This window comes from Scomber japonicus, chromosome 16, assembly GCF_027409825.1.
Source record: "Scomber japonicus isolate fScoJap1 chromosome 16, fScoJap1.pri, whole genome shotgun sequence".
Taxonomy (NCBI): domain Eukaryota; kingdom Metazoa; phylum Chordata; class Actinopteri; order Scombriformes; family Scombridae; genus Scomber; species Scomber japonicus.
Window position 1 is genome coordinate 17,654,497 of NC_070593.1, and position 56,647 is coordinate 17,711,143.

Genomic DNA, 56,647 nt, shown 5'->3' on the forward strand with positions numbered 1-56,647 from the left:
AAACTTCAATCTCTCTCAACTTTACTGACGACTCTTTATACAGGGACTAAGATTTCACTAGATGACGAAATCTAATTTTCATGATGCTGTTAAATGTCTATTTAAAGTACTAATTTGTGTTATCATAGCAGGAAGACAGGCTTATATTTCAGTTATGATTAACAGAGAAACACACAAAACTCAAAACTTTCATCCATAAGTCAATGCAGTAGCCCAAATAGCTGTCAGAGCTGGATCATCATACTGGTCACACAAAGAGGGTCCTGAGGTGAAAAACCTTCCCTTCCCTGGGAAGTCTGTATGAAGTTTGAATGTTCTTTCCTGGGTGGGAGAGAGCATCTTCTTCCCAGTGCATACATCCCAGTGTGATGGGATCCAGACCCCTGTAACATGCAAAGGATACACTGGTATATATAATGGATGGTTGGATGTACAGTTCTGTCAGTGATTTTCATCAATGAAAGCAAACAGATGAGTGACGTTTCATTGTAGAAGTACATTTCATTCATTCAACTGGGTCTTCATGTTGAGTGAATTATATGTCACAAAACATCTCTACTCAGTTTCCTCTGCTGAGTCAGGGACTTTAGGAAAAAGTCTACAAAATTTAATGAGATTTTAATTAACATTCTAAACACTGAGGCCTGTCAAAGCTGTGAACACTGCCACTGTGAAGCTCTTTGTTTTCCTCTCCTTGTCATCATGTCTGGATTTTATAATAATACAGATAGATGAACACAAAGACTCAAAATTAAACACATTTTGTAAATGTCATATCAAGTTGCATTAAAGCTACTTTCCCACACTATAGTAGTGTATTTGTTCAAACATACATGCATATTTGCAAGCTATGCATACTTTCATACTGTATATGACCTGCATCAGCAGGTTTGCTGGCACCAGCCTCAGCACAATGGGTGCCAGGGCCTCCCCCTGTGTTGCACCCTAACCTTGGAACTCCTTCCCCCTCACATCCGCATACTGGACTCCATTACAGGATTCAATACTGCTCTTAAAACCAACTTTTAAACTGTTTAACTGTATCAGATGCTTCTTTTATTTTAAATTTAATGTCGATTTAACCTGTTACTGAGTTATTGCATGTATTACTTATGACTTATTACTGCTTGTTGATTATTGTTGATGTTAAATGTCATGAAAGTCAATTTTAAATTAAATATATTAGTATAAGTATTGGTATTAGCATTAGCATTAGCATTAGCATTAGTATTACTATTATTAGTAGTACTTGTTCAGCTTCTATAATAATAGGTTTCCACTCAGTTATCAACTATCTTGGTTCCATTGTCAGGTCTTGTCAGCTTGATCTCCTTACTGATATGTTGCTCAATCTGCCACGTTTGTCTTTTAATTGGCTCATTTTATCGCTGCCTGGTTGTCAGGACAACATGCAGGGTTAGGCACTGTCTCTTAATGACAAGCATGAATCAAAGCACGCTTCCCCCCAGGTATCAGGAGCACGCCTCTGCATCAATTCCATCATCATACAGAATAAATCATCTGTGAGACATGAGGAGAGCATGCCCACGCATTGTGGTGAAATCAAATAAAGCAACAGGGAAGTGATGGACACAAGGAAAAAGTTTAGACCCTGACTGCTGATGTGAACATGCATACTCATTATTCATCTACAAGGCCTCAGTCAAGGCCTTGATTGCCTATTCATGGATTTGGATCACTAAAGAATGAATCATTCAGTATTAATGAAAGCTTCCCTCCTATTAACATGGATGTCTAAACTCAAATGAGTTAATGATTTAATGGAGTATAATTAAAATCAAACATTCTTCAGCACGTTTACTCCATTTTCATTTGTCAACATTCATCATGGCCCAGTTATGCTCATAGATATTTAACCAGGGCAGTTTAGCATTAATATGCTATTGTGTACCATAATGTGTGAGTGAATTTTCTCTCTATTTGTGGCAGAATGGAGGCTATTCAGATATATTCTTGCTATTGTCCACACTCATTCGTCATTAGTGCACAGCGTGTGTTCTTGCGTGCATGTTGACCTGTCTCTGGTAGTTTCCAAGACAACCACATACTACTCTAAAGAAAGAAGACGGCATATTATTGCTGCAGCATTTTGAATCTGCCTATTATTTGTAAGCTCCTTATGGAAATCCAGAGACAAGCCTCATTTCGTCAGGATCAAGCAGTATGGGGAGGTTTGGTATAATTTTAGACCCAGAGCAGATGAGGACATAGACGTGTGTGTCTGTGTGTGTGTGTGTGTGTGTGTGTGTGTGTGTGCGTGCGTGCGTGCGTGCGTGCGTGTGTGTGTGTGATTGTATGTATGTGTTTTGTAAGGAGATCTGCATTCATGTGTGATCTGTGTTACAGTTCCTGTTGCTCATCTTCTCCTGTCTGAGAAAGGCTGCTTGGGACTATGGCCGCCTGGCTCTGCTGATGGAGAATGACAGGTAAATCCCTCACTCCCTTGGCTTCTTACACTTAAAAATATCGTATACACCCGCCACTTGGTGAGCCATGTGAACATTTAAGATGGAGAAATAATCCCCAGTGGAACCAGAGTCCTGATGCCGAAGCCTCCAGCTCCCTCTGCTGTGTAAAAGAAGTACTGCACAGGAAGAAAAGTACTGGAGAGCTTCTGCTCTGCTCTGTCCTGCTGAGCTGCCGGGTTTTGTTGTTATTGGAGTGATGACTGCAACTTTATTTATTTCTTATATTTCTTATTCCTATACATAAACAGGGAAACTGAAACCTCAAGGTGTTCATACAGGCCAGATACAATCATTTACATTTCATGTGAAAATACAATGCTTTAGATGGAGAAATGTAATCACTCCATTCACATAAGAGTTGATTTGATCGAAGGTACAAAATGCCAGAATATTGTGAAAAAATCTTAATCAATTTCCCAAATTGACATCTTTAAATTGACTGTTTCAGTCCCAGACCGTAAGATATTCAATTTACAATCATGTAAATAAGGAAAAGCAGCAAATCTTCACATTTGAGAAACCAGGTCTAGCCACTCTATTTACCTCAAAGCATTAATGCTGGGATTCTGATGTTATTCTGTAGTTTTCTCATTGTCAACAAATACCATGAAAAGACCAAAACCAACAACATTTAAATCTTTCTCTCATTATTTTCCCACATCTCTTCCCTATCTGCAGCACCCAGCTTCCAAGTCCATTTGTTTCTTAGAGATACATAAATCTTTAAAAACAAGTGACAAATATTCGTTATTTTTGTTTATAATGTTTATAATAAGATAGTAAGAGTATTTTTGTTCTATTAAATCAAACAGGAGTTAATTGAGCATTTGTTGATGACGATTTTTCAACTGCAGACTAATGAAAAATAAGGGAATTATTTTTTTACCATGCAAGATAGTGTATCTGGGATTGACTGAAAATAGACTAAAGTGCCTACTTTCATATGGTGGAACATAGGCACTGAATGAACATATGAATGTATCACCCAGAGCAAACATTTGGCTGATTCATATGTTTACAACTATGGAGCTCTACAGCACAGAAGAAAATGTTATATCAGGCCTTAGCTAGTACTTGTTAGAGGGATCATTACATGGTTAGTTTTGTATTGGAAGAATATATCAGCTGACTTATCCTTTCAATAATTAATTAGTTATTAAATATATTCTCAATTTGTTGTCAAACTACAAATCGAGAAATTGTTTAAACACTAATTCAGATATCTTGACAGTTACAAAATGAGTCCAGCTGTCTCTATGAGTCTACAGCTGTTTTCTTCTGCTTGACCTGAATCACCTCTCCAGAGGAGTGCAGGCTTGATTGATTCTGCCTGACCGATGGTGGCTTCACAGCACCCGCAGGCAAGCAGCATCTGTGTGTTTTTCCAAGCGTTCCTCTCTCGTACTAATTCAATTATGCTGCTTAATTTGACACGCTGTTGAACTGTCAGCGGTGCAGCCACAGAGAAATATCCTTGAACCCAATCATCAGTGGCTTTATTAGATTGAGCTATATTGTATGTGTTTCATGTCCTTGGTATACAGAGGGATTGATTTCATGCAGGTGCTGTACTGGCTTGATGTCTGCAGCGGTTTCCTTTACAGCACTGAGTTAAATGTTGAATGTATTGATAGGATTGTTTCAGGTCACAGTTAATGTAATTATCCTGCTTTTTTTTGTGTATGTTGTCTTCCCACTTTAGTCTCACGTCTCTATTTTATGGAGAACCAAGTGAGAAAGAGAAATCTCCATCAGAGTCCAGCCCCTCTGATTCTGAGACAAAGGACATGGTGAGTTTTGTTCAGCGCTCAGTTTTTCAGTACCTTCTAAAAGAACCAAGCAAGCCTTAATACTATTTTCAGATCAATTAAAGATACTCTGTGGAGTTCAGTTTAAACTTTTTTCTGCATTACATTCTGAAAAAAGATATTGAATGCATCCCTTACACATACAATATTTTCAAAACCTTTTTCACCTTTTCACCTCTTTAACCTGAATTGTTTACATTCTGAGTTCACATCAGTTTGTGGTCTGAACAAAAGATCAATTGGGCAATATAAAAGGGTACGGTTCCACGTAGTGACAAACCCACAGATAACTATCACCCAACTCTGCAGTTTGCAAACTCACTTTGATAAAAACACTGGTCACTACCTGCCTGTCACCAAACTGGAGACAATCAAAGTAAGACTACTAACACGTTTGCCGTATCAACTTCATGTTGTCAAAGAACACAGCTTGACTGAATATTTAGTAAGTTTTTATTTGACACAACTAATTAGTTCTAGTTCTCAGAAAAGAATACATCTAAGTAAGTTATTGCTAACCATGCTTCAAGAAAATGAATTAAAATCCTCTCCATCTTTTAGCCTTGTCCACCAAGGAAGAGCCTCACTAATATTTAGACATTTTCACTCTTTGCTGTTTTCATTAAATTCTTCTGGCCTCCTCCGCGATCCGCTCTGTTGCCCAGCTGCCTTCATCTCCTCTGCAGAATGAGAAAACCCAAACAAATCCACACCAAACAATGGAAAATATTCTACTGTTGCTTCTTTTACTGCCGGCCTGTGCACCACAGCAAACACCCTGGTTATGAGCAGAGCAACTGAGCCCTGGAAAGGCAATCAGTTGCGCGTTGGCATTTTATCACTGAATGAGGACAAGAGAAGCTATAAATGTTAAAAGGTGACGACACGTGCTGTATGTCCCCCTAAGGAAGTGAAGGGTTAGGGTTAGGGTTGTGCACATGTATCCTCATGCAGACACTGGTGAGACATACAAAACATTACAGGTTCATCACAATTCTGCTCTACAGCACCACCAGTGGTTATAACTGCACAGGGTACCTTTAATCACCATAATTACTGAAATACAAAACTGCAAACTGTGAACAAACAGACTCCAGCTGTCTGAACTCAAAATCGCAAACTATGATGGAGAAGGCATTATGGAGAAATAAAACACTATCACGTGCAATACCACTGATGTTTGACAGTCTGCTTACATTTATTTACAGTAATTATACCAAAGTGTCACAGTTAATTTGTCAGTGATATATTGATGTTTAAAAATGTTCCCTGCTGCACATATATAATAAAGTACACTTGTCTAAGATGGCACCATGTCAAGCTTTGTCAGAGAAAAGTTTGGGTTATGACTCAGCTGGACTGTCTGTGACTCCATGACACCTGTGTGATAGACTTGAGGTCATTGCCTTCGTGTTTATGACGGTGTAAGACAAAGAGTCAGACTGAAGTCATCGCCCAGTGCCTACACAAAGCTGAGGCTGCAGTAAAGTGGTTACTGCTTCAGACTAGACCTATTAAATCTCCATCTCTGTGTCACTGTGCAGACCGTATTACTATGCAAGATAGTGGATTTATGCAAAAATCCAGATGTGGTGTGCTTACATAATTTATCTTTAATAACCAATCCATTGGATGTTTTTTATGATTCTCCTCTCCTTCCAGGGTTTCTGCTCGTGGCTCACATCACTTTACCATATGAAGTAAGTACACAAAGCAGTGGCCCTTGTAATTATTTTACCCTTCTCTCGTCTTAGATCCCATCGTTTTATTGTTCCCTCTGTCTTCAAAGCTGATGTCACCCTGAAACGTAAAGTCTCGTGTTATATCTCACTGAGCAGTGAAAACAAACAAGTCTGGGCTCACGCGACCACTGGTGCCGTGGTTTTCCCATTGAATATTTGCACTTTGCTTCAGTCTGACTGCACACAACAAATTTAGGCCTGTAAAAAAGCGATTTCCCTGGTGTCCATGGTTTCCATAGTATTATGGTGGAGTTTGGGTGCTTCTGTTTTTAGTTCTCGTGCCAGTGGGAAAGTGCAAACCCACCCTGCAAGTTCTCGATGTGTGGGCTGTCATGAGACCAGCTTGTACCTCTTCTTCTTCTTTTTTTTTTTTGTTCTATTTTATGACCCTGGTTTTCCTGAACCTCCCGTCTGGTAACCACAGCTTCTGACACCAAAGTGGTGGTGCCACACTTTTTCTCATGATGAGGTATAAGCTGTAGGCCCATTTGCCCTTGCAATAGACAGGCCTGCATACATATGCTACATTAAGCTCTGATTGTCATTACATCTGTATTTGTGGAATTTCCATCACAATAATTATTTCCTGTGTCTGACTTTCTGTCTGTTACTATCCATTTAGCGAGTATGACAGGCCTGGTGTTGTCCCCTGAGAGCGTCCCCTCTTTCACGTCTGTCTCTCTGTTTGTGCAGGGATGAAGAGATCCGTAGCAAATGTGGCATTGATGCTGTCACATACCTGTCCTTCCAGCGCCACATCATCCTGCTCATGACAGTGGTTTGCCTGCTGTCTTTGGCCGTGATCCTGCCGGTCAACTTTTCCGGGAACCTCCTGGGTATTTTGGTTCTTATATGATGGTCTGGCTGACTGTGTGAAAGCCCAGGGATATCCTTAACCTCAGGAGAGGCAGACGGGGCACCTCGAAGGGAGAGAGGCCAGGCCACACAGAGACAATCACACACGTCTACATGCCAAAGGACTAGTTGGTTAAATGCACAAAAACTTATCATTAAACAAGCGGTGGTGTAAGCTGAGCAAAAAAATGCCAAAGTTAAAAAAAAACAAAAATAGATCAAAACTGAAATGGTCATTTGAACTCAAATCAAACTGTAAAACAATATAACGATACCAAACTACATAACAACACATGCACATAAACACATACATACACAAAAGCTGGACTTCATCTAAAGGAAGTGGCAATTCATTCAATAGCTGCTCCAAGTTGAATTGTAAGAATAGCAAGTGCTTCATTTCCTCTCAACATACACATGTAGGTGTCAGGGGTAGTAGGGCACATAAAACCAGCTGCTACATAGCAACAGAAATGGCTTTTGGCAGTTGTGTGCTTATTTTGTGGGAAGTGTTGAGTAAGCTATTCCATAACAGGGGGCAAGAGCCATTATAGGGTCTACGAGGAGCTGGGTTATCCACAGAAACATTTTATTACTGCTGGCTGTCATCTTATAGACCAGTGTGTCACCCTAGTCATTAAATAAACCAACACACTTTGACAGACTGCCATGGCAACAGAAAACAAATGGGCCCTAATTAAAACAGCAGAGTTAGGCATGACTGCGATGTTTGAATTTAGTGTGAAATTTCATTGAGATGACTGAGGTTTCATTAAATTGGATGGATTTTCTCTGAATAGTGACATTGCTTCATTGTTGCTTCACCCTCCAGACAAAAGAGGAGGGGTTTCCTTTGAGTCATTTAGAAATTACAAACGTCTCACTCTCTGTCGTGTTGCATTATTTCTACAGGAGACAGTCCTGAAAACTTTGGAAAAACAACTCTGGCTAATGTTAGCGCAAAGTAAGTCTAACGTTGCAGGAATGACATCAAATTGTATGAAAAATCACAGAAGTGTGGAAAAACATGGGACGATCTATATTATTAAATTACAACAATGTTTCTGTGCCTTACAGGGACCGCTTTCTGTGGCTCCACAGTGTTTTTGCTTTGGTCTACTTCATCATCACATTGTTGTGTATGGCTCACCACTCGATACGGCTGGAGTACAGAGAAGACGAAAAGGTCTGTCACCAGGGCCTGGCCACTTTTCCACTGAAGAAATGTTCATCTTCTCATAACAATTTTTGTCTGTTATTGAGTACCAAAATACTTATTTTCTTCATTTAAGTGAAAAATAATCTGTCAGTGCAGTAAGATTATTTTATTCTATTATTTTTGTTTCCAATACAAATGAACATTTCCATTCATTTTTATAAACAAGCGTTGGTGTCTAGAAGACAGAATAGTTCAAGAAAAAAAGCATTTGATTTTGTAAAATTCTTGAAAGAAGTTGAAATAAGCTATTGAAATGATGTTTTTTTAAATGTAAGTATGTTTCTGGGTATCACATGCTTTTACTGCTCAACAGACATGCAGAAAAGGTTCCTGGCCAGTCTCACACCAGGGACATTATGATCACATAGGCCCCCCAAGGGTGCCTCAGATTTATTTTCACTTGTTTTAAGAAAATAAAATAATGGATAAAAGTTTATACAAATAATTTATTTGAGTTTATTACAACATAATTAGCATTGTGGTTGCCTTATGTGTTACAGATAGCCCGGACACTGATGATTACATCCATTCCTAGAGAGATTTCTGACCCAGGACTCATCACCAAACACTTCCAGTACATATATTTTCTTCTTTATTTTATTGTCAAGTCAAGTTGAGAGTTGTTTCAGTTGAAAGATGCTTGTTACAAAGAAATCCTGACCACGTTTTTTTCCAAATACATGCAGGCACAATCTCAGTATGTTCATTATGATTCACACCTTTTGCTCTATTTACTAGTGAGGCCTACCCCAGCTGTACTGTCACTGATATCCGTTTCTGCTTTGATGTCCACAAGCTGATGAGGCTGGACTTAGAGAGGTACAGTAGTAGCTATAAATATAGTGCAATGCAGTTTGTGATCAATACCATGCTCTTGTCTGAAGATACTGGCTCTTCCAGGCGCAAGGCGATGAAAGGCAGGCTGTACTTCGCTACAAAATCCCAAAAAGACGGGAAGATCATGATCAAGACTCATCCGTGTGCACAGATATTCTGCTGTGACATCTGTGGCTTTGAAAAGGTATATATTATCAGCATCACTGAGACTTGTTGGTGACTTTCTTTGTAGACTTGCAGCAGAGTTTTGATGCACATAAAGGATATTACCACTTGATGGCACTGCAATCCAAATGTAGGCAGATGTAGTGACAACATGCAGTCTCCTGCCTCTGTAAATATGGGATCTTTGAGTGTGAAAGATGCAGCGAGTAATGTGCCTTCTAACTTTCTCTGCAGGTGGATGCAGAACAGTACTACAGTGAGCTAGAAGAGAAGTGCACAGACGAGTTCAATGCTGAGAAGAACCGCATCTCTATGAAGCGGCTGGGCATTGCCTTTGTGACTTTCCGTGATGAGAGGATGACTGCTGTGTGAGTAAATAACAGCATGGGATTGAGGTCCTCTCATCACATAAACCCTGTCACGGCAGGGAGCAACCATAAAAAGACACAAAAGCAGGCGCTACTGAGTGCTGATGCAGCTTTTTTCTCCACCACTTTTGCACAACTTGTTTTGTTTTCTAGCATTGTAAAGGACTACAGCCGTGTGCGCTGCCATCGCAGTCCCCAGCAGTCAAGCATCACAACTGTGGTGCAGTCGCACAAATGGAGGGTCAACTATGCACCTGCCCCCAGTGACATCATCTGGTCAGTACGAACATTACTGCAACTCAAACCGTAAACCTTTGGTACTTTTTAAACATCAATGTCCCAATATTCTTCTGCAAATTTCTGCAATATAGATAGACCAACATTCACAATCACATTCACACCTAAAGATAATTTATTAAACTAACTTGCACATCTGTGAAGTGTAGGGAGAAACCAGAGCACCCAGAGGGAACCCACGCAGACACATATTTCAAGTGTAATATATAGTTATACATACCTAATGCATCATTTAGACACATTTCCCTGTAATTAAGTCTGGCATATTTGGTATCTTTGGAGACCTCAGGATTATAACTAGACTTTAAACCAAATTTCTGTAGACTTTAATAATGCTTCTGCAGCATGGGTTTGTAACGATGGACCTCAAAGGTTTTGTGGGTTTGTGGGCTTTATATCTGCATTTGTATTACTGTTGCTGGTTGTTGTTTTTTGCACTGAGCTCTCTGTTTATCTTTAAGAAAATGAAAACACCAACATTCAAGATGTATCAGTGTGTTGTTGCTTGTGTGTTGCAAGTCTCAAAGGAGTAACACCATTTAAGGCTTGTTCCCTGCCGATGATTGCATTAGCTATAATGCATGTTTCTTATCTTGGAGAGTAAAATGCAGCAGTGAGATTATTTAACAAATGAGCGATGCATATGTGATTAACTATAGAGATGGTAGCGTTCACTGTGTGTGCTTCATGGCTGACTGGCTGCAGTGTGTTTGTGTACGAATGTTTTGCACTAACTAGATTAGTGGAGCAGAGCAGCGGCGGCGGGGTTGAGCAGGGACTTTGGTTTCTTCATTAAAACTGAGCGTTGAAGTGTGCTGTTCTCAACCTGCTCTTTGGTCCAGTCCAGTGCAATGGAAACACCCCCCCCTCCCCCCTCCCCCATACAAGAAACGTCTAGCTGGCTATTCCAGGCTTATGCCAATACATACAGTACAATCATGTCAGGGTGGGTCACTGCTTTCTGTGTTAACTGTCCTGTCACCAGGGAAAACCTGTCAGTGTGTGGATCTCGCTGGTGGCTCCGCTGTGTCCTCCTCAACATCCTCCTCTTCCTGCTGCTCTTCTTCCTCACCACTCCTGCCATCATTGTCAACACCATGGACAAGTTCAACGTCACGAGGCCTGTGGAGAGTCTGCGGGTCAGAGTTTGAGATTGAGTCGAACAGCGACATCTTAAAGCTGCTTTTTGACCCTCTTTGGTCCCATTAATTAATCATTTTTCTGTTCAATACAGAGCCCTGTCATTACCCAGTTTTTACCAACCCTCCTGCTGTGGGCGTTTTCGGTTCTCCTGCCCTTCATCGTCTACTACTCAGCCTTCTTTGAGTCCCACTGGACCAGGTACTCACCAGCCATCAAGCACAGCTCTCCTCTCTCCTCTGAAATGGAAATGCCTGTCCTTTGCTTCTTCAAATGGACCCTTCATGTGTAGCTGTCTTCCTTTCAACTCTCAGTATTTATTTTTATTTTTTCATTTCAATTATTATTTTTTTTCTCTTTCACCCTCTTGCTCTTGTTTACTCTCTCCCCTCTCTCCCTCCTTCTCTCTGTCACTGTCCCCGCACTGTTATTCTGGGCAGGTTGTCATAGAGATCTCCATGTGAGGATAATGATATGCACAGTAGTCACCATGCGCCGAGGAAGCGGTGCATGGTGACTAGCAGGAGGAGGAGCAGAACAACTGTGCATAAGGAGACAACCTCATGAAGCACCTATGAGCACCCTGTCTTTACATAACCACCCCCACAAACGTGTTGTGCAGGCGTGATGTGCGAAGGACCACATGCAAATCAACTGTTTACTGGAGTGAAAAGTGTAGTTGGTGCTAATGAGCCCAACAGCCCCTGTAAATGTAAAGTCAGCTGACTTTGCATTACATTATTTCACATTATGTATTAATCATGTTGAAGGTGTTTTTATATATCTATGTATGCATTGCACAACAATATTCTCACATTCCCTTGTCATTTGTTTTATGTCAGATCTGATGAGAACCAGGTAACAATGCACAAATGCTTTTTTCTGCTGGTCTTCATGGTCATCATCCTGCCCTCACTTGGTCTGACCAGGTACATACACAGTAGATACACAGACTCACAGTATACACATATACAATATGACCTCTGTTTTTATAAAAACTTGAGTGCAGAGCTTTTGACTTTAGAAGTATATCCTTTTCATATTTTATTCTTTTTGTAGTCTGGATCTGTTCTTCACTTGGCTCTTTGATGTCGACTTCCTGAATGAAAGTGATGTCAAATTCCAGTAAGAGTTCTCTTTTCTGTTGAAATAATATATACCAAAAGCAACAGGGCTCCAAAACTGATATTGACATCACCATGCATCATCTTTTTTCTGTGTGCAGGTGTGTGTTCCTTCCTGACAATGGTGCATTCTTTGTAAACTACGTGATTACGTCCAGTCTGATTGGCACAGCTATGGAGCTACTTCGTATCCCGGCGCTGACTGTATATGCTCTCCGCCTCTGCTTTGCTAAGTCCCAGGCTGAGCGCATTCATGTCAAACGGGTTAGCTGACAGTTTCATGCATATCTCAGTGTTTTCATATGAGGTTTGTTACATTGTGCTTTCAGATTTAAACAGCTCATTATGTTTGTGTTTTTGGCTGCAGAGTCAAGCCTATGAGTTCCAGTTCGGCCTGGAGTATGCCTGGACCATGTGTATCTTTGCTGTCACTGTGACCTACAGCATCACATGTCCCATCATTACACCCTTTGGTGAGGAACACACAGTAACCCTCTTCCTTCTTTCCTTCTTTTTTTCTGTGCCTCAATCACATCTACCTCCCTGTTTGTGTGTGTGTGTGTGTGTGTGCTGTCTCTCCTCAAAATGTAACCTCACTCTCCTCTACTGCCTGCCAACCCGGTGCAGACTGTGTGAATTTGCTGCTGTAGTCCCAGACACCCAGACACAGCGAGTTGCGAGCCAGACGCCCACTCTGCTCCTGTCTCTGCCCAGAGCTCAACAAGCTTCTATTTACTTCTGCAGTCAGATCCTCAGTCCGAAGAGGCCCTTTCATACTCCATAACCTGCTATTCTGTGTGTTTGAGCTGTGCTGTTTTGGCATTTTAGACATACAAACATTTCTCAGAAGAAGAGGGGAGGCAAGTTTAGGTTAAGATTTATTTTCACACGCCCCCCTTTAAAAAAAAAAGCAATCAAACATCAAACTACACAATAATTTCATTGTAAGATGAACATTACATTTAACTTTTCAGTGAGTGTTTCAAATGTGTCAGAAGTCTTTGAACCCTTATGAGTGGGGGTTGCTCGAGGTTGAGGGTTGGGGAGGAAAAAATATAAGATATCAATATAATGTTAAAGTACCATCCAGGGTTTTCAGCCAATTTAAATAATGTACATTGCCTTTAATGCCATCCACTGTCCACAGAATGCTGTCAAGGTTTAGATATTTTACTGTTTTTTCTGCATCTGTTTTCCATGTCCTTTTCTTCTATATGGTGCTGATGAGTCCATGTGTGTGTTATTATGCCTAGGTCTGCTCTATGTGATCCTGAAGCACCTGGTGGACCGATACAATATCTACTATGCATATGTTCCCACCAAGCTCAACCAGCGGATCCACAGAGCAGCCATCAGCCAGGTCATCTTGGCTCCCATCCTCTGCATGTTCTGGCTGCTCTTCTTCTCCGTTCTCAGATTGGGTATTTATTCACCGCTATTTCCATCCAATTATAACAGCTTCTATAACTGTCATTGTATTACAAGTGTACAGTGACACTGTTCTCCCCCTTACTGTCACAGGTCCAGTGCATCCCATCACCATCTTCACCTCAGTGTCCCTGTTCTCCTGTATTGCCTTTTCCCTCTTACGCTTGTGCCTTAGGAAGCAACCAGACAAGTCGATGAGCTACCAGGTCAGCTCTGCTAACACTCATTGAGATCACATTAAGCTTTAGATGTATGCATTATTAGTGTAATTGATCATTTTCCCATTCAACTCTTTGTTTCAGATGTCCGACCAGCCAGCAGAGGGGACGTTCACTGATGCAGACAGGAGTACTGTAATATCCACCACTGCCTCCAATGTACAGTAAAATGCTTCCCATTCGTTATTATCAGCCAGTACAACATTAAATCTCATAATCTGAAAGGATCATATTACTGTAACCTTTTGCAGGTTTCCTGTTTTTGCAGTAGCTTTGTGATAGTTGCTGTTGATACACAGATATTGACAGCCAACATCAGGCTCAGTCGGGCTATTGTAATTGAAAGAGATTTCCAGGCTGGTGCATTTGACTGCTTTTTGGAAACATCTTTTTCTGAACAGTGTTGCATTCATGAACCAGAGGAGTCAGAAAAGCAACAAATAAGCAGACATAAACATTGTGATGAAATTTGATAGCTTCTCTTTAGTACTCCATAGGATTCAGACCCATACTTATAAACAATGGTAACGTGCAAAAATATGTAATTTGTAATGGATATGTAAAACTTGCAAAACCATCAGTGTGTTCTTTCAAAGCATAACGGTCATACTGTATTGTCTGTGTTTGCTTTGTTTTTAGACAATATCCAGAATTACACATAATTTCCAGAAATATACAGGATAAGATCTTAACTTTGTGTATTGTTGCAGGTGCATGTATATTATGTTACACTGATTGTCTACAATGCAATAGTCATGATGTATACACAAATTTGTGGATAATTACTTCCTAAGTGTAGGGTGGGAAAACAAACCCAAAATTAGTGAAACTCCTCAGTGATTTTCTTTGAGCGTGAACTATATGTTCATCTTCCTTCAGCTGTTTGTGGCGTCCGTGTTGCTGGAGCCAGAGCTGGCTTTGACTCCGATGCCTTCCCCGGCTCACCACAGCTACGGCGCCATGGCCAGCTCCCAGAGTTCAACCCATGGCCCAGAGGAGGAAGAGGAGTGCGAGGAAGACCACACCCAGACCCATGAGACTGAGCTCCAAGACCCCCCAGATCCATACTGTTCCAGCCCACTCATGGACAGCCCTGTGAGCTACCAGTAATACCAAATCACCCAAGCTGATTTCCACGTGTCCTTCACCTGGGGAACACAGATTGCTAAATGGCGCAATGCTGCGTTTTTGCGACTGACCTCAGACTCCAACTTAGCTGCCTCACACCCTGAGACTAGACTGGGCTTGTTAGAAATGACAAAAAATGGACGAGGATAGCAGCTTCTCCTCAGAGTGATGATGAGAATACAGTGGTTGGATCCATGTAAACATCAATATAAATGTATAGACAGCCGTTTACCAAAACATCTCCTGAATCTGAATTGTGGACATGAACCACACACAAATCTCTATAGAAGATACATTAGCCTAAATATACAGATTGTTTTAATTAGACTATTGGATGCTCAATGACAGGGATTCCATCTTCTTCTATGGCTTTATTTGCAAGTGAAAAGTGATTAAAAGTAATGAAAGAGGCCAGGATGGAATTGCCTTTGGGTATCCACCAGAAATACTCTGTCCATGTTGTGCCACTTGGACATGAGTGGAGGTGAAAGTTCCTATCAGAGTGGGTGGTGTGAGCAGGCTTGCCCCGGCAGACTGACAGAGTGGTCTGGGCACGGGTGATATCTGGTTCCTTAGCGGCAGAGCGCGGGGAGGGTGAGGGCAGCTAGTTGTGAAGCCATCTGCAGTGAGAGAGCAGACAGACGGAGGGCCGAATGTAACTCAGAGATGTACTGTAATATATGTACACTCTCTGCGGAGGCACAAGCAGCGCGACTGTACCTGAAGCTTTGTTGTAACTATTGTCAATTTAAGGTTGCTATTTTTGCTACAGTATTTTTGGTGTAATTGATATTGTGCTTTGGGCTTGGAGATTGGTCAAGAATTTGCAGGGTTGCCCAATCTTAATCAGAGTATTTCTTCATCTTTTTGTTTTGACTGTGTATGTGATGCAAATGTATTTTTATTTATTCATTTTAAGTTTTATGGGAAAATTACAAGCACATGCTGGAATTACAATGTTTTTAAAATATGCCATGGAGTCTCCTTTCTCTTATTGCAAGACAAAAATGTGGAAATCTATTGAAAAATGTAACAATTTTTGGTAATTATGAATAATGTTGAACCTGAGTGCACCCAACAAAATCCATTATATTTACATATTTTAGTTGTGAAATGCTGAAAAACATCACTTTGTTGCTATATTTTATTTATGTAATGTTGGTCAAATGTTTGTGTGATTAAAAAGAATATTGTTATGTCCCAAATACAAACAGCAAAATTTAAACAGTACCCATCTATACCATCATCTAAGTTGCATCAGCCACTCTACTGCATGCTGATTGCATTGTATAAAAGGGGTTTTGCATTTATATCCTTGTCCTTAAGATCAAGTATCACATCTGCTTATCTAATTGATTTACACTAAGTCTGTATGTTTGCTAGTTTTGTATTCTAGGGCTGTTTTCATTTCCTTGTGCTGTGATTTTTTTCATGAAAGTTAATGTAAACTGATTTTCATTAGTTATTCATGTCTCTTGCTGTGCCTTGAAGAAAACACTCCCTTTCGTGTGACAATCCAGCATGGCCTGAAATATGCTGCATGGACTGAAAACTGAAGAGCAGGAAAACATACCAGAGATGAAGATACAGCAACAAAAACTTCACAACCCAGAGCAGTGAGCTCATTCAAACTGAACTAAGCTATTGACAAACAGCTTTTGAACATACCACATGGTCTTCATCACCATCCTGAGTTTCATTAAACAGTAGATGTTCACTTCCAATATTTTTGGAACCTAAAGGACTTTTCGTCCATTTTGGTTGAAATATTGATAGTTCATTCTTGACCTTCATCTCCACTCAAGGTCCACTTAGAATTTTTTTTCTGGCGCTTTCAAAAACGAACTATGAAGGTCAACCATACAACCAACCTGAAAAGCCCTAAGAGTGCTAAGAATAAAGGAAAGTCTGAATATTTACAGCTGTGTGACAAATTAACCACTATGATTTTCTGATGAAGACCATGCGATACAGTCAAAAGCTCCAGAAAAAAGTAAATAAGTGGAATTTGAGTGGACATGATTTTGTCAAATGCTGTTTTCAAGGTCAAGAACTAACTGTAAAGCTAAACATTAAACCAACTTTCTGTGTGTCTTTATGTCACAGCTGTCGTGTTGCTTTTTAAAGATGTTTTGTATTGTGGCCTTGGTGGTGCCTTGTTGTTGATTTGATTTCAATCAATATCTACTCAGTTCACAGCTGCTGTATTCTTTGATCATACAGATCATATAAGATGTATGGCCAAGCTCCCTGTAGAGGATAAAAATATATTTCAAAGTTATTTATCCAGTGTCATTGCCTTGTTTCTGATTTGTGTTTGGGGTGATTTTAATTTAAGCGCTTTTGACCCAAATCTCTTGTTGATGTTTGGTATCGGGAACAATTTATTCGTAGCAGTGAAAGTTACCCAATGAAAGAAATTCAGGCAGTATTACCAATATTTACAAAAGTCCATTTTGTGTTCTGTCTGAGAAAGAATTATTGGGATTTAATCATATAATATTGTTTGTTGTGTCTTATTTTTCAGTTGTAGTTTTTTTTTAATGATGGCTCATTATTTCATGAAATGAAATGTATTTGTCTCATTTTACAAGAAATCTAATTCTAGTTTCTCATGCAACATAAAACAGATGAAGGCTGGCAGCAGTATGAAGTGGTCAGTGCAGAGGATCATGAAGTAAAATCTACTTGGGAAAAAAAACATCAAAGAGCATTGCATAGTTTCTTCCTCTGAACCGCCAACATGTGTGGGTTACTCTTGCAGAAGCTTGTTTCACAGGTTATTAAACTTGCTTTCCTTTGAAAAATACATAATAAAACCCATTAGGGTATTCTTAGCTCTAATGACCATACAAGAAAGGATTGACCATTTTCTTTCTCAACCAGTTTTACTGTATGCTGTCACATCTGTTCATCTACTGTTGGCTTTGCCATTAGAGGTCTATTTGTAGGTACATTTGTTTTTCAGATCTGTCCATTACTTTTCCTCTTGGTTATGAAATTTGTGTATCAGTACTTGATTTCATGTGACTAGCCTCCCATAATTGTGGGTTGTTATATCTTCAAAATGGTTGGGGTTAAGTGGCAGACTGTATTTGAGATTCAGGCTTTAGTTTTCATCTGTCAAAAGTGAGTAAAATGAATTCAGCTCAATCTACTCTTGTGCCATGAGCTCTATTGCTCTCCTGTGCTGTGGTCTATGGGGAAGGGTTTGTGAGAGGCAGTGGGTCAGACCTCATGAAGTAAGTAATAGCCTACTGCAAGGGCTCACATACACAGGCTGCTTTTTGGAAATGTGATTAATGACCAGTGTTAAACGTATCATTTAAAGAAAACAGTTTTTGTTAATAGTTTTTGGGAAATAAGCTTATTTACGTTCATGAGAGTTAGATGAGATTGGACTCATATTTTGAGTAAATATGAAGCTACAACCATCAGCTAGTTAGCTTATCTTAGCACAGTGACTAGAAATAGAAACATAATGCTATCTAGTTGTTTTTTTTAAACAATAATTTGGAAGAATTTGGATTATGGGGTTGGAAGGGGTTGTTGCACCTGAACTGAAATATGCTGCATTTACTGAAAACTAGAGAGTGGGAAAATAAACCAGGGATGAGGATATGATGACAAACACAGAAAAACTTACAGTGCACTCCTTCAGACAACACTAAGCTACAAACGAACAGCTTGACAGTCCATTTTTGACATTGGAAACATCACCACTCAAGGTCAACCTACTTATTATTTCTAGGGTTTCAAGAACAAACTTTAAAGTCACCTTACGAGTGGAAGTTACTGCACCAGACCAAGAAAAAGTCCCATTCTCTTAAATAATAAAGAGTGTCCAAACTTTTGAGAGAGGCAATGTTTGAGTAGGTGATGGTAGGCGGGTGTTTTACATTTGGACATAACCAGGCAAGCTAACATTAAGCAGCCTGGTTTCTGACAGTATCTTCATTTTTACTGTACATACATGAGAGTGTTATGAATCATCTCATCCAACTCTCAGCAAGCAGGCATATTAGCCCAAAATAGTGAATTATCCCTTTAATATCTGACAAATTGTCACTGCTGGTATCAGCTAGGGAGAGGCAGCCATTTAGCATTTAATGAATGCATGTGCATGGCAGCTTAGTGTTTGAGGGAGTGTGTCTGCATACAAACCAGCTTTGGGACAAGCCTCTGTACATACTACAGACCTCAGTGGCCCCTGAAGCCACATCAGAACGTGGATGGGGCAATTAATAACATGAGCATCTGCATTTATCCAAACCACGTTGGAAAGCAGTAGCACCATGTGATGACAGTTACTATTCCAGCAAAATGGTGCATGCACATGGTTTCCCTGTGATTTCACACAATGGATGGAGGTCATTTTCTTGCAGTAAAAGGGTTTGAAAATGAGGGCGTCGGTGGGGTATATACATACAATGCTTTTTCATTGCTGAGAGTTACGAGAGAAGAAAGAAAAGTCCATGACATTTCCCCTGTCACCCCTGGCAACTGCTAAGAGCATGCTTCTCAGTGAAAGGTGAATTCCTCTGGGTGTGCGGCCGCTGATCTCCTTTCTCCTGCCCAGATGCTTAGAATAGAAAATGTCTCTGCCTCCTGCAGAAAACATATTGTCTCTCCCTTATGGGTTAGTTTCATCATGCAAATGTAGCTTAATAAGTTGGTGTTGTTTAGGATTTACATAATATTAAGGCTTAATTAAGTATCAGTAATACAATATTTGAATTTTTCTATCACAGAGTGTATATTCTTTTAACAAAGTTGTGTAATGGTATTCACATTCTGTTGTCATTATGTCAAAGGTCAAATATTTTATGATGAAATCCAGACTGGAGCAAAAGTTTTGGTTGAAAATTGCAATTTATCCTTGACCTTGAAAGCAGTAATCGACTAAATAAACTGACAACCAGCATTATGTAGCTGTTCTCAAGGTTTCTATTGTATTACATGATCTCAACCTGAAATATTATCTGCTGAAGAAGGTCATGTGATAAGATCTGAAGCTCCAGAGCAGCTATAAGTGGACCTTTGTGACATTGTTTTATTGACGTGGTAGAAAATGTGTCACAAGGGAATTACCCTATTAGATCAGAACAAGTGTCACATATGGTTTGCTTTCCTCATTATATCTAAAACGTTTGAAGATAAGGCATCTAGTGCAGCACACCAGGTAATTTCAGGTCATGTAACCATGGCTACTCCACAATTCAATAGCTACATAACGTTAATGTCACTTTTAGACAACCAAAAATCTCACCATTAGAAATCAGCTGTCATTGTCAATGGATTTATTTGGGTATTTTGTTTCTGCTGACATATCTTACACTTACAAGTCTATAGTTTGCTTATTGTCAGCAACTGACATATTCTGCATTGCTATGAGCACATCCACTGTAGTCAATCCAGCAAACACCATCCAGCTGCTGTAAATATCCTGCTTACTAAAGCATCAGATGTGTATTAATCCGCATCAGAAAATAGTCCTCAACAAACACGCTATTTGTGTTTTAAATAATGTTTGCTAAAAACCACAGTCCCCAGTTGTTTTAAACAATTACTGAGCCTTATTTAAAATTAATTTGAAATTGTGACTTGTTATTGAAGATTATGTATTTAGAAGGAACTCATGAGAGACTATCAAATTGTTTGTATTCATCTTTTCATGACAATTATTTACAATTATATAGCACCTCATGTGTGTTATAACTGTTTAACAGATGCTGACAGACAGGGCATTTTCACTGTTGTGGTTTTTGCTTTGCTGTCTGAGTTGGTGGGCTTGAGTTACAGGCTTCAGCTCCTTGAGTACCATCAACGTGAACCTTATTATCCTGAGCCTGCACGCCTGGTCAGTCGACTCCTCTCCACAGTATGATTTAACATGAGTGAGTGATTGAGCAATGCCTTGTTTTCCTCCTTCATCAAAAACAAACGTGTGTGCATGACCACACAAACACATACATACATGCACACGACTCTGGACCATCACTTAACAGTTGCCATGACAACGTTCAATACCCTTTCATTCCAAAACACATTGCAGACTTTCTAAAAATAATGTATGTTGTCCTTTCTCACAGACTCCTCTCCAGACGACAGCCTTCAGAGCAAATCCTTGTGCTCTGCAAGGTATGACTGTAAAGCTGTAGGGACCAATTATAAATTAATACACGGAACCAGTAGGGACCAATTACAAATTTGCAGAAGGAAAAGCTACTATCAAAATTGCAGTTCTAATTGTAGCTTTGGTGATTGGTGACCTTAGAGGGGTTGTATCAGTGTCTCCATGAAGCCCAGTGACTAGACAACTCTGGCTCAGTACTTTTCTGTAGGCTGAAGTGAGATATGGAGCATGGAGACAACATAAATACAGCATATTCTCATTGGGACAGAGGGAGTGAGGATACTGCTGGCAGTGCAGGGAGACAGATTAAGGCCATGTCAGCCACTGCTCCAACAGCAGAACAGACAGCCAGCTCATGGATGTGACTTTTACAATGATACAACCAAATTGTATATATGGGAGAAATGAGCCCTGTGTATTCAGATAACTCATTGTAAGTACCCTCCCTTCTGCATTTCTCATATAACTATGGCTTGACCTATAGGACACACACACAGGATGATAATCAAGCAGAGACACATGCAAATATCTAAAAGGTTTTACCTGTTTTTGAAGGAACATTAACAAACTAGTCCACGTTGTGCTGACAGACTGACTAATTTGTGCAATTCTTGGCAAATTTGTGATACTCTGAAAATATTATTGATGTGACATGGTGCAGTTGCATGAGTAAGTGGGCTGATGTGCCTGAAGTCGCCCTCGTCTCTGTAGCCAAGGGCGATGAGCCATTCGGCGCTTGGAGCTTATGTAACACGAAGGGATGGGCTGTCAGTGGGAAGGAAATCAGGCATTGTGTGATTGATTTCAAACGCTGACAATGGTGTTGTAAGTATTATCAGTCTGTGACAAACAATCTGAGAGCAAGAGGAAAACACACTGACCTCGTTTAGCAGTAAAATATCCACAGAAGATCACTTTATTTAGTCTCAAGTAAGCACATAACAAGTTTTCTTTTCTCAAAGTGTAGCATGGAAATCCAGTTTACAAAGAGTGCGTGCTTGCATTAAATCTAATAATGTGTGGTTAGTTGTTTTTTGTTAGTTTTTTGTTTTGGTTGAAGGATAACTAGGTGAAGTCATGGCTGTTCAATAGCAGCTGATAATGATGAGGTAGACAGTGACACACCCAATATGTACAGGTCTGGATGTTAACAGGAAAACATCCAGCCAGTTGTCAGTCATGCCTGCTAAAAAAGACCTACTGTCAGCTAATTGAAAATAGAGACACGGAGAACAACAACCTGCATAGGGCCATGAACTGATACTAAAAAAAGAAACACTATAAACACACCACCTACACAGTCAGTTTAACAAACACTACATCTGTGGGCTGGAAAGAATAGACTGAACAAACCATTCAGGGATAAAATATATTCATATAAAACGCTTTTATCATTTTCTGTCAAGATTGCACGTTTAGAAATTGCCTCATATCATATTTTTGTGATTGACTGAAACCTATTCTGCCACTTTAAAGGCAACAAGTTGAAGATGAATCCCCAGAGCTGACAGTTGTTTTTTAAAATATTGGGTTTAAGTAAATTTACTGGAAATCCACACAAGATAATACAGCTGGTGGATACGCTGTACATCACATTTGAAGGAAAATCAATGCTTTTAAACTACACACACATTTCAGAATATAAAAATAAATTTTATAAATGTAAACTCAGAATAAAGCGGTAACCACATATCAGCAGCTTGGATTTACAGTTGTATGGTGTTATTATCTAATACTTGGCGCACTGTTGCTAAGTTACTTGGCATTATGACCATGAATGTAAATAACAGCTGAGGATGATAAATACAGTGTTATGGCAGCAATTATAATACACACATACTGGGCAGTGTTAGCAGACAGTATTATAACGCATCAATAAATTAAGAGGAAAATTAAGTGTCCCCTTGTGTCATAGTCAAAAAAATAAATATTCACTTTCAGTTTTCATATAGAAGCTCTGTGGCCACCTCTAAAGTCGAGGTAATACTACATTTGTAGCCACAACAACACAGTTAATAAGCATTACTGAGATAAGAGTACAACAAAACTACTTTACACCAATAATGACTGGAAACTAATAGCCACAGAACAAAGATATTGTAATTTCTTAAAGATCCCATTTACTCCCAAACTCTAAAGGTCACATAACAGTCTATTGGTTAGAGTTTAACAGTCAGATGAAGCCTATTGAAATTCTCACAACCTCTACTGAGGAGAGCATCACACACCATGTAAAGTAAGGTGCACAAGGACGCTGTAACAGTCATAGATCACTGAAGAAAGCTATCAGAAAGTATAACAGTTCTTGTCAGTATCTATTGAAGATTATTACAAATCTATTTTGCTCATTGTCAATAAATGAAAAGAAAAATAACAAAGTCTTGAACAAGAAGAGGTGTACTGATGTGTAATTACCATAAAAAAAACACATGATTATGACTAAGGTGACAAATAAATCATCTTCTGTAAAGTCACATTGCTTTGTCCCAAAACGTTGAACGTGTTTTGTAAAGTGTCACTGTGTTCCAGTTTGATTAAGAGCTGCCAGTGCTGGCCACAGTAACCATCACAGTTTGAGTAGTGTGTGATGCCTAAATACAAGATCTAGTGTTTCACAATTGTGCAACTCTTTTAAGATACATCACAAAGACCACTACAGTCACTGTTATCATTTGAGTAGATATATCAAAGCCATTATATACAAAGACTCAACAGTTATTCCTTGATGCTCTTTCTCAGGTCCAGACCTAGAGGAAGCAAAGCAGGCTGGCTCAGACCCTCACAGCTGTACAGCAGCATTGCCTGTTAGCTAACAGCGAAGAAAATAAACTCTGTGATTGGTCGATCCGACTGTAAAGTCAAACCACACCATACATTTGCTACACTACGTGACCCCACTCACAGAGCAAATGTACAGTAGCCAAAGCCACAACGCTGCAAGTTACACAACCTTATTCCATGGCAACCACGTTGAGTGATTTGACAGCAACTGCTCTGCAGCTCCCGCTGTGCGCCTCAGTCAGCCTTGTCCTCGCCATTCTTGGCCCACCCTCGGCTCATGGCTGCCACGACAATGCTGTACATGTTGAGCCAGGCTTGACGCAGAGGCGCCGTGTAGGCCTGGCCCAGACTGCACTGCAGCATGTAGAGAAGGGACTCACCCACCACCTGAAGGAGCCCAAAACAACACACAAATACAAACACACAGAAAGCAAGCACATATGGTCACAAAACCAACAGATTTTTTCCCCCTAGCTCATTCATTTTAGAAATTGCTTATTGAGAATTTTCTCAAAAGTTGTACTATTGGATGTAATTCCTACAGCAAATGACTGTGTGTTGACTCCCACTGCCTGATGCTTCCTCCCAAGGTTGAGCAGAAAATCCTCCAAGGAGTGAAGGTCGTCCAGGTGGCTGACTGCTGCATCGATCACAAGCATCACCTGCAATCACGTCCACAGACACAATTTTCAAAAAAACAGGTGCAGAGACACACATATACACAAGCAAAGAGTTCAGAACTATGCATGAGAAGGGTTTCAAATGTCTGTATACTTGTAGTGGTCACTGTGGTGAATTAAGCTCACCTTAGTGACATGTTCCAGGAACTCGGGGCTGGAGAGGCAGTCTTGTGTGGAGCCACAGTTTGTACTGTAGTGGAAAAGACTGAGGAGCGCAGGGTCCAGCTCAAACAGTCTACCATAGACACATACCACACTATTCTATAGGTGTATACAGACGGCATGGGTTGCCAAACATCCACACAGACACAAAATCAATCTATAAATCATATATCTACAAATCTCTCCTGCTAGTGTCTGATTTAGCGGCAGCTGTCTCAAAGTAAATTGTGGATTATTGCAGCCGGTCGCCAAGCAACAAGTCAAGCCTCCGGTCCCTGCATGGTGAAAGAGTGTGCAGCAAAGGATCTAGCTTGATTCTCTCTCCACACCTGTGTTACTTATTCTAACATCACAAATATTAAGTTACAACATAATAAAATAGCAAGATCCTATTACTTCTACTCAAAGTGTTGTCAGGATGTATGTAAATGAAGGAATAACTGAACAGAGTGACAATCTTAAATGTTTTCTTCTCATATATTCTTATATGTCTTATTCAATCTGAAGCATGCTATTTGAGTAGGACATTACCTGGAAAACATGATCACACCGTGAGGAACTTTGTTCTTGCCCAGGCTCTCCCAGCTGCCTCGTATCAGCTCCTTGTCTTTCCCTGACAGCTTCTCCATCCTCCTGTGGGCTGCAAACGTGAGACAAGTTCTTCTGGAGGGGGGAAATGCACAACTCCTCTACAGGATAAGAAGTCTCAGTTTCCGGAAAGCCATAATATTCTGGTGAATCCACAGAAGAAACTTCTTCCAACCCACCTGGAAAATAAAGTGGAACATCAAGTAAGTGTAACACAGCTGATTTGCAAGTAATGCTCCAGATGTAAGGGGGGAGGGGGAGGGGGCTGCAGGAGATATGATTTCCTGACTACAGACGCATAAACATACTGTACCTTCTTGAGGTCAGTCTTCTCTCAGAACTTCTTCTGCTGCAGCTCAGGGGTGTGTGTGTGCGTGAGTGAGTGTGTTTGTGAGCGTGCAGGCAACAGCCTTGCCTGAAACTCTGGTGCACTTGCTCTCTCTTTCCACTGCCCACGGTGCAGTCTGAGAGACAAGTTCTGCCACACTCTTATCTGTCACACTGGCTGCTATCTCTCTCCCCTTCCCGTTTGCCTCTTGATATGCTCTCTCTCCAGCACTGGGGATATTATTCATGACACTGAAGGAGAAAAAGAGGGATCTCTCTCCTCTGCTCCAGTCAGGCTGCAGCGAGCCACAGCTCCTCCTGCAGGTGAACCAAGGACTAAAACATACGAAGACAAACACACTACAACATACACTGCACTTAACAAAAATCTTGGCCTTCATACTTTTACCTCATAATCAAGTGAATACAAATAATCAAGATGAACAACAAAATAACCAGAAAACACAACATCCGTCCTTTGCAACTGTTAATGTTTTAAGGCAGGTGACCCATTTGAGGCCTATAACATCTATTCTAGGGTGTGTCCTGGGTTGCCTATATTTGCAACCCATGCATTTAAATGTGTGGGAATTTTAATATTGTACAGTGGCTGGAAAAATAAGAGACCTGAATGCGCCACCTTAGTGAAATTATATTGTTCATCTGCTAGAAGGGGCCACTCCTCAAACAGCGTGATCATAACATTCAGCGGCCAAGCGCACAGCCTCTCATTAATCTAAATGAGATGTGTTTGCGCCCTCTCTCAGCCTCCACATTCAAGCACTACAGTTTGTTTAAATAGATGTTACAGGCGCCGGCTCATTCGCGCACTTCATGGACACAGGTTCCCCTCTTGGATATTATCTAACAGGTTGGGAGAGATTGGTTTTGTTTTTAGCCAAGCACCGGGGAATTCAGAGGTGTACAGCGTTTTCCTGAGGGACTACAAGGCAGAGTGGGGAGGGATACACGGTTCCCATGACAACCTGACAGGATGAAGCCCTTGAAGCTTTGTCATGTGATGTCTGAGATCTAAAGGAAGGGATTATTTATTACATCTATAAGTGCTATGTGACAACATGTTTGGCTTTTTCTGTTTTTAATGAATTTTTAATGATAAAATGAATCATATGCTTATTTTAACACTCACTTTTTTGTTAATTGTGACATAATGGGCTTTTATCTGCAGAGCACACTTATAACACTAAATGAAATAGCACTGCCTTAAGACAAATGTTTTTTTTAATGATGTCTGGATCTGATGCAAAAACTGACTTCAGTTGTTTCAGGGAATGACACACTAGCCTACAAAAAGTAACCATGTGGTATGTACTGATTGGTCTCCATGATGACCCTTTGATTATGATTGTATACATATACAGACATTCCTATGTGGTTTACAGGAAAAAACAATCTCTGAAATTCCTGGCAGCCAGCTCTCTAAGCACAGGCGCACAGTGAAGTCCAGTGTACAAGCTTATTTGATGTGGGTCTATGGGCTTTGAGCTGACCACTGGACTGGTCTGTGTGAATGCAGAATGCACAGTGAGGACTGTTTATTTAGCTGGCAGTGTGGCTGTAGAAATAACTGGAACTTTAACCCAACCAACTCTGAAAGGCTCATGTCAGACGCCCACTGTCCTCACGGGACCTGTCCGATTCCAATTTTTCTGAGAATGGAACTAAATAAAGTATACACATTAGAGCAGTGTGTCTCACTAGACAAGTATAATTATTTTTCTGTCTATAAGAAGCTTCTGGATACATTATGGGTAAAACACAGCACAGTGGGCTCAACTGATGTTCACATTTTGTTTCTGAACTGTTTATTCTGGTCCAAGTCTTCATCATCCTCCAAATTACAGTGTTCATATTCCTTAGCAAAACTGTTATAAAACCGAAAGTTGCATATTTAGTTTCAGTTTAATCAGCTTCAAATATACACTAGTGTTAAACTCAAAATATAAAATTAACATATACAATTCTATAAACCTTTATACATTTTCTTCCATTTGCAATCCTTAACATTTGTTATTGTGAAGTCCAGATGTTTTGTAATTACTTAATTTATAGTTGCACATCTTAAACAAGCTCCGCTTTTTGCAGATAGTTAGCCGTGACATGAATCATTTTTGAGGGTAGTGTTGTTTTCTAGCGGAGAGGCCACAAAAAACTCAGTGCCGCCTGAACCTTTTTGATCATGGCATTTCTTCCCCTTTGGACTTCACGCTCTTCTCTTCCACATCTTCAATTTTCTCCCCGTCGTCTACGTTTTCTTCCCTAAATCAGACATGTTGGGTTAGAAAATGGCTATATTGTAATTACATCGAAACTTTGACTTGGCTGCAGTATTTGTCTTTTCTTCAGTAAAGACTGCAGGGTAAACAGAAAATTATGTAATGTAATACGACCAAACCACATGAAGTCCTTGGCTCTACAGCACCAGGGCTATTCATAATTTTACCGGACACAGTGTATGAAGAAAACTTGCTATAAATTCTCACTCTGCATAGCCACTATGGATGTCATTTTCTCTGCTGTGGTCATTCCCATCTGTATCATCTTCAGATCTGGATGAGGTTGAGGCTCCTTCATCTGCTTCTCCATTTTCTTCAACGAATTGCTCTTGTATCCCAGCTTTCTTTAGCTTGTTCCTGTACGTCTTCTCTGCATTAGCCTTTGCATTTCTCTGGCAATACAAAATCAAAGTTATGCCACTGGAGAGGCATGAAGTGACATAATGTTTAATCTTACTATGTCACTTACCTGTTTCACCTGTTCGAACAAATAGGGGCGTTCACTGACTCGTGCCTTCATGTCCCGTAACTCTTTCATGTACTCTTTCATCCTTTTTTGGTCAGACTCCCTGCATGTAAGAGAAGATTATAGTTTAAGTTACTGCAGCAGGACGTGTGTGGTTGTTGTAATGGGAGCTGCAAAGGTTGCTAAATTGGAGAATGAACGCCCTCATTTGACCAGCACTCACCGGTGGTGTTGCAGTTTTTCATTATGAACTTCTTTCAAGCTGTTGTGTGGGTCCAGCAGTTTTGCATGGAGGGCAACTGTTTTCCTCATGGCTTCAGACCTCTGTTGGTACTTTCTCAACCAGCCTGAACTCTCTTGATTCTTAGTATCCCTCATCTCCATTGACTTTCTATAGGGAGAAAGACATTCTGCATGTCAGCAGATCTAAATATTGTCGAAAGTACATAGGAAAAATCGAATGTAATGCCAGTAAAATCCAACTCACCTGATGGCCATGCCGCGCTTTCTTGTAGCGTCTGTGATGTATGTCGGGATTGTGTCAGTGGAAAGTGATGTTAAAGCCCCGAATGACTTGCTTTTTCTAAGATTACTTTTATTTGCCACCTGTACATGAGAAAAAAAGTCTAAGTGCAACTAGTTACCATTTTTGCGATCTGAAATAAAAACAAAATATGCTGTTTGTCCACATTTTGTATTAACTAAGAAATGAAAACCCAAAACTAAAATATATACGTGACTCAGATTGGTAGATCGTGTTCATCAATTTGTGGGTTAGGGTTAGTCTCAAGTTTTCGTCTCAATCATTTGTTTGAAATGTACTGTAGGAAAAATAGTGAAGAACCACACTGTATGTAAACTGATGTATTGTACAAAGGGCTCATGGTAATCTCTAACCAATATGCTGAGTAATAATGGAGTTCTTTCATTCTTTTTTAAAATAAATATTTTCAGTCTTTGTACGCAGCAACAATTGTGTTGAGAGCAATCAATCCAGGAAACCCAACATTCACAGAAATAAGACAAAAAGACAAAGATGAATTGGTGAGATACTAACTTCTTTAGAACTAGTTAGTCATAACATAACGGTTACTCAGAATAATAGTCGGCAAGTTTTTAAACATTTATTTCTCAGAGAAACCACACAGTATACATCTAACTTTCCCTACTTTTACATTGATTAATTGTAAAACTGTTCGGTACTGTGTAATTATGAAATATGTTCACCTTTATTTAGGGCTGTGATCTCAGGAACATAGTTATATATAAAAGTGGTTAAATCAGGAGAATCTGCCCCGGATTCGTTAAACAGAAATCTGGTAATTGTACAGTTTTTGGGCAGAGCCAGAGGATATATAAAGAAAGGACAGGAAGGAACTTTCACTGATCACAAAGTTCATTTTACCACATCTTAATTTGAATTAGTGTAAATGACTGTTATTCTTACTTAATTATTGTTATAATTATTTTGTACTCTTTGATGCCCTCATGTGAATCATCCATGCAGACACATTTCGACAGACACATATGGCGGCAATCTTACAAAATATGTGAATAATCTCATAAAAACAATATTACAGTTTGAGCTCCAAGGGGGACAAAATTGAAACAAGCGTTACATGGTCGTATATCACAGGCGGTTTAGAAATGTGGTTTAAGTCAAACTGTTAGGAGGAGGAGAAAGTTTGAAAAATCCACCCATTCAAGTGTGGGAAATACTCTGTCTTGGCGAGAGGGCCTACTTTAGATGTTTTAAATAGCATTACGATGAAGGGGAGTGGTCTAAACAAAAAAACTAAACAAAAAAAAACACATAAGGCTTCCAAAAAAACGTATTCTGTGTAATAAATCTGTCAACATCAAACCAATCCCTCCTAAAGAAAGAGAAAAGAAACTCTGACCTGCTTAAATTCCTTTGTCACATCTCTGTCACAAATAAACACTTTTTCAACCAAGCAGTGATGAGATGAAGTGAAGTGATGAAGACTATAACATGAATCCACCCATCCTTTGGATTTATTGATGTTAACTCTCTAAATTCCTTGCCCACCTTATTATACTACTTCTGACAAATCTGTTGACTATGAACATTTTAAATAAACTGTATAAAATAACTGAATCCTTAAATTTAAGAGCATTATAAGAGCAACATAAAATAATTGAATGTCACAATACAGTTAAATAACTGTTATAAAGAAAACAGCAAGAGATCTCAGGAGAAGAAAACATTTTACCTTTGAGTTTTCGAGGCTCAGTCTACTTTGCCTTGCAGGAAGTGCCGATGTTCTCAGGTGGAAGGGCTGACACTTGGTCACGTCTTTAATCTCTGGTTTTCTCAGCACCTCCGTCTGCAAGGCTTTGTGCAGTCGGCTGAAATCAGGGACCTGATGGATGATTTTGGGGTGGAAGCTCGGCTTCTCATCCAGGAATCCCAGCTTTTCCTTTTTGGAGCGCTCAGCGGTGCGAAGTCTCGGCCCCCCGGAGGCAGTGGGATTCTCGAATAGTGTAGTCTGAGCGTGGACTTTGCTGCTTAGTTCCTGGTCTACATAAACATTACAGTCAGGTAGGATAAAAACTGAAATCATGTCAGAGAGTAGCAGTGGTGGAAAGTACCAAATATTTCTATTTAATACAACTTTATACTTCTACTCCAATACATTTCAGAGATTTAATGATTATCTTATAAAATACAATATTTTGTTAAATATTAAACCAGTAGTTCCCAAATGTTTGGCTTGTGGGCTCTTACAAAATGTATCTGGGGCTCTTTGTCAAGTTTCATGTCTATGAGGGACTTTTCTCCTCAAGATTATTCACAGTTTCATTTAAATGGCACTTAAAAATAATTGTATTAATACAAATATATTGTGTCTTTCAATACAAACCTCTCATTTCAATACACATCGGGCATGTAAGTGGTACTATGTAGTTTTGTGAATCATTACGTCCTGTATATTTATTGACAATACCTGAGGTACATACAACCCAGAGAGATTCAATGTACTGTCATAGAGGACTAAAGAAACAAGAAAATATTCACATTTGAGAAGCTGGAATCAGACAAGTTGGACACTTTCTTCTTAAAAAACGATAGCTGGCGACTAATTTAACATTTCACAGCTAATCAATGCATTGACTAATCGTTGCAACTCAAATTTCTAATGTACAAATTATGCTGTTTTTTTTTTATCTTTATCTTGTAAAGTACAGGAAAGATGTACCTATTTAGGCCTCAAAAACTATAAGAATGGTTGATCTAAGAATGAGAGGGTCACAGGCCAAAACTACTCTTTCATGCTGTCAGTATGTTCTGTCTGTATGTAATGACACACACATCTTAATCTTAAAAGAAACCTCTCTAAAGGTTCATACTGATTCCAGCCAATATACCACAAACACCACTAATCATCCATTCAGGGAGCAAAAGAGTCACACATTCAACCCACCTGTGTCTTTCACTCTTTTGTGAGGAGATTTCCCAGCAGAGGCAGTCTTGTGTTTTTGATCTTGTGAGACTTCGTTAACCATCGCCATCATCTTTTCCCTCTTCTCCTTCTCTCTCTCCTGGAAGCTGAAAGGTTTCTGTACAGAGAGCAGGAAGTGTTTCCTCTGCTCATGGCCTTGCTTCCTCTCTTTTTCTCTCAGCTCCACCATCTCCCGATAGAGGGGCAGGCTGACATGGTCGGGGACAGGAAGAGCACAGAACTTTTTCTTGCACTCTGCCTCAGCTTCAGCCTCTTTCCTCTGCCGTGATGTTTTAAATAAAGGTGCACCTTCACACTGTGGCGCCCTGGTTGGCTTGGAGGTCCCACCAGAACATTGCCTCCAGTTTGATGAAGATACCCAGGCAGGAGCAGATGAGTTGGGCCTCTCTAACTGTCTGGGATGATTTGAGACTTTGTCAGATGGGAGGGCAGGTGCAGAGGTGGATCTTCTCAGTCCTACAGACCTGAAATAATAGTAGAAGTCTTTTAAAAAACGGATTTATAATCATTATAACTAAACATGAAACAGAAAATTGAGGAAACCTACTGAGTCTGATGGGTCGGTTCATTTTTATCACTCGACAAATCTTTTGAAAGGAGAGTGTTGTGATGAATCCTCCTGTCCAGTTCCTCTCTCTGTCTCATCTCTGTCTCCTGCAGCTGCTGTTTGAGGGCCTCACGCAAGGAACTGAGCTGCTGCTGGAGCATCAGCTCTGATCTGAGCCCATCCTCCTGCAAGGTCTCTAGCGTCGACATATTCTTCTGATCTGTGCTATTAACTGAAACATTCAGAGAGAATAAAGTAAAAGTTTCTATGTTTGTTCTTGAAAACCAAAATTTCTTCTGTGTTGTATTAATGCTGGACGCTTAATCAATTACTATTAATTACTATTATTAAAATATGAGAATATTTTCTCTATCATTGGTTTAAGACTGCTGGTGGAATACATCACATATCTTTGATTGAAAAAGGGTAAAAATCAAATCAGTTCAGGTGAAAATAAACAAAACGTATTTTTACTACTTGTTCTGCTTCTTTTTTCATTTACATGACGCCATATTCTACCTAGTGTAACATTCTCCTTGTTCAGACACCTTAAATACTGTATAGTTGTTGGTCTGGGGTTTTATATATTTATGTTTTTTGACATAAAGATTTTTCTTACAACAGGAGACTCATTTAAAATCATCCAGCGGTGTAGGTTTGGTGTGAACTTTGAGACATTTTTTGTTGGGCCGCCAAAATAATTATGTATGTATACTGGCTCTCTTTTCTCTTCACACACACACACACACACACACACACACACACACACACACACACACACACACATGCACATAAGAGCCTGACTCTTTTTTCTCAGACTGTTGCATTTTATTTTATTGACATAACTATAAAACTAACTATAAAACTGAGACCTAATATTCAAAAATAAAAAATCTTGGACTGTCACAATAACTATTACAGGAAAATAAATCTATAAAAAACCTGTAAGTAATGTGCTGCTCTGTAGCTCGCTCCTGTAAGGTTTTGTCAGACCTCACCTGAGAGTTTGTCCTCCTTTAAATTTGTGGATTTGGGCAACACAGCTCAGAGTTTCATGATGCTCAAACCTAAAAGGCCCCAGCTCATCTGTGTGTATATCTCTGCGCTGCTACTGACAGGATTTTCATAATGAAATCAAGCTTGACATTAACAAACAAATCATTGGGACATAGCTTTCATAATGCTTGTGTCTCAATGAAATAACTCTGCTCTTATACACTAATGAAAAGGGGGAGAGATGGCATTAAATAATTAATAATAATTTCTCCTTCTGATTTCAAAGGTGAATGTTTTGACTGATTACAGAACATTATTTAACTGTTACTGATATTGAGCCTGCCTAATACAGTTGTTTAATTAAACAGCATGTCTGAGCAACAGTCACTAATTAGCTAACAACACCTAACGCCTGATAGTAAACACTATATCAAATTGCCACAGGGTTGCCAGCTCTTTCATTATTGGTCATAAGAGCGCACTTTCTGCAGAAAACACAAAAACCTGGCAACTCTGCAGAGATCTTACCTGCTAGGGCTATATTGTGTATGTTTGAGTAAAACTATTGGAAGGGACAATCCAGTGACATCATGATATTGGTAGACACATGTAACTACCGTATACACAAATATTGCACTCGGGTGAAACAGTCAGGGAACCATGTGTTTTCTTAGTGATTGTTGTGTGGAAAGTAAACAACACCGTGTGAACCAGGAATCACGGACGAATAATCTGCCATTTTATCCGTGCATTTTATAACTTTAAGAACAAAATTACATTAAAGTAAAGAAAAGCTGTATTTAACAGTCGTTAGCTGCAGCCAGCGTGTATTTTTTTACTGTGAGGCTGCCTGTAAAAGTTACAAATCCTCCTCTGTGTAAACGGATTACCATGACAACCACACCACCGCTCTCTGAAGATAGTGCGTATAATGTCGATTTGTTTTTGTTTTTTTCCTTTCTGGCGTCTATACAAACTTAGTTTCTATTTTCTGCCACTTAAAAAGCCACACAACGAGAAGTGAATTCAATTAAATGAAGCTAAGAGAGCAATATAGCCGCCTACCTGGTAAAAGACGAGTTTTGGAAAAGTATTTCTCTGCGACGACTCGTTATATCTTCGCTGACAGGGAGAGCGCTGCGGCTTATTTTGGAAGTATAATTATGTGTGTCGTTAAAATAAAGTTAACACTAGTCTTTTATTACCCCTGACACAAGGGTAAGTATCTATACCTTGTTGCTCAGCGCTCAGTTTGGGCAGTTTTAGCACCGTTTGTGGACAGAAGAAGACACGGCAGCTATGAAGGTCGTCTTTTGTGATTGGTTGTAAAAGCGGAAGTACTTCCTCTGGAGCGCTTGTCAACACAACATGGCCGGATTAACAAGCACGATACAGCCGCTGTTATTAGGACACATTCAAGGGGAAACGTCTGTCTGATTGTTATATAAAGGGTATCCGAGCTTCACAGACGCACCGGTGTCTCCTGGGTTTTAATAAGCCACTGATCTTAGACTAAGACAGGAGAGTAAGACAGGAGACAGCAAGAAGACAGAATAATGCACAAGATCACAAGGGCGACGCTGGCCCTAAACGGACTTGGCCGGTGTTTGATCGCTGAGCATCACTTGTCTCTTATAAAAATCGCCAGCCGAGGATTAGCGTGTTCAGAGCATGGAAAAAGTGAAATTTATGATGTTATTATATCCGGGGGAGGTATGGTTGGATCTGCAATGGCATGTTCCCTAGGTGAGTGAGATCCTCCCACCACTGTCAGACCACATATAGATATAGCTGTGTTAACTTATGACCCTGCTAAAATCACAATCAGTACTAGGAGATGTCCTCATTCATACTTCCATCTCATTAGGGAGGCTGTTTAGTCTAAAATATATCAAAACATCAACTCTGAGATGTGATGTAATCAGATAAATCATTCATGGTCACAGTATGACATAATAGATACCCAAAATAAACATTTAAAGCTACACCACCAGATTTTACCAACATATGACACCGCCTACACTCAATCATGCTCCTGTGTTCTTGTCTTTTATACAATGTTTGTTAATGGCAGGCCAGGATCCTAACTTGATGGGTAAAAAGATTCTTCTCCTTGAAGCGGGCAACAAGAAAGTGATGGACAAGGTCCCAGAAACCTACAGCACCAGAGTCAGCTCCATTAGTCCAGGCTCTGCCACCCTCCTCAGCGGTGAAGTATACACTTACACAACGTGATACAAATAATCAGCACTGTAGAACGGTTTATAATGACAGTGTTTTTTGTCACATTCTTGTTGAAAGGTGGCAGACAGAAAATTGTCATCATAGTTATTTCTGTAGTAATCACCTTCCTACCTGTTGTGTTAAGCTTATGATGCGTGAATATTAAATGTCTCCCACAAGGTAAGCCAGGGATCAGACACTGTCCTTTCACCACGGCTTAGCAGGGATCATACTGCGTCTGACCTGAATTGTTCCCCACACAGTTGTTGACAGTAACTAAGCACATTAACTCAAGAACTGTACATTTTTGAGGTAGTTGTACATGTACCTGGGCATGGGATGATAACCGTGTTCAAGGTATACCGCCAAATTTTCTGTCATACCGTTCCTAAGGTATGAGCTGTTTTTTGTGTGGTCAAAGACAGAAAGTGCTGGTCAGAAATCCCTCAGGTGGAGCAGCTGCAGCATATCACGACCCCTCACACTGTCATTACAGTGTATATTCAGGTTAAATTAACATGTCTGTCTTTATTTTTCTTCCTTTTAGGAACATTTTAGAGCTGTAATCGCAATACCACCATACCGTGAAACCGTGATATTTTTGCTTATGGTTATCATACTGCCAGAATCTCATACCAGCCCATGCCTAGTTGTACCTTACTTGAATACTTCCATTTGATGCTACTTTATACTTCTACTCCACTACATTTCAAAGGGAAATATTGTACTTTCTACTCCACTACATTTAATAAACAATTTTAACTACTTTTTAGATGAAGATTTGACACAATGGATAATATAACAAACTTTTAAAATACAACACATTGTTAAAGACGAAACAGGTGGTTTTCAACCTTTTTGGCTTTTGACATCTTACAAAAAGCAATGTGTAGTCGGGTCACATTTCAGATGTCTATGAGCTGTTAACAGCTCCACCATACAGTGATTTTTCACATGTTTTCATTTCAATAAATGTTCAAATGATCCAATATTTCACTAAACATCAAACATTAGAGAAAAAGTCAAAAAAACTGAAAGCAGATTTGTGTATCAGAACTTTTTTTTCTTTCCTCTCCCATTAATCACCTCACAGCCCCTCAAATTTATCTGATGACCCTTTGGAGGGGCCCAACCCATAGGTTGAGAACCACCAAACTAAGCTAGCTCCTCCTCCAGCAGCTACATCAGTGACATGCTGCTTACACACTGATGCTTCAGTATTATTAATCTAATTATGTCATATATAATAATATATCAATCAGATGCACCAAACCACTACTTTTATTGCAATAATTTAACTACATGAAGCTGATAATAGTTTATAGAACTTTTACTTGAGTAGGACCATACAGGACATACAGGAAACTTTCTGACACTATTTTTGAAATTATTTCTTACATTAAGGATGTGAGTTTTTTCTGCAGTCTGCATTTTGGCAGACAGGGAAAGAGGGAGTCAAAACAGATGTGATTTCAGGACCTGTAGCTTTAGCAAGGCTTGATGAACTCATCTGTGAAACATGCTCTTAACATTCTCATGCTCTTAATGTACCATCTCCAGTCTAAAGCCCATGAAGAAATATTTAAATACAAATGTCAGTTCAGACCTGTGTACTCTGTTTTACATTTTACTTTTACTTCTTTTAAACTACTTTTACTGTTTACATTTACTTCTCACCAATGAGCCATATGTTTACTCTTGGTGTCTATGATTTTGTGTACCCCAAACTGAGTAAATCTTTCTCACTTGCACATAAAAACCAAACAAAAGTGAGAGGCAGTAACAACAAAGCCGAAACCTCCAAAATTTCTTCTTCCAACTCACTCACCAAGTAGTCTTTTATTAGTAGTGAACAATTTATTAACTTTACAGTGTGTATCTATCTGATCGGAAACTTTTACTGATGAATGACTGAGATGTCAATCAAGATTTTGTAAAATGGTGTAGTGCACAGTTCATGTAAAACGATGCAAAGCTTTGACCTCATTGCCTCCCTCTGGTATGCACACAAAGATATCAAAAGGTATCTGAGGACTTGTCTCATGTAAATGGAACGTTGCCAGTCTCCTTCAGACTTGGCCGCAAACCGTTTACAGGTACTTAAGTTGTGCCGTAGGTTCCCACATTATCTTCAGTGAATACTTTGGTGTCTGCAGTATGTTTTAATTACTTGATAGTTAACTTTACCGCACACTATATTCTCCTTGAAAGAGTACTCATGCTCCTTGAAAAATATGTGCCTTTTTGCATTTAAATAGTTTTGTAACTCTTCTGAAATGTGTTTGTGCACATGCAGGTATCGGTGCGTGGGAGCACATCACAAAGATGAGATGCAAGCCCTATAAAAAGATGCAGGTATGTTCATCGCACATTGACATTAAGTTGCTTTTTTTATTTGTCCTATAGAAAGGGTACTGCTTTGTGCTACTATGTGAAAAGTTCAGAAAAGTACAATTTTAAGACAAACAAAAATAGTTGGAGCCTGCTGCAACATCAAGCATCTCCCAAAATCGCTCTGTTATACAACTTGAGTTTTTCTTCAAATGTACTCCAGACTTTCTAATTTACTGGCATGGTCTATGTATTTCTGTCATCCATCACTCATAGTACCATGCAATTTGTGGAGAGAAAAATCTGTGACACTCAGCATCTACTCAGTCATTCAGCTTAATGAACAAGCAGCGCAACTCGGTATCATATAATCATGTATATGGTATGTAATTGTTCACATTAAAATGGCAAACAGTGGTTTCATCTAACATGCATTTTGTTCATTCCTTTGTGCTGTGTACGCCATTTCAGTTGCTCTGACTGCAGAATATGTGGCCCAAGAAATGCCAAAGAACACATTGTAGATGGAGAAAAAGTCATCTCCTGTTAGATTCACAGTGCCAGATGATTAGCTGACCGTGCAAGTTTAATTTATTAAAGCCATGTTTTCTATGAACAATAAATTATTTGGATGTTTTCAAATTGGTACTTGTTCTGCCGCTTCTTCTAATTATGAAGATTCATGTGAACAACGGGAAGAAGATGAAAGATTAGGAGAGTGGTTGTTTGCTGCAAAGTGAACCCGCTTTACGGCTGTGGGTGCAGGCTCAGTCCGACTTGTAAGATGTGGTCATTATGTACCAAACTCTCGACCGCAGGGTTTCTCTCTAGGCCTAAGATGTCATCATGCAGTGCCATAGAGTGATTATGGTAGTGTACCTCTCCCATTATACCTTCACTCTGCTACCGCTGTTTTGGCTTGTTTTGTAGACTGAATCTCCATCATATACATGTCTACCATTGCACTGGAAAGTATGTACTGCAGGTCAGATCTAAATAACATTCCTTCCATGCAATGAAATGTGTTCCCACCTTAAATGTCTACCAAGCATTGAGGGTTTAGATTCCAAACAGAAGGGAAACACTGTTTTTGCCACTAAGGCGTCAATTTGCCCAGATTTTTCTCCATAAAGTTTCAAGGAAGTGTATTATTTAAATCTTGCAAAGATAGTAGTAACTCATTCTTCCCCAAAGCTGCATTATTTCACTCCGCATAAAACAAAACCAAAACAATTTTTGGGCTGGTCTCAGTAAATCTTTCCTCCCAACCACTTATCACAAGTTGCAAACCCACTGCCATTAGTGGTTTTCTGTAGGGTATATCCCCCTACTTTATGACATGTTGGAAAAACGTAGTGTAGCAGGGCATTACTGCAGAATGATGGGTTGTGTCACCATAGTTACAACCCAGGAGAGGATTAACCTTGTACAAACACCTTTCACCCCTCATGTTTAACTCAAATGGTGCTTTCAGGGTTGAAATTACAGTAGCCGAAAACTATATCTTATTCTGTCGCTTTTGGTCACGGATAAATATTGACTCGGCTCTGTAATGTTCACAAACATGTCATTTGTTATTTGTGTTTCCAAGAAAATGTTTGCGAAAATCCACATCACACAATGTCATTTGGTCCTCCACCTCAAGAGAGCTCCAATAAGCTGAAGTCAGCCGTCCAGCCAGAGGGGTGTTGGTGACCCTCATAGCTCTCTTGGTTTGATCTATGTAGGCTGTGCCAACCTCTGACAGAAGCTAACAACTTTGATGTGTTCAGCTCAATGAAGCAGTGCTTCTATGCCCAGCTATATATAGGGAAAGGGGATGCATTTAAGGGTAGACTTGTAGACCGCAACCGTAATGGGCCTCTCATTTAGGTTTGGGATGCCTGCTCAGATGCCCTGATCACATTCGATAAGGAGAACCTTCAGGAGGAGATGGCCTACATCGTGGAGAACGACATCGTTGTGGCTGCGCTCACTAAACAGCTAGACAGCCTGTCCGGTAAGCAAACGTACACTATTCATGATTTAAACATGAAGTCCCACACAGTAGCAGTGCTCTGTAAGACCTCTTGATTCCTGTTCCATCTGCCTAATGGACACTGAGTCTGGCAGCTAATGCCACCACATTTATTCCATCCTGTCCCTAGGCTTTGTTTATTTGTACTCTCTCCTGGTGACTGTTTTTAAAGACAAGTTAGACTCTTGGAGCCATCCATGTTTTTCCTGCAGTTTCAATCAAAACCTCACATTTTGGGAACTGCAGAGTCCCGGCACCCTGTGAGGACACGTGAAGTGGTCCAGTGACCTATTTAAAGACGCCATGTGCTCCTAGCTCTGCCACCTCTTAAGACACTAAAGCGCTGACAGGGTATAGTGCTGTATTGCTCTTGACATTAGACCAACTTGTCGGTTCGCAAATAAAACTCAGCTCTGCTATGTGCTTGACTGTTAAAGTGGCATATTTATAAACAGTTCTTAACATTTTGCACCAAACAACGGATGTGTGGTTACAGCACGTTTTTGCCTCATGTGCCTCTCGTTGGTCCGCTTCGTTCTGGTTTTAGCCGTTGTGTTGTTGTGCTCAAGATCCAGAACATGAGAAGTATGTTCCGCGCCAGCTGTTTTCAATGTAACCTTCTCCAATCACTGGAAGCCCACATTTGACATCCGTGTTCAGCAACCAGTAGCCATTCTGTGGACGGGTCCTGCTCCAAGTCGGCATGAGCAAGCGTAGTTTAGGATCCTTTCATGTTTAGGATGACCAGCTGCTGATATTTTAGCAAGAGGGGCCCTTTTAGTGTAATATCCAACAAGTTGGCAGCATGTGCAAAGTGTGGCTTGGTGTGCTTGTAGATAAACACTATTAGTCAGTGCAATGTGGCAGGCCAAGGCCATTAAGGAGATTGTCAAATGTGAAATTCGGCAGCTACCATGTGCCAGGGAGGAAAACCAGTGGTGTTTTATGAGGTGGTTTATAGATCTTCCACTGCTTCGGCTGCAGGCAAACCATCCTCTCGTTTTTTGAAGAAAAAAGCAGCAAAGCACTGATTTAACGTGATGATACATACACAGGACCAGAAACTGATCCCGTTGCTGTGAGACCAGTTGCCATTGTATTTGAAGAAACATTGCTTTTTCCTTGTATTTACCAGTTTTACGTCCTTGTTGTTTGTCAGATAACGTACAAGTAAAGTACAGGTCCAAAGTGGTGAGGTACACGTGGCCCATGCCCCACCAAGCTGCAGACTCCATCCCATGGGTGCAGGTCACGTTGGCCAACGGTGAAACTCTTCAGACCAAGCTACTGGTTAGCTGGATTTCATTACTCATAGTACAGTTATTCTTTCATTCTTTGAACTTTTTGTGTTTTTTGATGTTGGCTTTTTGATGTGTTTTTCAGATTGGTGCCGATGGACCAAACTCCATGGTGAGGCGGGAATTAGGGATACCCACAGTCAAGTGGAATTATGACCAATCTGCTGTGGTTGCGGTGCTGCATTTGTCAGAGGTACAGAGCGAAAATCACACTCAACACATACCTACAGCATAGTTCTTCATACTTAATTGTAATATGTGTAATGCGTCATGTTCGTTGTGTTGTATTTATAATTTGCACAGTCAAATATTTAAGCAAGCCGCATCATATGTTACTCCGTGAATTGGTTTTATTATAATAGTCATTTTAATGTCACATCTGTCAGCAACACCCTTTATAATGTATTGTTTTTATCTACATTGTATGTAATTAAAATGTATGCCATACAATACTTTGCCACAGAATTTCAGTATAATATTCAATTTTATTTAATTTATGTGTTTGACAGCCCACGGAGAACAATGTCGCATGGCAGAGATTCCTCCCAACAGGACCCATTGCTATGTTACCGGTAATATATCTACATTATTTAGTACTGTGGTGTTTTTTTTGCGAAATATCCATCTGTCACAGACCTTTTTGATAAAGCTTCGGCTTTCACACTCTGTGCTCTGCAGCTGTCGGACACAGAGAGCTCTCTGGTGTGGTCAACAAGCCATCGGCTCGCTGAGGAACTGCTGGAGCTGGACGAGGAGAGCTTTGTTGATGCCATCAACTCTGCCTTCGTGAGTGTCGCTCTAAACCTAAAACTGCTGATGCTGTATTTACAGTCAGATGCCACATCTATCAGGAAGATGTTGCAACATTTTCGCGTTTTTGTGTGCGGTGCCCTGGATGTGGTATGATTTCTCTGTAGACAGATAGGTCATGAATTACTCACGTGTTTAAGCTGTTTTCAGCCATTTATACAAACAGTACAGTCATTGTTTTGGACAGACTTTATACAATACTAATATTTTACTGCGGGAATGATACATGATATACTTATTCATTTTTTTATGTTTGGAGAAAGTCCTTTTTCCCAAGCTGGCTATTTTTACTGGGCCTGCTGATGGAAGGGGTCAATATGGTTGAGTCACGTTTGGTTTCAGGACTGGTTTGCTAATTAAACCTGTGGTCTCCCAGTGTCGACCATTACTGCATGGAATGTTTTTCAAACAGAGCTAATTCAACTGCATAGCCTGCCCGGCATCTTCTTTTAATTAGCCCAGCTCCTGAGGCCCTGCCAAACCAGTTAGTTAGAGAGGGGGAAAAAAAGCACTTTCGCTGGCCTGGAGTTCAGCTTTGCTCCTATGTCAGCTAATTTCTTTGTCCCCTCAAAAGGATAATGTCTGTTTTCTCTCTCCTCTGGCCATTTTCTTTCTCTGTCTTCATGCCTGTCTGCCTGACAGTGGAGTAATGAGAACCAGTCAGAGCTGATCGACACGGCTGGCTCTCTGTTCCGCAGCGCCCTCTCAGCCATCATGCCGTCTGCAGGTTCACCTCGACAGCTCCCCCCAAGTGTGGCGGGGATCGGTCCAAAGACCCGGGTCATGTTCCCACTGGGCATGGGTCATGCATCAGAGTACATTAGGCACAGAGTGGCCCTCATTGGGTAAGATAATAATAGTAAACCTGCATATTAACACTCTTTGCAAGTTAATAAGATTAAGATTTTAGTAGTATGGAGTATGTTTTTAAGCTATTAGCTCATTCACAGTCTGTAGCTTCACACACATACTTTCATGTTGCACTGTACATAAAATAGCACACTGCGTGTTGAGTGTGTTTACACAGTGAAGGATGTGTTTGTCTTTTCAGGGACGCAGCCCATCGTGTCCATCCTCTGGCGGGTCAGGGAGCCAACCTGGGCTTTGGGGATGTGGCTTGCCTCACACAGCTCCTAAGCCAAACAGCCTTTACCGGGAAGGACCTGGGTCAGTGAGAACTCTAAAAAGACACAAGTGCTGCAACCATGGCACAGTGGTTTCTCCTAAGCTGTTTTCCGTAGCCCCATTTCAAACGCATGCTGTTGGTGTGAATTATAAAAAGCTTCAGCTTTTGCGGCAGAATTTATTTGATATTTTCTGTTTATTCTGCCAGGAACTATATGTAAGACCCTGTTCATAAAAACGAAAATCCTGTTATGTGTTATTGTGTTTATTTTTTTCCTCTGTTAAATGTCCTGAAGTCAAAATAGCACCAGCACATTGACTTAATGGAGAAAACATATGAAAGACATACAAACGTTTAAACCATGTTCTCAGTTTTTAACCCCCCACTCTTTTTGGTTGTTCGTACAGGAGCAATCCAGCACCTGTTAGAATATGAAACTGACCGCCAGCGACACAATCTGCCCATGATGGCTGCCATCGACCTCATGAAACGCCTTTATTCAACCAATGCTGCTCCGGCTGTTCTCCTACGCACCTTTGGTCTGCAGGCCACCAACATGCTTCCAACACTAAAAGTAAGCTCCCAATGTACCCGACTACACATACCACTGAACCTGACTATCGCTCAGATAATATCAACCACCTGTCAAACCGAAGCTCCGCCCCCACCCTGACCCAACCCTCCACCCTCTCTTTTCTGATTACACGGAGCTTTACTTTAGCAGTGTCTATAATTTCCAGGGTACTGAACCTACTACTATGGCATCTAAGTTTAGCCCCAAATTTAGTGTTACCGAAAGTGTGTGGGTGGGGTTCAGGGCTGGCCTGGGGTAGCGGTGTTGGCTTGTGTTTTCACACCCCTTTTACTACTGACCACTCATGTGAAATGACTTTATTCCCTACTAAGTGATTCAGACCAACGCAACTGTAACTGATTGTAAAGGCATTTCACTATAGGAGGCACTAAGTCAAACGTGACATTTTTTCCGTATTAAATGTTGTGAGTTAACTGTTTTATGGGTGTTGTATAGAGGTCTGCCGGGCCACTCACTTGTTAACAGCCTTTTAGTTAAGCATGATTAAAAGATTATGAGTTTTTCAGTTGATGTCTCTTTTCCCTCTGCAGGAGCAGATCATGGCATTTGCAAGCAAGTGAGGCGCATGTCATGAAGTGGTCGTCGTAGGATATCCAGTGACTGTAAAGGCTGTAAAAAATGTGTATGTCAGAAAAACCCTAAAATAATAATAAAGATCTATTTTACTCTTCTGGGATTTTTTTTCTTGTATACACTTTGGTGCAAAGTAAATCCACATTGATATGTAGTGAAGTGCTGTACCTCTGTTGTAGTGCATCATGCATACACTGTTCGGTATATAAAAAACATAAGGATTGTTCATTTTATGTTAAAATCCTCTGTAGTTTTCTAAATACAATCCTCTATTATCCAGGAAATACAGTTTTTTATTAAAACGTGGAGTGCTTCATTCTTAGATGGTGGAAATTGTGTTCAGTCTGTACAGTCATGGGCAATATCGTAAATCTAATATTTGCACAGTTTAAAACATGATTTTATGCTCAGTTTAAAGCTGAAATTAATTTCTACATAGACTACTTGAGACAAGTGCACCTTATAACATTTCATTACAAGAACTCTTGGAAAAAGAAACATATTCATATGGAAAGTTTTTCATGTTTTATTAAAACATACATGTATAGTATACACTTATACAGTATTTCACTGGATTTAATAAAATGTACATACTGTCTATCATCAGGTTATTCAGCTGATGAACATAGAGGCATTTTTGAACAATTGTGCAGCATAAAGGTTTTGCAATGTAAAAGCAGTTCCTGTCAAATGATCTCACTTATAAAGGTTTACAATATGTATATACAGCAGTAGTTATGGAATGAGTTGAATACTGAAAAGACTGCAAAGGCATGGCTACACAGAAAGTTAATGTTGATAATATTAATTAAAATACTCTGTATTAGATAAACTTTCAGTTATTTAAATATTTTTACAGTTCACAAGAAAAATGACAAACAGAATTCAATGTAAGTATTGCTTTCAACCAACCAACTACATCCCTACAAATGAAGGTTTCAAACTTATTTTTAACATAATGCCTATTTACATGTTCCCCTGCATTTAATACCTGTAAATTATGTAAGAACTACCCTTGAAGTTTTTTCCATTGCTAGCCTAATATGCGGTTCAGACTTGGGGGGTGGGGTGGGGGGTCCTGAAATTTAGCCATGATTGATAAGGACTGTTCCACTCTAGACAAAAAAATGTCTGAACTTTAAAAACAAAGGCACTAACATCAGACATCATACATGTGACAGCTATACAACACTCTGAATCCAAAACTACTTGATGAATATGTACAACCCTGTAGACGACATCAAAGCAACTGACTGTGTCTTGGCTACAATGTCTGCAATTAAAGTGTTATGTGCAAAATTGAAGAAAAGAAGCTCGTCAACTGCTCTATTTCCAATTCTGTCCAACTTGTCTATGGCTAGGGGGAAATGAATTAGGGTCCTGTAAAATAATTTACTGCTAATATAACAAGAAGATCAATTTACTGGCATTTATAAAGACAAATGGTTGTACTTCCAGGAACCAATCTCTTTATAAATCCCACTATTCTGTACATTGCACACCAGGACCACAGTAAGCACCAAAATACCATGACTGGCTGTATTGCTTCTTAACTACCGTCTACACACTTAACAGGTAGGTGAGGAAGACACCCACTTCAGACACTCAGACACCCATAAGGAATCAAAAATGTAAACGTTTTACAAAAAATAAAAGTTAGCCCACCAGTTATGAGCTTGACATACAGTAGAAATAGCTGGCCTTATAAAAATATAGTGATTTCTTTTTTCAACAGTTCTCGGAGTGTTCGGCAGGGTGCTGAGGTTGAGGAAAAGATGAGGGGCTTGGGTTGTGTCTGTGAGGGGGACGGGCTGATCGAGGGTGGATGGAGGAAGGGAAGCCCCACAGTGACAGACTGTCCCTCTCAGTGCCGGCTGCAACAACAGCGAGCTGCCCTTAGTGGATGTTGAGGTTTCTGAAGTAGTCGAAGGTTGCTCCCAGGGCCCAGCTCGTCTCCACATTGTTCACCTTTTTGGCAAGCTGTTGAACAGAGTGAGAAGTGCATATTCATCAAAACCACAAAGAAGCAAACAATTTCTTACATCATTTTGATTTAACAAAAGAACATGTTTGACTCTTGTGAAATACTGTACAAATAGAACACACATTTACAGGATGGTTTCATCATGCACCCCCATCCATTGTTCACAGTAACCCTGCTCTGACTAGCTCACCTGCAGCACAGTGTTGTCCTTGAAGCCAAAGCCCTCCTTTAACAGGCAAGTGATATATGTCATATCCATGCAGAGGAAGGGGCTGATAGCACGGTATTTGGTCATTTTGTTGCACACTGCGAACACAAAAAGCCACAAGTTTTAGACATGACATTAGCACAGGTTTCACGTACAACTGACAAAACGCTTGTGACAAAGGCACCTTAATGCATCACATGATGAATCCCTGTATTAATGCTGAAAACACCTTTTCTAACCCCTGTGCTGCATGATTAAAAGATGACCTTTCTGTTTTGTTTGACAGAGTATACAGGGAGGTGTGAGAAGAACGCCCAAGGGTCAGCACAAGGCTGCAGGTGGGTGGTGGTCGTCTTAAACAGCCTTTTACAGTGAGAGTGTGGTTCAGTATGTGTCAACCCTCAGGTGGTGTGTGGCTGTCAGGTGCCCTCCTGCCGGGGCCAGACAGACATCTTCTGCTCAGCTGCCAGCCCAGTATGAGCCAGACTTGTTCATCGAGACCATGTGACAGTATTCTCACAACACAAACAGCCTTACGTAACTGACACCAACTCAGTCCTCCTTGCTATAAATCTGGTTTTACATTAAAAGTGCCACACACTAAAAACTGATAAGCATGCTGTGTACTGGTTACACATACTACAGATTTTATAGCTATGTTAACATATTTTTACTCTACAATAAACTACATTTTTGTTACAATCTGTCTCCATAAAACGTTTGAGCAAATAATCTGTTACATTTTATTGTTGTAATAAATTCTGTCTGACAAGTGCGCAAGTGTTTGGGGCGCACACAAAGTTTAGTCATTGTGCTGTTGAGAGCATAGACTGTTTTTTGTAAAATTTTGCGGTTAGACCGATATATATAACTTGTAAGATTGTTGGTTTCATACGCCAGTTTATCCAACCCTAGAGAAGATAACATGTAACTCTTACCTTCTTTGGCTCTCTTCTTGAAATCCCTGACTTCAATTGCACCACCCCGGCTACCATCTGTGAAGAAAAAACAAACATGCAATATGAATACCTATTTTGTGGCAAAGATGATAATAAGCTTGAAAGATAATGGCACTGGAAGGTGACTCTTTGCGTGTCTGTGCCCACTCACCGATGAGGCCAGACTCCACAGCTCTGTCGAAGTAGTAGGAGAAAGCGTAGAAGACGCTGCTGCCTTTCACTTCGTAAGGCTGGAGCACTATTCCTTTGATGACCTTCATCACCTCATAGTAGCACAGCTTATAGCCCGCATAGCCTGAAGATAGAGAGGCAGTGAATGTAGTTTTGTCAAATAATTATTTAAAAAATACTGAAAAATGTATGATGTCTGTACAAATGAGTAAACAATGAGGTGCATGGACCAGCAATGGATGGAATGCAATTAAGAGAGCTTGGAGACTCTGTTTGAGGTCAACCATGGGTTGAAACTGGAGGGACTTAACAGATAACATATAATGGAAGCCCCAGAAGGACAAGTTTCACACAGCCCCATGGGTATGGTTGACTTAGTCGTGCCGGCAAAACCATGTGCTGACAAGAGCAGCAGTTAACGCGGCCCTGTTGGCCTGTCTATTTTTACCACATAATTGTGAGCGGTCCAGATCAAGCCACTCGTTACACAAAAAAAATAACAACTGAGGGACAAGCCCAGCATCTTTTGGCTACTTGACTGTGGTATGGGAGTGACTGCCTTATTTGTGAACTTTAACTGACAGTTTTCTTTTCGTTTAAATACAAGGTTGACTGCAGTATAATTGTTCAAGAGGGAAGACAGAGAGAGAGGATGACAAGACATGCGTTTGGCGCCAAGGTTACAGAAACTTCAGTGGGTAAATGTTTTCATGTGAGACTGTATTATACTGTACTCTATTGTGTTGAGAGAGTTGAGAAAGGAATTCAGGGATTGCTGGATCCAAGGCAGTGGGAAGGCAATAAAACCTCAGGGTGCTTTTATCTTACCGTCTGGAATCCCGCTAACTTTGTAGGTGGTTCCTCCAAAAGTCACATCTTCTCTGAACTTTTTCGGGAGGCAGGAACTAGTGAAGACTTTCCAATCTAGACCTGGAAAACAAAAACAAGAAAACAGGTCACAATCTTCCATTGAATAAATTGATTAAAGAAATATTTTAATGATAAAATACTTTAGATACTGTACCATCAGCTCCTAATGCTCCAAGAGTTGCCAATCGAGCTGCATACAGTCCATTACCAAGGTAGCTATGTGATGATAATACACGTATATGGTGAGATTTTGGGCGTTGGCACATTTATTACTACTACACAGAACTGAGTTTCCATGGGCAAAATCAAATACAGCATATTGTTAATCTGTTGTTTACCTGTGTGTGTAGAGTTCATATGTGCTGTTGAACAGGTTGAATCTGGCGATGTAACTGAAGGGAGCAGACTGAACTGTTTTCTGTTGGGTAAACAACAAGTGTTTAGCAGTGTAGATTTGGTAACAACATTTTTAAATAGACGTTATACTAAAGAGTTTAATTTACCTTTGACTTGGGAAGGAATGTGATCTGTGTAGATCCTCCACCCAAATCCAAGATCCCCACTGTCTTCCTCGTGTTGGAATACAAGTGACCTATAGTATGAGAACGAAGCAGACATCAAACTGAATGTAGATCATACAGTACATAATAAGGTGTAATCTATTAGAAGTCAACATGTTTATCTGCAGCTTTATTTAGATTACCTTTACAACCACTAGTGTCAGAAATAATGCTTGCTTACAGATCATACCCACTAAGAGGGAAAATAACTTTTAGTTTTGAAGCTCAAAGGTTGTTGTTTAAGATAAATTTGATAGCACCTTCCAGAAAAATGTGAGGAAATATTACTTGTTTTTGCAACATGTTTGGGGCCAGTGATTCAAGCTCATAACCTCAGACAGGAGACAAGAGTCTTTCACTACTAGGCTTCTGTATACACTGGAGCCTCAGATATGAGCCTCCTGACCACTAACACCACCATAGCAAAACACAAGCAATGTCTTACCTGTGAGGAAGTTCACTGTGACCCAGGCGAGGACTCCTGAAACAGCACATGGGTGAAAATGTCTACATTAGTAAAACCCTGAGAAGTGATTACAACAAACATATGAAACACTGTATTTGCCCATTTCAATGTAGTGAAAAAAGTAGAGGAGATAACTCTTTCATTAGGCTGATATTAAAGTCAGTCTAACATGTGGGATGGCAGACCAGCCCAGGTAATTATAAGTGTCTCAGATGTTGAGTTATTGCACTCATAAAGTGAAGATAATGAACGGCACATGCTGTATGATGAAAACATAACATAGTGAGGGTGTCTTAATGACCGATGTGGAGGATCTGACTAAATTATTGGGCGTGGGGCAGCAACTCACTCTGTACTAACAGACCTCTTGTAAAATGAATTACGAGAGCAGTATTGTTAGGTAATGAATGAGGTTAAAGCACCTGGTTAGACATTATCAACAAAATCACAAAACCTTACCTACCTTCATTTGTTCCATTCATGATGGAAACACTGGTGTTTGGCATAAAGAAGGGGGATTCAGAAAATACCTCTCGCACCTGTGGAACAAATGTATCATCATGTCAATATGACTATTTACTGGCTATGTGTTAAAACAATACTGAACTGTATTACACTACACAGCCAAGTGTACTGTGTTCTCTTTTAGAGTGACAGATACTATAGTTCTACCAGAAGCACGGCTGGAACAGTAGCCTAGATTTAATACTTGAAATGACAAATATGGTTACTCCACACAACCCCACAACAGCTGTTTTTTTGCAACATGATAGCCACCAAATGGGCAGACTTGCTGCCTCTTTTTTTTCAGTGACACTTGTAAGCATTTAGTGGTTTCTCATTCCGCTCTATGGCGGGATGGGTGGTGTTTGTGCCAAACTGTCTAAAGGCAGAAAGAAAATGTGCCACACCTCCTTCAGAAGAGCGTTTGCCTTGTCTTCAGGCAGCAGACGCAGACCCGCTGTGGCCTTCAGGACAACCGGGGTCCTCTTCCACTCGTCCTCTGGGACTGTCTTCTTGGCAATCTTCAACAACTGTCGGATGGTGTTGCCACCCTGCAGAAAGAGATGGCAATCAGTTATAGTACAAGCAGCACAATTAACAATTATGGTCAGTCGGAGAACAGAAAAAGACATTGGTTAACCAAACTAAGAAATCATTTTCACTGATCAAAGTCCTGTAAGTCAAATGTAGGTAAATACAGCAGACAGAAGTGGACAGCAGTGTAAGCAACAGCAGAAGGCATTTTCATAATTGCACTGTGTTTACATCACATGAACCCAACCCAAAGAAAATCCCAGTGGTTTGGTGGTTTGCAGACAGTGAATATACCTGATAATTAATAATACAAGATGGAAATCAGCAAAGAAAACAGGCACACATACCTCCTCAGGGTTGTCTTTATACGCAGACAGTCCGGGCTTCACTGCATGGTACATTTCATTGTCCAGAACTGGCAGCTCAACTAAAAAAAGGAGTCAGCATCAGTGAACAGATCATAAAATACAGAGCGAACAGTGTGACATTTCAGGATATGAATAAAGAAGCTTCAATTAATTTAATTGCATAGCTTTTCTTTTACAGCTGGTGATATTTTGACTGCAGTACGTCACCTACATGCAGAATGAGTTTTAGAGGTCTGCTTCCTACACAGTTGAGTCAGACAGGCAAATTAAAAATCCAGCTGGGCTACTTTTAGATGCTGTATTACCCATGCTCTCTGTCCCTGCATGTTTGTCCTTAAACCACACACTGAATGACCTAACAGCAGACAGAGCTGGAGCCTGCAACATGTGCAAAGCCCTACTATTGGTTTAGAGGCACAGAGCGACTAGAGCACTTACCGGGGTCTTTCTGGATGAATTTATAGATGTGGATCCTGGTGCCTGTGCTCCCAGCGTCAAACATGATCCCATAGAAAACACGGCTCTGGTTGACGGGAGAGGAGGCTTCAGGTACGGGCTGAAAAACCACAGGTGGGTGGTAAGGCTCAGGTGCAGGATGTATGACTTCAGGCACCGGGTGGAAAGCCTCTGGTACGCGGTGGATGACTTCAGGCGCCGGGTGGAAGACCTCAGGAATCTCGGGGTAGGTCGGCACATCAGGCTGCGACACTTCAGCCACCGGGTTGGAGACTTCAGGGAGGAGGTTTTCAGTGTTGGCGGAATGCTCCCGGTAGCGATAGAAGTGGGGGACGTAGCGGTGGTGCCGGTAGTAAGTCGCCTCCGATAAAAGGCTCCCAGCCAAGAGCCAGACGGATAGTGTGAGGAGAAGATTCGGTGTGGCCATTGTTTTCACAAAGCCGGAGAGAAGAAACAACAGGAGTTAAAAAAAATAAATAAATAAATAAATGAATGAAGGAAAGAAGGAAGGAAGAAGAACTAAAAGCAGGAGGAGAAGAAGGAGAAGAAGAAGCCCTGGTGGATGCTGGAGTAAAGCGCAGCCTTCTCACAGATTGACCTGGGCCCTGAAGAGAGAGAGCAGTGAAGATGGAGAGAAGTAGAGTGGATGCGGTGCACACTCAGGACTGTCTGGTCATCTGTTTACAGTATATAAAGACATAAGGGCTTGGCGTGGGGCCACACGGAGAGCAGCCATCCACCAATCCTGTAGAGGTCCATCCCAACTCCATCAAGAGTCCCCCCCACCCCCCTCCTCCTGTGAGCTGAGCTGGAGACTACCTGCCCTCCAACAGCATTTCCCTCTTATTCTTCTTCTTTTTTTCTTTCTTTTTTTGTTAAGGAGGAGGAGGATAATTATTTTTGGCTATGTTTTTCCCCTCCTCATCTTTACTGGGTACTCTGGAGCCAAAACTTCTTGGGAAAGGAGAATGGGGTTAATAAAGGAGCCAAAATGAATGGCTCCCCCTGAAAAAGACTCTGAAAGAAAAGGTCTTTAAATACATTTTATGGGTGTATTTAAGCCTTGCATAGAAACTTGCCTCAGAAATTCCTTCACCATTAAATTTTTTGGACTTTCACAACTTCTTGAGTGTTCAAAATTGGGCTTCTGTCTAAATTAGGAGCGATGCATGTTTGTATTTAGATGTTATAAAGAAATATACGTTGTAAAATAAATTATCCTACTACAGTTTTGAATGCAGCAGCTTAAATATTATCATGTTGTAATGTTCACTCTCATTTTGGATTAAGAATTTAAGAAAAGTCTTGATTTATTTAAATACCTTTGGGCTTTGTGTGTAACATATTCAATTAAAAATGTCACGAAAACACCAAAAGTACTTTATTTTAGACTAGAAATGTGGCTCATTATTGCAGGTAAGATGGATTGTGGTTTTAATTTATGATGTCATACAAACTCTGCTTAATCATGTTCAGTGGTTGGAAAGAATTGTGCACAAAATCCTTTCAACCTTCCTTTTGTGATTCTGCAATAATCAGCACATTAAATCTGCAGCAGTTTCACCTACTTTAAAATATGCAAATATGACCTGCGCTCCAGCTGGCATAAAAGTTAAAAGAATGTTAGTAATCATCTCACTCCCACTCATCCTTGTGTTAACCACAGGTTTTCCAAGGGAGAAATATTTGGGCAGCGAGGCACGTTTCATGACAGAATGCATGAAAAGCATGAGTGGCTGTTTCTCCGATTTAGGTGGGTGGCTGGCATGGTATCATACTACATGCTGCAGTGTATCAACTAATTTTGTCTCATGCAATGTTCAGAGTCATTGGTTTTAGTGCAGAATGTGCACAGAGGCACAGCAACTTGAACTGAGACCTTACTTGAACTGAGATTTGTACTGGGCTGTGATATTTTTCACCCACTTTGTATCAACAGAAAGAGGACAGAGATCTGAAACAAGTGGCGCTGGTAGTCTGGCAGTTGAAGCATCCCTGGGAAACTGACCCAGTCCCAACCCTGACTTAACCTGTGCTTATACTGCTTCACCTCATGCAGCGGGCAACTGAGGCAGAGACGGAGCTGTCGGCCAGCCCAGGCACGAGGGTAAGGGAAGGGCAGAGGTCCTGCAGATGGGTACAAGAGAGTGCAGGAAGTCCACGGAGAGGACAATGTGGGGAGGGTGGGGCTTGGCACCAGTGTTCACCCATCATGCCATTCCCCTCCCAGGACACTCAACTGTGCAAAGCACTGTTCCAACACTGTAATTTAGACTAAAAATATTGGACTTTCTTTCCTCCTTCCTTTTTTCTAAATACTGTGGCTACTTTTTTCAATCCTGTGGTTCACCAGAATGGTCGTTTGCCCCTATCAAAGCGTACATGTGCTGGACCTCTCACTGACTTGTGCCCATAGATGTCCTGGTTGCATGTTAACAGTGTGATAATGTGATAGATACAACCTGAATTAAAATGTATTATTAAAAAAAAGTTTTATCTGTATTGTGTGTGAGTGTTCAATCTAAAACCATGATAAGATATGTGCTTACTTTAAATGTTCAGACACATCCTGGACAGCAGTAATCCACCTTGATCCACCTGCAGTGAATCACACCATGTTTTAGTTTTCGACACACACCTACATTTGCGTTGCCATTATAATGTGATGAAATAGCAACTTTCCTCCAAGTATAATGTTACACAAATCTAGATTTAACAACAGAAAAATTAGAAACATAAAATTACATACAATAAAGTGATCTATTGGAAAATCTAAAATAGGTCACCAAATCATGTTGGGATGTCTTGTAACAGCTCCTGTATTTACAGTAAGTAAAGTGCCTGCCTATGACATGACACAGCACATTACAAACACCATGTTTTAGAGGAGAGGTAGTCTCAATATGAGCTTTGGTATTTTGTTTCAAGTTAACTGAAACCATAAAGCATGAGAAGGGACCCCAGCTTTGTAATCTACACTGAGCAATATATCATTAATATGTTGCAATGTTACCCTCAGGAATGCCATGTTTGTGGGTGTCCTACCCCAAAAAGTCCATTGAAGAGACCCAAACCTTGTCATTACAATTCCAATGATAATGACAGCTTTGAAAAGCTCAGGGTTATTTCAGTTTTCTCTCCTCACTGTCATAGTAATTACCTTTAAATTTAGTCTTAAAACTCTGTTCACGGTGCCAGAGCAGAGAGCGACCCTATATGATTCAGTTTACAGTAGCTACACCCAACACTTTTGTGATATCTGCTTTTTTGTTTGTAGAATAATCTACTGTATGGTGGACATGCTCAGACTCCAGCTGAGAGTTGAACAAGATGATGGAGAGAATTCTGTGGTTCTGAGTTTGAATTATGACCTGCGCTAACTTTACATTGTTTCTTTTGGATGAGCTTCTTCGAACATGTAAGCCAACTGCATTTAACATTGATCCTAGTGGTTTTCCCATAACTCCAGCAAAAAACAACTGTGGGGGATGGCAGTAAGTAACACATAGTTCTTTTCAGGACAACATGGACAATACTGCTGACAGAAGCCAAATGTATCTCATGTCATCATGTGGGAGGAGATCATGTGCAAACAGATCCTGTTTGATAGTGCCCAGTATGAGAGAGATATAATTACGAGACAAGTGATGAATACAGCCATGCAGTGTCAGTCCAGAGGCTGCTGAGCACAGCATACATCTGTATCTAATGATCTACCACAGCACTTGATTGATTGAGATCTTCATGCAAAACTCACATTAAGTAGGCGCTCGCTCTTTTGCAAGGAAATACACGATTAAACAAACGTGCAACATTGGCGATATAAAAAGAAATACCTAGAAGATCATAAATAGCCTAATTTCTAATAATAAAAAAGATATCAACCAAAACGGTCACACTACATTGGTAATATCTTGATAATTTAGGAACATTTTCTAACAAAAGTGCAGTGTTTTGACAAAGGTTGGTTTCCCTGAACCCAGGTACTAAGGAAACAATTATCTGAATAATCAGATAGTCAAATGACAGAAAATTAATCACCCATAACCTAAAGTCATATTTTAAGTAATTTATCAAGATAAAAATTAAAATATTTGCTGGCTCTAGCTTCAAAAATGTAATGATTTGGATGGATCTCATCTGATGCTCTGCGAGATTATAATGCGTATTATAATTTTATACGCATGAAGGTTGTCCTGAATCTGCAGTACTTCAGGAGGCTGGTACTGTACTGTATGCTTTTTTTGGATCAAAGCTTTATAAATGAAAAGGAGGCAGAATTTCTATCCCCATGAGACAGAGATATCCAGTTCAGCTTTTTGAACTGAGTGAAACTGAATATTACGTGGACCATAGACTGTATAAATGGTTGGGCAACAGTCTAAGAGGTTTAGTTTTCAGGTTGTCAAATGTGTATGGTTTTTAATGTTGATATACTTTTTCCACCTTTTTTCCTAATGTTGAGAACTGTGTGAGTTTGTGTGATGAACTCAGATGTATAGTTTAAAGGCGCCATGAAATGAAAATACATTTCCCAAGTTTTAATCCAGTATCCGTGAGTTAATTGTTCACTTTAATGACTCATCCTGCACTCAGGGGTGTTTAAGAAAAGTTCATCCAATCAAATGTGACTCTGGTTGGGTAGCTAGCCACACCGGTCACATAAAACCACACTTTACCGTTTGTGGGTGGCCGTAGCTAACAACTAGCTACCAGTATGGAGAGAAATAGGAAGAGATGTGTGTTTGAATGTCAGTGGGAAAGACTTTGTTTTCATTTCCAAAACAATGTGGCTGCTGAGGTCTAATGCAGTCATCTCTCCCTCTTCCTCCTGATGTAACAGCAGAGGGGTGTATGGAGCCATGATGTGGCCTATTCTGACCTGGAACAATAAGAAAAGGAATGATGGTAATAGCAAAATCACCCAGTCCAGCTTTTTGAGTCTGTATTGGACAGATATCACATTGGTATCAGTGCCTCTCTAATAAAATGTAATGCACTGGATTGAACTGCTCAAAAAGTTGTTTAAATCGATTCTGCTTCCATAGCTGCAACACCCAACTGCTGCTTGCACTTCAAATTCATCTGCAATAATCCAATAACATGACAGATTGTAATTTAAAGCTTAAAGGGCCCATTCTGCTGCATAATGAGTGCTTTTGTTTTCCTTATAATAATCATAACATTTTTATCTATATAGCACTTATCAAAACAGTTACCAAAGTGCTTCACATAAAAAACACAACAATAAAAGTGCAAAACGACCAACATAAAAAAATATAGAAACAATTATTATTATAGTAAAACCCAT

At 40.2% G+C, this 56,647-nt stretch overlaps 5 protein-coding genes across 5 annotated transcripts in view; 2 read left to right on the plus strand and 3 right to left on the minus strand.

The window, feature by feature from the left end:
* Positions 1-14,800, plus strand: part of tmem63c (transmembrane protein 63C) — a 15,906-nt gene extending 1,106 nt beyond the window's left edge. The window contains exons 2-22 of the mRNA XM_053335656.1: positions 2,368-2,447; positions 4,192-4,279; positions 5,960-5,997; positions 6,733-6,875; positions 7,807-7,858; positions 7,972-8,080; positions 8,614-8,687; positions 8,852-8,932; positions 9,014-9,134; positions 9,350-9,483; positions 9,637-9,759; positions 10,766-10,919; positions 11,015-11,121; positions 11,763-11,849; positions 11,980-12,045; positions 12,146-12,308; positions 12,412-12,517; positions 13,298-13,465; positions 13,566-13,678; positions 13,775-13,849; positions 14,570-14,800. Coding sequence (XP_053191631.1) covers positions 2,368-2,447; positions 4,192-4,279; positions 5,960-5,997; positions 6,733-6,875; positions 7,807-7,858; positions 7,972-8,080; positions 8,614-8,687; positions 8,852-8,932; positions 9,014-9,134; positions 9,350-9,483; positions 9,637-9,759; positions 10,766-10,919; positions 11,015-11,121; positions 11,763-11,849; positions 11,980-12,045; positions 12,146-12,308; positions 12,412-12,517; positions 13,298-13,465; positions 13,566-13,678; positions 13,775-13,849; positions 14,570-14,800 — 2,313 coding nt within the window. The remainder of the gene's footprint in view (positions 1-2,367; positions 2,448-4,191; positions 4,280-5,959; positions 5,998-6,732; positions 6,876-7,806; positions 7,859-7,971; positions 8,081-8,613; positions 8,688-8,851; positions 8,933-9,013; positions 9,135-9,349; positions 9,484-9,636; positions 9,760-10,765; positions 10,920-11,014; positions 11,122-11,762; positions 11,850-11,979; positions 12,046-12,145; positions 12,309-12,411; positions 12,518-13,297; positions 13,466-13,565; positions 13,679-13,774; positions 13,850-14,569) is intronic.
* A 9,169-nt stretch (positions 14,801-23,969) lies between these two features.
* Positions 23,970-25,206, minus strand: ngb (neuroglobin). The gene is made up of 4 exons (XM_053335893.1): positions 25,109-25,206; positions 24,542-24,650; positions 24,278-24,397; positions 23,970-24,122 (listed from the first exon to the last, which is right to left on the minus strand). The coding sequence occupies exons 1-4, from the start codon at positions 25,204-25,206 to the stop codon at positions 23,970-23,972; spliced, it is 480 nt and encodes a 159-aa protein (XP_053191868.1).
* Positions 25,207-27,690: 2,484 nt separating this feature from the next.
* Positions 27,691-32,799, minus strand: fam161b (FAM161 centrosomal protein B). The gene is made up of 9 exons (XM_053335159.1): positions 32,790-32,799; positions 32,288-32,519; positions 31,702-32,204; positions 30,490-30,797; positions 28,743-28,861; positions 28,479-28,646; positions 28,259-28,358; positions 27,997-28,181; positions 27,691-27,772 (listed from the first exon to the last, which is right to left on the minus strand). The coding sequence occupies exons 1-9, from the start codon at positions 32,797-32,799 to the stop codon at positions 27,691-27,693; spliced, it is 1,707 nt and encodes a 568-aa protein (XP_053191134.1).
* Positions 32,800-34,652: 1,853 nt separating this feature from the next.
* coq6 (coenzyme Q6 monooxygenase) lies at positions 34,653-44,353 on the plus strand. The gene is made up of 12 exons (XM_053335473.1): positions 34,653-35,029; positions 35,358-35,492; positions 37,803-37,861; positions 39,710-39,836; positions 41,014-41,144; positions 41,238-41,345; positions 41,662-41,724; positions 41,831-41,938; positions 42,605-42,807; positions 43,014-43,129; positions 43,496-43,662; positions 44,214-44,353. The coding sequence occupies exons 1-12, from the start codon at positions 34,840-34,842 to the stop codon at positions 44,241-44,243; spliced, it is 1,437 nt and encodes a 478-aa protein (XP_053191448.1). The 5' UTR covers positions 34,653-34,839; the 3' UTR covers positions 44,244-44,353.
* A 1,799-nt stretch (positions 44,354-46,152) lies between these two features.
* On the minus strand, positions 46,153-51,763 carry entpd5a (ectonucleoside triphosphate diphosphohydrolase 5a). Its single transcript, XM_053335704.1, has 13 exons — positions 51,319-51,763; positions 50,860-50,939; positions 50,386-50,529; positions 49,938-50,013; positions 49,454-49,489; positions 48,952-49,040; positions 48,787-48,866; positions 48,603-48,664; positions 48,407-48,508; positions 47,559-47,702; positions 47,387-47,443; positions 46,431-46,546; positions 46,153-46,236 (listed from the first exon to the last, which is right to left on the minus strand). The coding sequence occupies exons 1-13, from the start codon at positions 51,761-51,763 to the stop codon at positions 46,153-46,155; spliced, it is 1,515 nt and encodes a 504-aa protein (XP_053191679.1).
* Positions 51,764-56,647: the final 4,884 nt, after the last annotated feature.

Coding starts and splice junctions, on each gene's coding strand:
- ngb (XM_053335893.1), bottom strand. CDS start 25,206: ATGGAGAAGCTGTCAGGGAAAGACAAGGAGCTGATACGAGGCAGCTGG. Junction 24,398..24,541: donor TCCTGGAACATGTCACTAAG/GTGAGCTTAATT, acceptor ACGTGATTGCAG/GTGATGCTTGTGATCGATGC. Junction 24,123..24,277: donor TCAACACACAGTCATTTGCT/GTAGGAATTACA, acceptor GGGCTCCTTCAG/GTGGTGGGTGAGTCCCTTCT.
- fam161b (XM_053335159.1), bottom strand. Junction 28,862..30,489: donor TGAGCCTCGAAAACTCAAAG/GTAAAATGTTTT, acceptor TCTCATGTACAG/GTGGCAAATAAAAGTAATCT. Junction 28,359..28,478: donor GAAAAACTGCAACACCACCG/GTGAGTGCTGGT, acceptor TCTTACATGCAG/GGAGTCTGACCAAAAAAGGA.
- coq6 (XM_053335473.1), top strand. CDS start 34,840: ATGCACAAGATCACAAGGGCGACGCTGGCCCTAAACGGACTTGGCCGG. Junction 35,493..37,802: donor CTCTGCCACCCTCCTCAGCG/GTGAAGTATACA, acceptor GTGCACATGCAG/GTATCGGTGCGTGGGAGCAC. Junction 43,663..44,213: donor ACATGCTTCCAACACTAAAA/GTAAGCTCCCAA, acceptor TTCCCTCTGCAG/GAGCAGATCATGGCATTTGC.
- entpd5a (XM_053335704.1), bottom strand. CDS start 51,763: ATGGCCACACCGAATCTTCTCCTCACACTATCCGTCTGGCTCTTGGCT. Junction 49,041..49,453: donor CACAGTGAACTTCCTCACAG/GTAAGACATTGC, acceptor CTCATACTATAG/GTCACTTGTATTCCAACACG. Junction 48,665..48,786: donor TATGAACTCTACACACACAG/GTAAACAACAGA, acceptor ATCATCACATAG/CTACCTTGGTAATGGACTGT.